The sequence below is a fragment of the Mercenaria mercenaria genome, unplaced genomic scaffold (genome assembly GCF_021730395.1).
Source record: "Mercenaria mercenaria strain notata unplaced genomic scaffold, MADL_Memer_1 contig_3044, whole genome shotgun sequence".
NCBI lineage: Eukaryota > Metazoa > Mollusca > Bivalvia > Venerida > Veneridae > Mercenaria > Mercenaria mercenaria.
In genome coordinates, this window is record NW_026461148.1 from 2032 (window position 1) to 68862 (window position 66831).

At 33.6% G+C, this 66831-nt stretch overlaps 1 protein-coding gene across 1 annotated transcript; it reads right to left on the reverse strand.

Annotated features, from left to right (window-relative positions):
* Positions 1-22963: 22963 nt before the first annotated feature.
* Positions 22964-60659, reverse strand: LOC123558226 (protein draper-like; the record flags this gene model as incomplete). The annotated part of the gene is made up of 10 exons (XM_053533742.1): positions 60611-60659; positions 59592-59729; positions 44370-44507; positions 43066-43203; positions 38201-38422; positions 32846-33049; positions 31807-31944; positions 23924-24055; positions 23547-23682; positions 22964-23058 (listed from the first exon to the last, which is right to left on the reverse strand). Coding segments are annotated over exons 1-10 (1390 nt in total), but the record flags the coding sequence as incomplete, so codon positions are not given.
* Positions 60660-66831: the final 6172 nt, after the last annotated feature.

Consider the following 66831-nt stretch of genomic DNA (forward strand, 5'->3'; position numbering starts at 1 on the left):
AGCCTTATGCATTTTTGTACTTAGGTCATACATGTCATATTTTACGTTATATACATGTATTGTTTGTAGGGGTGGGGGGGGGGGGGGGGGGGGGAGTCACTCGAAATGCATATAAGGGAAGTAACGATTGACAGTGTTTGAGGCACCTTAAGGGGAATTTATTAAAAGAAGTTATATACAGTTATAGATTTAGAGTTTTGATTAGTTCATATGAAATTAAAGAAATCTTTCCTGTGAAGTCTTTATCTTAAATGTGTTCAACAAATTAAAGCGGAATTTGTAGCTCGGTTGAATTTATTTACTTGTGATTCTACTGTAGGGATAACGCATGTTTTACGTGTTATAACATCTGCAGAATCCCGAGGGATTCTGAAGTTGTTATAACACGAAATGAACATGCGGTAACGCTATTCTTGCAAAACAAAGCGTAAAAAAACTAGGTAAATGAATACATTTTCCCCCAACGTCATTAAATTTCCATGAAATGCGCGGTAAAGTCTGCGTTGTTTTGTTCACTGTGACGTCATTTCATTTTGAATTATCCGTTTTGGAGCCGTTATACGTTTACGCTTTGCCACGGAACGCGCATAACTATATAAAAAAAGAGTTATAACAGCATGTGAGCGCGAGAATCTCCGTTAACACACGTTTTCTCTCCTATTAAAACACCCCCGAAAATTGACAATAACAGCGATTTGATGCTAGAATAAGGAATAACCTTATTGAATATTACAAATAGAGAATTTGTTTCGCAGTCCGCGATAGGATTGTTTAATTTGATCAGTAAATTTGCTAATAAAATACTTCATTTGCATAAATTAAATAATGTTCATAATGTCGGAAATATATAAAGCCAATACTATATAATAAAGAAAAACGATTACCTGGGGGTTAAATAAAATCCAATATTTTTTATGTCGAGGAGGAAGTAAATATTCTAATGGTCTAAACTGGTGTAATATTGTCGTATTACTGAATTTTATCACTGAACTGCTATCTCTTAAATAAATACTGATAAAAATTTATCGCTACTGGCCACTTCATGTGGACTTAAGTATGAGGATATACCGGTATTTAAAGTTTTTTTAAAGATTTTTTTTTCGTTGTAGTCAGATATTTTTGCAAACATTGTCGTCAGTAAAAACTTACACAAATACAAATACAACGTCAATACATATCTACATTGCCAAGTATGATATTAATCAGTGCAGATTGGGGGAAGTAAAATATTACGTTCTAGTTTACCCATTGTTCTAGATTTATCTTGTAGAAGCTAGACCTTTTCTTCCAACAATCTTGAAAAACCTAATTGAAGCTAATACCGGGATTTTAACCTTGTCATTGCCTAGAAGACGTATAAGCTACTTGGCATGAAGTTTCCGAATTTGGTCATCACCTGTGCACATCACATTTAGTAAAATTATTAAGCTTATTGCCGTGCATCTTAATACCTAACATAACTTAATTTAAATCGTCAATTCATAAAACAATCCAGGAGACCTTTTAGACTGTTTGAACGATAAATACCGCGGTTGTTATCATTTATTCAAACTATCTATCATTTTACAAAATATTGTAACCAACTTGAAAGCATGCCTAGATTAAATGTTTACAACTATCCTCAAGTACTTCCTGATATACTGTGTGGTTGTTGCAATGCTTAATGTCGTATCATAATTAATATTGCAACCAACTCATATATGTTGTAAGGTTGAACCAATGCTGTACATAAATCGCAGATTCCAGCAACAGCTACGGGGCATGGCGTATATTTGTTGAACACTGTTTTGTCGTAATTCAACGCAAAAAATACCAATGTTTTATCAGCGTAAAATATAATAGAATCGCGTTCAATTACTTTTGTATTTTTATTAAACATTAATCGATGTGGTCGTTTACTTTATGAGGTAACATACAGTCAGAGACAGTTACGAGGGGCGTTCAATATGTAATATTACTCCGTGTGTGGTTCCGTACCCGCTGGCTATTTGTAGATGCAGTTTTCGGCACATTAAAGAGCAATTTGTCTGGAACACAATGCTAAATAAATAATAAAAATCGGCAGGTTCAAAATTAAAAGTAAAAATATAATCATCTTAGTGAGGTGTACTCAGGTATACTGGACCATAATTATAATTTAGCTTTGTCCTGGACATCTAGAGTCTCAGAAAATTAGAATAACTTGCGCAATCACAAAATTCTATCATTTTTCTACGAGGTACAGCAGTTTGTGATGCGTTTGCATTTGTTTTAAACTATCTATTGCATTTTTTAATTTTACAACACAACTAAAATATCTAAACTCGAGGTTGATTCCATCTGGAATGGGAACTGAGAGCGATTAATCAAAGTTGTAAGAACTATTTTCGCAATCGAGAATTAAGGTACTTGTATCAACTTAAAATACAAGAATTTTTTGAACGATGATTATAGCGCCTGACAAAATTGTAGAGGCTAATTGTGCTCACCTCATCATTTTTCGAGTAAAAATATACACACTCAATTTAAAACTGTTATAAACTTTTTTATTTTAGTTTTTGTATGTTTTTGTGAAGATCATGATTTGTTTTATCTGTTTAAACCGAAAATTGAACTATAGTTCTAGCTGTTGAATAGTAGAATTAAGGAATTGCATATAACAATCTCTATACTTTGGACATAAAATTGTCCAGTATACTCGATTACACCTCACTTAAATTATTATATTTTTACTTTGAATCTACCCATTTTTATAATTTATATAACATTGTGTTGCCAATAAATGCTCTATAATGTGCCGGAAAACGCATCTAAAAATAACAAGCGGTTACGGAACTACATATGGAGTAACATTACATATTGAACGCCCTTCGTGTTCTCAATTTTATCAAAAAGGCAAAAAAAGATGTGATCGTGGGAGAAAAAAATATGCAGCAAGAGACCCGAACCCGGAGTCTCTTAGCACCGTCCCAATGCTACGGACCGCTTGCACATATTCCCATCTTTTAATAATGAAGTCCTACCCCAACAAATTTGTAATTCCTTCCCATATTTCAGTTTGTACTCTATTAAGTAAGCACATACAGGTAGTAAAATACTGTTACGGTACCATGTTGATAGCCACATGCCACAGGGTTGCTAGACACAAGTATAGCCACTTTGCCTATGATTGCTCCCAAGTCGCTTTTCTGTCCTTCTTAATAATCAAGTCCTGTGTGATGACGTACTTCTAATGTTAAATTTGTCAACGAATATAAGCGGGTTGTTTATCAGTCAAGCCATACGTAATGCCGGCATGATCCTTGGTGCCAAAGGTAGCAGGATAAGAAAATTGCGCGCTCTGATCCGGGGCATCAGAATACCGATTTGGAGCACATTTCCCTTTTTTGAAATCCAGACCTATACCGTAACAAAGGCGGTCTAAACATAAAGTCAGTGGAATTTTCTTCAATATATCAATTAGAAGGGTTGATGTCTAGCTTCTACAATCCTTTATACACAAAATAATGTATCATTCTTATGTTATAAAATTAGCATACCGGACATCCTCAGGCGTTAATGCTCACAGAAGCGTCTAGTATTTCTTTATTAAACATTTTATAATCCGTTCCTTGGGAGTTATGAAATTGATAGTTGCAGAATGTTAGATATCTTATGAATCGCTAAACAAAACATCAACTATTATAAGATATTTTAATGCTGAAAGCAGTACAAAACACCCGCATATGTCATAAGTTTAGCTTCTCTCGTATCTTTTATCTATTTATCTTAGACTGTTTTGTGCCCAACACCACAGGCAAAATGATTACGACTATATGTGCTCCAGTCGTTGCAGAATACTAGTCTTGCAAGTCTACGTTGTTTTCTACGATATTTCGATCTTACGTGTTTAACATTTTTCATTTCATGTCATTTCAGTGACTTTTATGGAATGATACCAGTTTTACCCGCGCAACGTCACGCGTGATGTAAGATGTTAGACGCATAAACATTTCGTCACAGTCACAGGGGTACATCGCATAAAGGTTTTAGGGTGGTCTGGGGTATAATAACCCCTATTTATAGACAAGGGATCCAGCTGTCAAAATGGCAATTTTGGTATACGGTCATTATCAACTGCTGTAAAAGTCTCATTTATTATTTTAAAATACCAGCTGATACGCCCTCACACTGCTTTAATATAAATATTCATAAAAAACATTCTCAATTCACACTATCATAAACCGTTTTTGCACAGTGAGATGCAAACTCGTACTTTTTCATCAAACACGTGTAGTCTTAACACGATCGCGTTCACCAGTCGATCATGGAAAATCACCTGTGAAACTCATTTACGTCCAAAGAATGTAAGAGTAAACGTTTCAAATACAATCCTTCGTCGTATCTCAATAAAATAGGTGCACTATGAAATATATGGAGGACATTTCAAGTGTCTTGAATAAAACAACAAAATGCTAGAATCTGTCGAACATTTCATTTAACAAACAATCAAGGCCTTCGAGTGTTTCATCGTCTAATTTACCACGGTTCAGAGTTCGGATGCGTAGGAATTGAATACTGAAACATCTGAACGATGAACCGTGGTGCATTACACGATAAATCAAAAGAAGGCCTTGCTTGTTTTCATTCTGACATGATCATTGTCATATTTTAATAAATATTATGCTGGACTTAATGTACCCCGAGAAGTAATGAACTGGACCTCCTGCGGCAATTTAACATCATAATTGACGTCAACATGCTCTCTTACCGGTTCGCAATACACTATTTAATAGCCTAAGGGCAAATTCATCTTCAGGGAACCATAGCAACTAAACTTTTTAGCTGCTAAAATCGTGTTCTTTATGTTTTGTTTTGTGTGTGTGTGTGTGTTTTTTTTTTGTTTTTTTTTTGTCTCTCTTCTGTCAATGAAAGCTTTATCGAGGTTTGAATTACATGGCCCTCATACTGAAGGAAGTAGGAAAATATGGATAGTTAACACTTTTCTGCTTATTTTGGTTTAGAAGCCTGCGTAGCTGATAATTGTATTAGTACATGCAACAGTTTTCTAACATAAGGTTAAATATACATGCCGAAAGGATGTCTTTCTTTTCCGTGTCAAAGCATTTTCTCTTACTGTAAGCAACTATAAATAATAACGAGATTTTTGACGACTTCTGTGTCATTTGCATTGCCTTAATGTAAGACGGGGGTTAATTAATGGGCAGAATACCGAATACTTTAAGTAACTGGAATGTTTAAAATAACTCGCCAGTTTTCCCGATGTCTTAAAAAAATGAGTTGATCTGTCCTATATCATGTAGCTTCAAATAACTTTATTTCTATTCAATTAATACATTTGTTTTTTAATTATTATTTATGTAAACAAAGGGGGGGGGGGGGGGGGGGGGTCGCAGTTAGGTGTCTGCGCAAAATGTTTTTTGATTTTCTCTATATTTTATGACAATATACCTACATGTATTAAGTTTCATTCACAAGTGTTACTGTTAGCAGTTTTGACTTACTTTTATAGAAATTCACATTTAAAGTGGGTGGGGTAATTTGACATGTAACCAGCCAGGAACACAATCTCCGCCGCGTTTTTAAAAATGGTTCAAACTTTTTACCTGGAACTTTCGTGATAAAATTACTATGCAATGGACATTTACACAACATGTTGCGTTTTAAATTGTCTTGAATACTTTTTTCAACACAGAGCCACAAAGTGGCCTAATCAAATTTACTGATTTTCAATGGACGAACTTCACCAAAAATCTAAAACATTTTTTATTAGTTGAAATTCAACCACGAGTAAATTGAATGGTTTATTCACCTTTTTTAATTCAGCTAACGTGGAATTGTTGATAGCTCGATTAGATGAACCACTCTCAAGCTTGCGTCATAGAATTACCGGTGCTTGTTTCATGTGGGAGGATGTGATCTTGACCCAAGTTAGACTCGAATCCACGACTCACCTTAATCATCAGATCACCGCTTCTTGTTACAATTTTCGTCCACAACTCTAAATCTTGGTGATATCTATGATTTTCGACATATACTCTTGGTATAGGCGTTACGCACTTTATGTACATATATATTACTATACTGGAGTTTAAAGACCAACCACGACCTACTTTTATCACTCACAAAAACTTCATGAAAATCATTCTTATAATACAGGTAATATACAGTTATACTACAAGTTTTCAGGTGGACAATTTAGGCCCTACCTGAATAAATGTGCTTTCGCAACTTCATCTGCAAACGTTTTCAGTCAATCTCTTTTCAGAATAGTTTTAAAAATATAGATGAATAACTATCCTACACTGTTGAAACAAAATGTGGTTGAAATTTAACTAAATACACAGATTTCTGTACATTTTACTACAATAATTCAATAAATTTCATGCAAATCATGTATAATTACCATCATGGAAATATAAAAGAATACAGTTATTTTGTGGTGCGTCTTTAAGTACTGTCGATCGATGTGGCTAAGTGGTACGACGTTGGTGGAGTTGTTTCCCTTGTAGAGTTGTGCGGAAGTTTCAGTAAAATTATGAAATGACCTATGTAAATCATTTTGAATAACTGAATGTTATTTTAAGGTAAAGAAGGTGTAATGGGCGGGAATTACAAAAACAAGTGGCATCCTTGATAACATGTTTAGATAATAGCAAAAGCTGATCTTCACCCGATGTACAAAGGAAAGTTAGATATGGAATCTGTATTATTGTAGAAAGCACAGTAATAACGTTGTCTAAATAGCAAGAATGCCCGGAGGAAGCATTTGTTTATCAGCATTATTCTAAAACTCGCACGGGTTGCTGGGATAAAGAGTAAACACGGTCTCGGTATGATTTCGGGTCTGTTATTATGTTGCCTGTTTGCATTTTGTGAAGAGATCTTTTCACATACTTTATTTCTAGCAATATTATTGATAATATAGTCTGTGTTATGAGTAACAACTGAAATGCTATAAAATTCATTTGGGGTTAAAGGTCAATGCGCTAAAACCCTGGGAAGGCTTATCACTAATTCCCTTGAGACTAGAGGAAAATATCATTTATAAGGGGATGGACTTTTCAGGGTCCTGAAAAAAGGATGTGAAATCTGTTCGCCATTCGATAAATATTCTCAATCGACGAGACGAACTTCATGAACGTTTGGTTTCCCCTCATTTTGTAAGGATCTTTGCTCACACTGACAAACAAGCCTTTTTATAATTTCATTTTTTTCTGTTATATTGTTAAAAGAACTTTAAAGCTAATAAACTGTGTGTTTATTCATAGTGTCTAACTGGCAACTCAAATGTGTCGCTCTTAAACAGAGCGGACAGACGCTGTCTCCCTCCATGAATGTTCTCCGTTTCCGTGGAATATAGGAGAAATTCCTCCATTGACCCACTCTCCCTTGCCAATGTTTTTCTTTAAGGACGTCTGTTTCTGATTTGAGGCCTCCTAAAACCTTTTACAGATTTGAGCACAAATCCCACCAAGTGCTCCGAAGGTCCTTTTACTCTTACTACAGCCTGTTTTAATAGGTTGTTCATACAACCTACGGTTGAACTGTAGTTCCATATAGTCTTAAATGACATGCGACTAGGTACCAGTGATGCTACTGATAACATGGCAAAAAACTTTGTTTAACAGGAAATATTTAAGAAAAACCCTGTTGATGTTGTTACCTGAATTTCCGGCTTAAGATGGAGATACTTTCGGTTTTGTATGTTTTTCGCGACAAAACGTTCATTATCTTTTAAGGTAGGGAAAAAGCATCGCCAAAATTTAAAAATACAAAAATCAAATAAAGTATTCCCAAAATAAGAATCGTTATTACTTTACAAGATGTCTTTGGACATAAGTTGATGCTGAAATCATATTTATTAAGCAGATTGGCGAAGAGAGTTATTTAACGGACTTTCATTGGTCGAAATAATTTATTAATATCCTCATATAATGACCTCTTACATAAGGCTAATATGCCAACCTTACATCTTAGCAGGAAACGAGCTTTGGCTATAGAAACCTTCAAATGTTTGTACAAAATTTCTCCTTCCTATCTTCATGATCTTGTTAGCTTTAAAAATGATTCTTATTCTTTCAGGTATGTAAGTACTTTACCAGTACCAACTGTAAAATCCACTACCTATGGTAAGAAGTCGTTCAGGTATGAGGCAGTGCAGGTGTGGAACAGCCTCCCAAATGAAATCAGACAGGTGGATAACTTCAAAGAGTTCAGGAGACTGATCCGCACCTGGGCTGGACCATCCTGTAAATGCTCCCTATGTATGTAGTTTGTTTAGTTTACTTGTTTTTTTGTATCATTTCTAAATGCCTGCTTGTGTTTATTCTTTTGTAATACCCAGCTTGTTTTAGTTGTCTTTTAATTTTGCTTTATTTGATCCGCACCTGGACTGGACCATCCTGTAAAAGCTCCCTATGTATGTAGTTTGTCTTTAATTTGCTTGTTCTTTGTATCATTTCTGAATGCTTGCTTGTGATTCTGTTGTATTACCCAGCTTGCTTTTAGTTGTCTTTCAATTTTGCTTCATTTTGTATTTGTGTTTTAGTTTTTAGCCATACTATGTAGTGTTTAGTTACTTTGCCTTAGATGCTTTAAACTATCAGTTATTTTGTGTTGTTTTATATAACTTTTGTGCTGCCATTATATGCCTTTGTACACTATCTTTGCTGAAACCTAGTCTTAATATGTATCCTTTTGTGATTTTTTCATATAGCTTCTTCTAACATAGTTTTTATGATATGTGATTTACCTGCATGATCTCTTTTTTAAATGTGCTCTTTAACTTAAATATTTTTTGTGATATGTGTTTTATCTGCACGATCTCTCTTTAAATGTGCTCTTTAACTAAATATTTTTTTGTGATATGTGTTTTATCTGCATGATCTCTCTTTAAATGTGCTCTTTAACTTAATTGTTTTATGTGCTTAATATTTCTTTTACAGGTTTTTATGTTTTTCTCGTTTTGTTGTTGCATGACTTTGTTTTTGTCGAGAAATAGCTGTCTAGCTAAAGTTTCTTTGTTTATACTACCCGACTTAAAATAAAGCTTCTTGTATCTTGTATCTTGAATTTGTCACGTGGCATCCATCTGTCTCGGTCATTGTCCGAGACAACCGCGAACACGGTGTCCTCACACTGCATTCTAATACACTAAGATAATACAAATATTTTGTTGTTTCCTTATTTAAGTCTTACATAGCAATGTCACCGAAATGTAGAAATACCTCCAGATATTATTTCTCAAAAGCAACAGAACTTACAGTTTGGAAAGTGAGTGATCCACTCTTTCGACACGTTGAACGGTCTCTAATGCATTTCACTAACGCGGGACTCTTCTGCAAGCTAGAACATCTTGTATGACTCTATGTCTTGCTATACAAAATCATTCTGTATTAAACAATACAGAGCAATTGTTTGCTAAAGGAACCACATATATGAAGTGACCACTTGCATTAAGATACTTTTTAATAGTTCCTGTTTGTGCTGTTAAAGAACAAATTTTGTTGAATTGAGAGACCATTTGTGACAAGAGACCACTTTCTGCTCTTTTCTTAGGATGTGTCTTAATACAAGTTATCCTCTATATGAATATTTTAGTACTGTTTATCAAAAACACCAAAATTAATATCTAACTTTTTTTTTTCTTTCATGTCTGCGTTCAGCATCGTTGTGCGAATATTATTTTTGACAATGATATCATTTAATTTAAAGTTTTCACATACAGATATTGCCTTCCTAAATCTGTATGTACGATTCATCCACTTGAAACGTGATTAATTTTACCGACCAATCTATACAATCTGATTAGATAAATGTTTGTCTGATTTCCTCAATTTATTACATAGATTAAGGCAAAACTGTCAAGGCGGAATTATTCTGTTTGCTTTGATTAAATCTCAACGTTCCCCATTGGCAACCTACACTCCTTACCACTCCAAGGACTGTTCTTTAAATTAAAAGTGTTCACTATAAATAATTAAGAGCAATTCTAATATGCTTGTCCGTGTTAAAACACTGTTACGCTAGAATGACGTCACGTTATCGTGCGGTGACGTCAAAGTTTTTGTTGCGACAAAGAAAGAGCGCTTCTATATTTTATTTACTGTTTTAGATTAAGGGCATATTAGAATCGAAATAATTTATAGTAAAATCGTGTTTTAACACTATTTAAAAACTCGGGCTGCGCCCTCGTGATATCATTACGCCCGAAGTATAACCGTCCATTGTGCATAAATAGTAATAAACCACTCTTTTGCTATAAATTATTCTTAAATCATTTATTGATTTTTAGCATTTTAGCGACTATCAAAGTAATACAATTCGGAGTAAGAATGTACAAGAAATTTCATTGAATATGTTAGCATTGGTAAATACGTCCTGTTGATTTTATTTTATACTGTAATTGAAAAGTAAAATCAAAATATATATATAAATGACTTCACACGCTCGCTTAGATTTTCTTAAACTTTAATTAAAACGTCACAAACTAGTTTCGCCGTTAAATGCTAATCAGTGTGTCTAAATATATAACAATTAAATAGAGGGAAGTAATTCAATAGTTTTGACGTTGACGTCACTGTAACAGGAATGTATTTTTGACGTCAAACAAGGGAGTTAATAACGTTATGACGTTATTTATATATTTGTATCATGGGAATTGCTCCACATGTTTAATTTCGAATTAAAGTCATTGAAAAAAAATATTTTGTTAATCTTGCTGATAATCTTTTCGTTTTCATTTTATAAAATGGGAATATTGAAAATGTTTGCCCTTTTGTACAGAAAATGTCTATATGAATACGTACAGGTAATTGCCGATGAGTCTCTAACTTGTTGCGAATGATCTGTTTTTCTTAATTTGTCTCCTGTTTGACCTATGTAATGTACATGTCATACAATAAAGTACGCTTTTCACATCACAGTACATAAAATATTTTTCCGTTAAAATTGTGTGAGTTATTTTCTCTATTTGGTTACATAGACTGCAGTTTGGTCATTTGCATTTATAAACTCTGTTGTTTCTCTGTATATTGATTTCAGAATATTTTGCTCGAGTTAACATTGTCTTCAGGATTGGTGATTGTCCTTTGCTCCTAATAATGATATTGGTTCTTATTATATCATCCATAGTTAATTCTGTCATTAAAAATTGATGTATTATTTTTAAGAACGTTAAATTTATTTTTATTATTTGGATTAAGTGTAGATATATAGGGTATGATTTCATTGAATCTTTTCCGACCGGTCTAAGGAGAGTTTCGCTTGGCCAACTATTAGCTAATTCGATTCCTTTTTTGATTGTACTCTTTGGTTATTTTCGATTTATTAACGAAACTTTCAGCTTTCAAGTCTTCGAGCTTTAAGTTTGGAATCCGATACGATTGTACAAATACGCCTTGCTAAATTTTAAGGGACGCTTCTTTTAGTGTGTTTTGGGTGGCATGAATGAATGTTTAAGTATAGTGTAATCTCAGTTTCTTTAAAATATATATCTGTACTAATGTAATTGTCGTGTTTAATGGTCAATATGTCACGAAATGGTAACTGTTGGTCACTTGAATTTATAGTGAAACTAATGTCATCATGAAGAACATTTAAAATTTCATGAAATTGTTTGAGTTCCTCTTTTGTATTATTCCAGAATATGAAGCAAACTCAAGTTTTCTTGTATATAATGCGCAAATTTTATGTCACATTTCTTTTCTAATTTAGTATATAAAGTTTCTTCTAAGTATGATAAAGCTAAAGTAGCATATGTTGGCGTAAAATTTATGACCATAGCCTTTATCTGATTGTAAAAAATATCATTAAATATAAAGGTATTGTTTTCATGTATAGTTTTAATTGCTGCAATAATGAACTCTTTAGTGAACCGTTTATGAATAAATCCTGGGTGTTGTGTAACCATTATTTGATTGCTTCTATGCCTAATATGTGCGAGATGTTTATGTATTTAAAAGCAAGTTAACGAATATCTCGATATTTTAAGAAAAGCAAATTCAAACAACATAAAATCACAGAAAAAAAGTTGTTTTACATTAAAATTGAACAGCATATAAAAGGTATATAACTTGTCAATTTACTGATAAATGCACTGAATTCCGAAAAAGGACTGCACAAAGGCGCCACACATTCGGACAGCCCAGTGCCTTTATATACCTATATCTATGCCTTTAAAAGAACTGTTACATATATTCGTTTTGGTGCATTTGCAATACTGTTCCAGTGCTTAAATTTCACATAACAAAATTCAAAGTAGTTTCAACAATTATTTATTTTCATTTCTTCATAATCTTCATAAATGACTTTCTTTTGTAAAGGGCGACAATTTTCGAGAATACATTATGTATCAAGTCGTGCGGGATAATACGGTAAAGCATGTATTGTACAGGTATATTGTTGGTAAATATTTTGTTTCATTTATCAGATATGTCTGTGATTATGACTGCTACACATTAAGTGCTAAATCGATAGAATCAAACACTTTGACACAGGTAACCCATTTGTGTCATATATGCCTCTTGCCCACTTATCGGATTTGGCCATTTGCGCAATTTAAGAATTGATTTGATAGGGAAAGCCGTAAAGAGAGGACATAGAAAAAAGCTGGCTTACAATGAAGATACTCCGAGAACACTCATGAACTAATGTAAGCAAAATGCTAGCTGAACAGTTGCACGAACTTACGTTAGTATTTTTACTGTTTTGCTATTTTTACAAACATATTACCCTTTTGTCATTCCAACGTGTTTTCATATTGCACGTCCGACCTAGGAACAAGGCGTTCTCTCAAACAAGTGGACAGTTTTGAAAAGTATTTATATTTTGTGTAGTTTATTCCAAGGGTGGTGTACATGTCACAAAAACCTCACAGGTTTTAATGTTTATGGTATGTATTATTATTTTCGACTTTGACAAAATTAATGTTCGCATCTGTTTATTTTCATCATTCTGTTTCCTTCATAAATTCTCGCACCATACCAGACGGCCCGGAACTGTAGTTTTTCATATTAAGTTGAAAGTTGGTGCCAAATAAATTTGCAAGAGCAGAAATCTTTCAAATTTTAAAGTGATTAATTCGCTCAAATTACAAGTGTTCGACATCTTAACAACCTTTCTTTAGAAATTGCACATATTTTGTTGCATTTAATATCAGAAATCTGCTTGCCGGTCATTTTGTCCACCAGACAGAAAAACTTGGACGTCTTCTAAGGAATATTCTCCCTGACAATACAGGGCCATGTCAAAACAGCCGCTTATTAGACTTGCAGTAACTTTGCATCCTAACCTTTAGCGGTTCATACAGTATGAAAGCCATAATCTTAAATTCGCCAAGTAATTTTCCTATAATATATGACGATGCATTACATTAGATAGAAGGTAAACTGCGGATTAGCTCTTTTGACCAGTATAGAATGTTTACATAGGGAATTGAAAATCAAATTCAAGAATCAGTACGATTTCAACATTTTGACGTTAAGTGTTGGCAGGAAAAGTAACGATTTTATGTCTGATTGTTCTTTGTTTAAAAATGCATGACGTTACATCATTAGCGGACATAATGTTTGTACATGTTTTTGTTTTCTGAAATGTTTTATATGTTTACAGAAATAATATATCTACAAGAATCTATTAAATGACATGATTCATAACGAAAATAGCCAGAGCAAACTTGAATAAAATGCAGAAGATTATGATGCTTTCTACGATGAGAGATTTTTTCAATACATTGCCCGAAACAATACCACGGTCAATGCAAAATCTACGGAAGTGAATTACTGATATACGGCTTTAGATAATGTAAGGGTGATAATCCAATACGAACACAGTCGATTATCAAGGGAGTGAATATTCGATGTTTCTCGTTATAAGCACGCAATGTATATTTAGTATTATGTTTCAGGTATATATTATGACAGTGATACACACTCTGTTTGGTTACTATAGACCTTTCTGAATTCTGAGTCTATTTTAGGTCATACATATTCATTATAATAATCTCTACTCTACATTATCAAATATTCAACGCACAGTTCAATACTCTTCTGCAATTCACAACAGATTGACATAAGGACGCATTAACTCACACTGTCATAACTGTAATGAATATGCACCAGTCCAACATAGCGGCGCCATATTGTTAATCGGATGCTTTGGAAAGTACCCTTATATCCGTTACCTGCCCAGTCTTTCACCTGAGAAGGGACAATAAAAGCAGGTGGTCGTATAATTGCTGGTATATTTACCGAAAAGAGTCCCTTGTTGATAATAATCCGTAATTCTTCAGTATGTCAATCTGTTAAGCATTCAGGACTCTTATCCCAATGTTAGTAATCTATGTTTGAGAAACAGGGCTTCGAACTCACTACTGTACAACTGGTTCCGTAGTCAGACAGTGTTACCACTAGACCGCTTCTTCAAATCTTTTTTGGTAAACTGTTAAATTCTCATTGAAGCAGTATTTATTTTATAGCGCGTTCCCCATAAATATGGCCATAAAATTTAGGTAAACTAATAAAATGTGGTCATTCTAGTTGGAAGTGGTTCACTCAATATTCGGACGGACATGATAACTTATGGTATCTGCAAAGATGTTTTATTACAATAAAAAAGCCCCTAATTAATATGTACAATATCTACAATATATGAATACAAAATATAGATATCTCAACTTTCATTAAAGTTGTTGAAATCTGAAATTTGCAGAACAGGTCTGTCCTGAGTAGACAGCCAAGTGGAACATTTCAAGTATAGTAAACATTTTCCTATTTTTTTTCTGTTAGGAAACCTTTTTGACTAGTGTCAAGACTTTTTTTAAGGTTTAGGAGTATATCACCAAAACACAGAAATATTTTATAAACGAATAACATCGTTACCAATATTTTACTTAACCTTTACATGTTCTGCCGTACTGTCCCGTACTGAAAATATTCTATAAAAGTTGTCCCCCTTTGAAAATGAAAGCCATTTGTAAAGAAATAAAAATAAACAATTGCTGAAAACTGTTTTCCGATAAATTATGTGAAATTTCAACACTCGCATGCGATTGCAAATGAATCAAAACCAACATGTGTAACAGTTCTTTGAAAATGATGAGTTTTTGAAGGTGTTTGACTGCCCGGAAGTGGGTCCCATTTAGGCAGTCCTGTTTTCGGAATTCAATGTTTATATTAGTATACTGACAATTGTTTTGTTGTTTCTGTAATGATAGCGTGTATATTACTTATATTACTCTACAAAACAAGTGTCAGTATACTGATATAAGCATTGAATTCTGAAAAAAAAGAACTGTTTAAACAGGCCACACTTCCAGACAGTCAAGCGCTTTTAAAAACTCACCATTTTCAAGGAACTGTTACTCATGTTTGTTTTGATGCATTTGTAATAGCGTGCGAGTTCACATAACTAGGTGAAACACAGTTTTCAACGATTGTTTATTTTTATTTCTTTACAAATGGCATTCATTTTCAAAGGGGGACAACTTTTTCAGAATATTTTCAGTACGGGACAGTACGGCAGAACATGTAAAGGTTAAGTAAAATATTGGTAACGATGTTGTTCGTTTATAAAATATTTCTGTGTTTTGGTGATATACTCCTAAACCTTAAAAAAAAAAGTTTCCACTAAAATTTAATACATATGGACGGATTTTGTTTGTTTAGGATGGGATGGGCGAGAGATAATAACAAAGGGTACTAAGAGAGACATTATGCGAACAGTAAAAAAAAGCGGAGGTATTTTTAGAATTGTTCATGGTCATATTCAGAAAACTAGCCACACCCTTAAGTATTCATGTCTCTTAATAAACCAGCATGGCTTGAAAGAATTTGGAAAGTCAACCAAGAAACACTGCTGTCAAATTATTTTGAAATCGAACCAGCGGATTGACGGGAAGCTTTTAAAATCTTTCCATATAGACATATAGGAAAACCAGCCCAGACCCCAACCCCTGGTGGCTTTAAAGGAACAAAATGATCTGAAGTTGGTTACCAAATAAAACATTTCTGTAAAATTATTTCAACATGGGACCAGTGGTTTCTGAGAAGAGAGTTGAATTTACCTTAATATGACCTGGTATTTTTTGCTAAAGTTAGAGCCTTTCTACGCGTTTTTTTTTTTATTTACATTGTGTTGTCTAACTTGTTGAAAATAGGGTAAGTGCGAGTTTGGCATGCCCTAAACGTGTTTAAACCTTAAGTTTCCTTTATATAGGTTACTAACAGTTCCAAGGCGGTGCCCCTATTTTCAACTTGTTTTTTTTCTTTCTCGTATTTTGTGTTGCGTATGAAGTCTTGATTTTTGTTGGCATTTTATTAACTGTCCGTCTCGTATTTTGTGTTTGCTGTTGGCAACTTATTTACAATTTCTTGTCTAACTTGTTGGAATAGGGTATGTGCGAGATTGGCATGCCCTAAACGCGTTTAAACCCCCAGTTTCCTTTATATACGTTACTGACCGTTTCTGACGTGTATTTTGTGTTGTCTTGTTTGTTGTTTCCTCTTTCTCCTCATTCCCATATCGCCCCAACCTTCCCCTTGCAATTGCGTTCCCTAGTTTTGGCATCCCCTACCCCTTTTACGATAAATAAGTTTTCGTGCCTATCTTAATTTTGGCTGCCGGAATCCTAAGACGGTGCCCATTGTTGTTCTTTCTGCTTATATGTGTGTGTTTGTGTGCTTGTGCGTCTGTGTATCCTGGGCGGTGCCCTACAGTGTTGTTATATTTTATTTGTCTGTTTATCTATGTTAGTTAGCAACCCGTCTGTTATATTTTTCCGTTACATCTTCTTTTTGTTGCGGGCCTACTTTGCAAATGCGTGGCCCCGAGACTGTGTTTGTGGTGCTCTATGCTTCCGAGAAATCTACCCTTAACTATTATCTGTTAGAAAATAACAATAACAAATTACATATTTTGCTTTCTAAATGGTTATAGCTTAATTTTCCCTCTTCATTTCGGCATGCTGAATAGCATGCTTTCCATTTGGAAATATGGAAGAGAACTATGTTAAGGTAAGACCCCTTCTCACTGCTAAGTGTGTCTTCAAACGATTTTAGAAGTACTTAATATAAAAAGTATATCTAAAGACATGAAGAAAAACTACGCTGTATGTATGCATGTGAACATACATGATAGTCTACTCCATGGCAAATGAACAACGTAGACTATATTTCGACATAATCTACAGCTTATTCAAACTGGATGTGATTGAATAATTACACAATTTTCTAAGGCTTTGGTCAGGCTACACTATAACTACATTCATGCTCTTAACAATAAAGACAATTGAACGGCATAGCAGCAATAAAGAAATTACTCCTGAAAATCTTAGTACTGGTTTATTTGATACTCAATTGCATAAATATAATTAATATGTAACTAGTGTAACATTTCGGGGGAAATATAAATTCTAAAATATGTACCAGCGCTCCTTAAATAAATGCAAAGCTACGATAGTAAAAAAAATGTCACGATTCCTAATCGTGTTTGTCAGGATTTGATGGTGGTCGGTGCGAGGATTTACCAACGGTTAGGGAGGTGGTGTGCACCGCCTGACTATGGCTAATTTTTACTTTGGAGACTAGCACTTTTATTGTTTCCTTATTTATTTACGTGTGTGTATTTTTTGTAGTTTTTCTGTATAGTTTTCACTGTATATACATTACACACTAAAGCTGGTGACGTACTATTTACACCTAAATCAAACACACATCATAACATTCTGTCAACAAACATAACTAAATTTGCATCGCTTTTCATCAAGCTTACATATAAGCAGGTATACATGATGAACAAAGTATCGCAAGTATTTCAATACTTATACTCGGCCAGCACAAGCTTTAACCAAGAAACATTCAAAAACCAAACAATCAATCTGCAAAATATAATTATATTCGAAACAATACACAACCAAACTGCAGAAAACCAATATATACAACTCTAAAACTCCAAACAACCCATCAATTAAACCACCAAACAAATAAAATATTCGCCGAGCAAATCAACAATTATGTACAATGAAATGTACGCCACCAATCTCCAACAAATAAGTCGAGAAACAAATCTTTCCTTTAAAAAATCGAGACACCAATTGACTCTAACACAAATAACTTCATGTGCCACATGCGACTTTCTCTTGCTAAAGTGCGACCAAAACTGATACACACTCATAACATTGTGTAAAATTCATGTACCTGTCAACACCTCTCCTATTTGGCCCACTCTCTCTCTCTCTCTCTCTCTCTCTCTCTCTACTTCTGTGATTATTTTAACAGCGAGGTTTTAAATTAACAAGCCGTACAACATAGCGTAAAGCTAGCATACAGTATATATTTACAACTTAGGGTTTAACGCCGTTTTGTAACAAGCAACAAGGAATTATTCTGACAGCGTTTATAATGGGGTAATGGCGAAAGTACGATGGCAAAGCGCTGAAGCGAGGAGATTTTACCATCGTAGCCTGACATTTCGCAGTCGTACTTCACACTTCGCGTTTATAGACGGAGCAATTGGTGTATCCCTTTCCTTATGCATTTTACTGTAGCACAAATAGCGTTTCAAGCATTTCAAGTAAGTTAAGATCTTGTAAAAATACTGGTAACTAGTAACTATTAACTTCTTTTTCAAAATCGAAATTGAATAGCAGAAGAAGTACACAATGAATACAAACTATTAAATTGGTTGCTTTCAAACATATTTCTAAAACTGTTTGTCCCGACTTCTAGTAACATGCGATAGAAGTATGGTTATCGATGCAGGCCGTTTAAGAAAATGAATGATGAAGTAAACCTTAATTTATTAAGATAAAATAGATTGAAAATTATGAATAGAGCTATGTCAAATCTATTCGTAACAAGCTGTGGACCATAACTCTGTAATTGTGATAACATATCTGGAAACTGGAAAATCATTAGCATATCTAGGATTGCTACTGATCATTCTTTCTAATTTCCATTCAAATCCCATATGGGAGGTGTAGTCTGGACAAATTGTAATAACTTACTTTTAGGGAGGGATCATAACTCCGAAAACAATTATCCAAGCGAGACACATTGATGATATGCACAACTTCACTTCATATTAATTCCTCTTTTGAATCTTCTTTTTTTCATTTGAGGCCCCTTGCGGCTAACCCCGTTTATTTTCATACATGATACTTAAACCTACAGTTCATATATATACACAAACTTGACATTTTTATGGTTAACATAGTCTTATACTCCAATTTAGTTTTATATATCATGTATTTAAGAATATAAACTGAAATGTAAAGAAAATATAATATTATTGTTGCTATCCCACATAATAGAAAAGTCAAGAAATGAAATAACATGAAAATGACTACGTTAAAAGGATAACAAAAGACCAAAAATGGTGTGAGGGGAAGTTTGGAGAAAATACAAGTATGATTGTATCATCTTTTACACTGTCATAGATGTTTAAAAGCCTGAAAAATTTGAGAGAAAAAAAGTAATAAGATGTCAAAGGAATATTTGCCTTTTTAAAGAAGTCTATTTTTTCCTTCCTAAAAGCTATTTCTTTTTCCAGTAAGATTCCGTTTTCTAAGATCTTGATAAAGTTTTCTATTTTTGGAACTATTTTACAGATTTTCATTTGCAGAAAATAAAACGTGCACAGAATAATTATAAAAATTATAGCGGAATTCGTTAAACCTTGTTCTTGTATACCAAAACAAATTTTCAGAAGATTGAATTTTATATCGATTCTTTTTGTTTTTAAATAGTAAAAAAAGTAATAAGTTTATTCCACATATTGTGTGCAACTGAACATTCCCAGAAAAGGTTTTTCTAATGTTTCATCATGCATGTTGCAAAATTCACATAGTCTTGATGATGTTCGTTGACATATACAAAGGTATGTATTTGTTGAAATTAATTTCATTAGGAATTTGTATTGCAAATTTCTCAGTCTAGTATCAATTGTCGACACAAAAGTTGAAACTATCTTTTTCCATTTTTGTTTACTTTCTTTATCGATAAGACTTTCCCATTTTCTTAGTGGAGTGATTGTTTCTTCTTTCATATTTTGTATTTGTATATTATATAATATTTTATTTGGATATTTCATTTTTTTTATCTTTTCCATTTAAGTTTCATCTCTGTTTTGTGTTAATATTTCTTCTCTTAGCTTTAATGTCTTGACAGCAGATATGGCATGAATAATCTTATGATAATACAAGAAACTATGTGTAGAAAAACTGTACATTTGCCGTGCCTTTTCAAAAAAAAAAAAAAACGTTTAACCTAAAGTCATATAACTGTTCAACATATTTTATCCCTTTATCATACACTTCTCATAAAAAATATTGTTTTATTTCTACTTATTATTTTTGAATTGTTCCATATAATATGACAGTTTATGGAAATGCTGTTTTCATAGTTTATATTTCGGACATTGAACCAAGATATAAGCATCTTTTAGGAACAGATTTTTGGCACACACGTTTTTATATCTTTCGTTGTTAAGTTTCAATCAAAAAATAATTACTGATTGTAAAAGAGTTTCCATAAACCTTGATTGTTTACATCAATGATTCTTCTTTCTAACGCAGCAAGCTTTTAATGAAATTAAAAAGGCATAACTTTCCGTCAAATTCAAGATTTTGGAAGTAATTTTCGTTTATTTTTTCTGGTTATCCAAACGAAAGTTATTAATGCTTTCATTTATATCATTTAAAAAAAATTCTGATGAGGGTATATGAGCTTTGGTAATGCGAAAGGTTTTAAAACAGTAACGTTGCCTTAAAGCGTCAATTTTCTATGCTGTCACTGTTTGAGACAAGTTTTAAATTGGTCGATTTTTGGCACTAAATTCAATTCTAAATGTTTTAGTTGATTTGCAGTAAATGTAAATCCCAAAGTTTTTGCACTTTCTTAGGTCCAGAAATGTTTATCTACACAAAATTGTAAATTACTTTGTTTTAAAGTTCCTAATCTTAATACTATCGATTTCTTTAAATTTAATTGCAATCATGATATTTTCCCAAATTCTGTAATAACAGTAACAAGATTTTCAAAAGATTCTTTTTCACCATTGTTAACACAAGTTGCATCGGCGACGGAAAGTGTTTGTTTTATTTCTATACCGTTTACAGTGATTCCTTTAATACTATCATCATTAGAGACTTTATTTGATAATATTTCCATACAAAGAATAAATGATGAAGTGAAAAGGGGACATCCTTGTCGCACGCCTTTTTTAATACATATTTCATCAGATAAACATCCGCTATTAATTATGACTGTTGTAATATATTTGTAAAAGGTTTCAATCCATCTGACTAAGCTCCAAAATTAAAACAAATGGGCATTTTATTTAAAAAATTGTGATTTAATGTATCAAAAGCCTTTTCATAATCAGATAATAATAATAATAACCCTTTCATATTATTGTTTTCAATGTGATCGACTTCAAAAATCAGCCTGACATTTTCCCCAATGTATCGTCTTTTCATGAAACCAGTTTGAATTTGGTTTATTAGTCATGCAATTATTTAGTTTAACCTACTGGCTATAGCCTTTGTTGCAATTTTTAAGTCTACATTAAATAAACTTATGGATCTCCAGTTTGACAAATTTGTAGGATCTTTATCTGGTTTTGGTAGAAGAGTAATAATGATTTGTTTTGGAAGATCTGAAAATTTGACTGTATGATAACAGTTATTACTTACATTGATATAAATTACTTTCAAATGCTCCCAAAATGTTTATAAAATTCGGCTGTTAATTAATCAGAGCCAGAGCTCTTATCATTTGTCATTTCAGACAATGCAATTTTACATTCATATTCGGTTAATAATCCCTCGCATTGATCAGAGTCTTCTTTGCTTAATTTAGTCATGAAAGAATCGAGAAAGTCTATGTTTGAATTGTCTTGTTTCCTCATATCATATAGCCTTTTATAAAGAATGTTGAATCTTCAATGATATCGGCAAAATTACACAGGTTAAATGGCGAAGGACAAAACAATACGTCTCCCATGGAATTGGGAGACAAAATAATAGGTTTAATACTGCTAATAGGCATTACATTCCACGAGATTAATGAATCAGTTACATTCACTTTAGCATAAACGTGCATAATATGACTTCTTCTCTCCTTCTCTCCTGTTTACGTTTTTTGTCTCGGAACACAAATTTGCGATGCGTTTATTTTTTTTTGGGGTCGAATTTTATAAATATCGTTAAATTACTTAATCATGAATTTATATAGTAGTGTCATTCATTATAGAACCAGACAAAAGTGTAATAGTAAAAATAGTAAAACTGGAAAAAATCAACATACATGCAGTCAACACACTGACTTGGACATAGACTTACTTTATCTTATACATGTATTTAGATATAATTCAAAGCAATCATTTGTTAAAGGAATCCTCTGCAACTGAAATTATAGCTTTTCAATAATATACTGGGAATCTAACAACAAATTACTCATACTTCCTTCATGGCGTTTTATATTGTGTCCTGTCCAATGGTCCAATCTCTGTGACTGATGATGAAACAATTAAGCCGGATTAAGTTCTCAATTAAAATGTCCTGTTAAATATATATGTTAGGCACCAGAAACAAGTAATACAATATAACTCACAACACATATAGTCGGTTCCTTTAACAACAAAAGTCATTGACACTTTATACGCCAGTTATTTGTTCATTTACGTATGGATTGTTTTTGTCCACTTGAGGTGTATCTACAATGATAAATGTATTTTTAGAAAGATTTTCGTTTTCTTTACTACAGAAAGTACATATACTTTGTTCGATTTTATTAAGAAGACAGCTGTGTATGATTTTACTGAGACATAAAGAACAGAACGTTTCGAATCATTCGCCGAAATACTTCCTGTATTATATATCGTTTTATCCCTATGCTGTTCAGTAGTCTGTGTTACATAAAATCCATTAGATATGTAAATGTCGAAAACATTGCATTATTTCGAACATTAGTATCAGTCTCACCTTGTATAGTTTCAAGAGTGTCATAATCCGAGTTCCCTGACTGTTGAATATAAACCGAAGGAGTGGTGTAGTCATTTTTATGTTCCTTTTGGTATCTAAAAATTCAAAGCACACAATGTCATTGTCTTTCAAATAACAAGATGTTCATCTCACATTATATGTCTGTTGCTTATTTTAGATTAGATGAGGTGTTTTCTGTTTATTTGAATGCAACGTTATACAACTTTACACAGATTATGTTACGCTATTAAACAATCTTTAACTATAAAAAAGTTCAAGAGCACTCTTGGTCGGCTAAATTATAAGCAAGGGCACTCCGATTTGTTTATTCAAAACGCCTTTTGCGCTTGTAATTAATACAACTATATTTTTGTATATATTATATAAACATTTAATACTAACATTTCATATAGTACGATTTGTGATCAGCTAAATCGAAGGTTTATATAAAATTGTGATCAAGTTTATTTGACTAAACTAAAATGTAACCCTTCATTCAATTTACTTTATCGTCATAAATGTAAATACTTTAAATGTCCGGTTATGCCAAACTTTGAATGTAATAAACGTTTATTTAACTTACCTTATTTTTCTTCGATATCTTACAAATAGGTACAAAACAGCTACAGCAATTGAAACAAATGCGATAGATCCACCAACCGATACTCCAACAGTTGCCATTCCGCTTGAACTTTTCTCGCTTTGTTTAGCGCTCCCCGCTTAAAATTTCAAGCAATTACAAGTTAAAAGTTGTAAAATATTTCATCATTTGAAAGTTCTGTTGCTTTGCAATGAATCTTTCTCAATACAACTCTATTAATCAGTTTTATTTTTACTTTACTCAGCATGTTGGACAGGAAAAAATGTTTTAGAGCTTTAAATACTAATCATTTGTAGTTGACTATAAGACAATAATACCTAAATACTAATCATTTGTAGTTGACTATAAGACAATAATACCTATGTTGCAATGAGGGCCGTGGAAGCCTTGCCTGCAGTTTCCAGGGCATACACCGTAATTATTTGTGCAGGTACCTCCAGCACAAAAACAGCGTTCTTTGCAATCGTCACCAAATCTATCTTGTGGACATCCTGTTCAATAGATTGAAAATAAAAGAACCATTATCATGCATATAATCGGTGGAAACGATAGATGCTCCACGAAGGTGTTTGTCAATCGAGTATGGTATGTAGCTTGTTTTATAAATGCACCAATAGGGAATTGATTCTGCAAGAAATAATTAATTGTGCTCTGCACCTTCTTTTACTGTTGTACATATGACTGCAAGCTTAAATATATGTACCCCAGACACTCCTAAATCATGCTTATTAAAATTCAGAGAAATAGAGAGGAGCTAATATGAGTTTGTAATATCATGAGGAAGGATAATGATTGTTGCAGTTCCCTAATGTACAATTATCATTGTATACATTTTAAAAACAAATCCCTGCAATAGTTGCAACGTTATTGCAACAAATTGAAAATTTAGTATCAAATAGAGAGATATAAGAAATGGTAGACAAATCAAAACATAAATTCAAAACAAAGGTTAGCTTTTTCTGCATTGCACTTTCACTCATTGATATCTATCAATATTTTAAGTCTCAAGGCAAAACAAGTCTGGTGGAACACTATACTATATGTAGCACATCCAAAGGACAACAACTCTGATCATTAGCATTGATCCAAAACAGGTAGATAATACGCGCATTCTCTGTTGGTAGTTAAAGTGGCTCGCTCACGAATCCTTACGAATTTCGGCACCATCTAAGATCGTGATGATCTCTTTATAGGCCGATCACTACCAATTTAATGTAAGCCTCCACAAAAAATATGTGGATGTTATATAAAATAAAGAACAGCCAGATTTAATGGTGTTCAGCCCATAAAAAAGGCCAGTTTAGATTAAGTGGTGTTCAGCCTATACAAAAGGCCCGTTTTCCCCCTTTTTAAAATGAATATTTGGTACAGTTTTGACGTCGAAGCGGCAACAGTAGGTGTGAACCTTTTTAGCGTTAAACGCTCATGAATGACATTTTTATCCCATTTTGCCGGTAAAAGGTTTATTTTATTCTACATTCTGTTCTATCATAGAATCTATTTTAAATGAACTTTTATAATTGGTGCAACCGATCGCAAAACCTATTCGATGATATATCAAAACAACGCATGCTTTTAAACGTAGATTTTTTTTTATTTTCACATATTGTGATTTCGAGCAGCATTCAAAAACAAAAAGTTAAAGGGAAAAATGGGGGTCACTGAATAGTATTTTCTAGTCTAGATTTATCGTTAGATTTTAATTATCTGTTAAGAGACGTCATTGGATCGATTCTTTTTAAAACTGCTGTCAGTGCATAAATGATTTGGCAAACTTATTAGGGATGTCAAACAAAAACTTTAGGTATCAATAACTGATAAAAATGGAGAACAATTCCTTTTATGATATTCATTGTTTATTTTATATTTGTTCCGAAGGTTCTAATTGATATGACTTGACTGAAAACAGACACGCACTGAATACATTACCTTTGTTTTTTATATTTTATGTAATTTATTATAATCATTTTTTCAGTAACGGCGCAAACATTTCATAACAATACACGAATAGGATAAGACGTCAATACGTAAAAGCAACAGCTTATTCAAAATTATAATAAGTAAGAACAAATTTTCACGAAAAGAAAAGAAAAGGTAAGGAACGTCTAAAACAAAAATCAGTTAAAACCTCGAGCGCTGTGAAAGTAAAAGCCTGTGGAGACTGTCCAGTGAATCTGGAGTGTGATTCTGAAGCTGTTACCTGGCAATTGAACTTGCGTTTCTCGCAAGTGGGATGATCTGCGAGATTTTTTATTCTCAGATTCATTTAGCTGATATTCAGTAAAAAATTGTTTCGGTCTTGCATCAATTTTAAACACCCAAAAAGTGAAAGTATATGCCCCCTCGTCAAGAGAAACAAGATTGAGGCGTCCAAAGTTGCATGATGTTTAAGCAAAAATATATCCCAAACAGTGATTTGTCATTGAATGAAATCATTGTTTGGAATTTATATGTGAAGGAATTATATCACGAGAGCGAAGCCTGAGTGATATAATAATACGCATCTAAACGACAAACACTAATTTTATTCACGCACAAATCACTGTTTGAGACATATTATTTCAATTCTTACACGTTATCAAGGATTGTTATGTAGGTCCCTGACGATGTCCATCAAATATTTGTCTGATTTATGTTGATTTCTTTTCCATTTTTTCTTTTCTTATGCCGTCTAACACTATGACGTAATAATTGTGATGTCAGAAAATTGAATTGTTGAATAATAACACAAAGTTTTTAACCTTCTTTGTTTAAAAGAAAAACAAATAGGGCCGTTTTAGAACTCGTTGTAAACACAAACGTTGCTACAGGTCGGGTATGTTTTAAATGTCGATATGGTTCACCGTGTTACGGTATAGAACTTGATTATTTGAACAAGAAGTAGCATGTAGGCGGCCGGGTAAGTCCGTTGGTAGAGCATCAGAATGGTATTCCGAGGCCTCGGGTTCGAGTCCCGATATTGCTGCATATTTTTCTCATACTTTGACATTTGGCACCTAACATGGGACCGTGACTGAATATATTCCGAGATCATGTCTGTCCAATTAGAATTCGAGGACGTATTTCGTAAAGCGGGGCAGTATGTCGCGGTATAAAACTTGATTATTTGAACGGGGAGAGAGTGTATAGGCGGCCGGGTAGCTCAGTCGGTAGAGCATCTATATATTCTTATAATAATTACAAGTACTGTGTAAGTGGATATTTCCGCGGGCCGAAAAATAGTTTATTTGGAATTACATTTAGCGCAAATTCCTGATAAAAATAGCTCTCATGTCGTAAGAATCACTTATTTGTCAGAAATAATCACTGCACATTATTATCAGCTGTTGTGACAGGTGAATAACTGACACGACTTTGGCGAGTAAACAAAAAATGAATGTTAAAATAGTAGATTATAATCACGTAGTGTAGTACTCATGTTCAGTGCAAAAAGTATATATTTCCATGGTTTTTAACGACAAAAATATTACTATATTACTATTAAACAGTTGGAGAACTGTTGGTTATACACTCGGTATTATCATTTGTTGTTATTCATTTCAAATGTCATTATATAGTCGTTTCTTAAAATTTAAAGATGCAAATATTGTTCAAAAATGTGAATTTGTTATGCCGGATTTGCTGATATTTAAGCTGGAGGAAGAATTAACGAAATTTATCAATTCGTGAAACGCTCTAATATTTCCACGTCGCTAACTTAACAACTTGACGTACAGCATGTCAATTTTGTAAATAGTTCGTTTAACCTAATGAATGCTGGTATTGGTGGAACCCAAATAACAAATATAATGGCTGAGTGAAACATACCATCTCCCCATCACAATACAGTATAGAAACGTGAAAGGGAGGTCGGAGAAACCTTTAAAAAAGTGGCTGCACAGTCATGCTCTATGGCCATTGACGAAAAACAGTATTGTACAGTAGGAATGAACTGTACAAGTATTATATGTATAATACTATACACTTCTTTCTTTATCATACCTTAATTTTACCATTAAGGCCATATACTAAACAGTTAGCATTTTACAATTGGTATCAAGACAACACGTGACCGCTACAAAAATACTGTTTAGTTTATACTAATTTATTTTGGCTCGATTGTGAAGAAAGCTTTAAAATTATCGAGTCACTTTCGAGTCTTTTTCCTGGAAAAAAACCAGTATGGTATCAGATCGTGGACGGGTTGAGCGGCCGATAACTTAACACCTACGCCACGTTTGCTCCTTTTAAGCGTCAAAACACTTTGGCCGTGATTTGGAATACAGTATTCTCCTCATGTTCACAATATGTACTGTTCCACAAACAGCCATGCGTAAATTTATAGAAACTATTGACTGTAGAAAAAAGTACTGAATTTACAAGTCTTAACTCGAAGACTACTTCTGAAATAAACTCTGAATAGCAGTCGCGCCAAAGAATGGTAGGTCGCGTTAAAAATCCGCTTCTGACGGTATTTTAATCAACCGCTTTCGGTCCTTACATTAATGCTATTTTTCAATTGAACAAATTTGCTGAAAAAATAGGGCTCAAAGTTTAAGTAGAAAGAATGAGGCGAATTTCTTATACAGTATCATCGTTTATTTATGGCTTTTATAGAACTATCAGGATAGATAATCATATTTATTACAGAAAAGTGAATGACAGTACAGCAGTTTTATTAGACTGAGGTTGGCAGAAGGGATGGAGTGGCCAGAGCTATAATAGTTTATTTGGTAAAATAGAAGAGATTTATTTATTGTGATCTGATAAATGTTAATGTGCATTTTTGTATTTTTTGTCCATGATGGGTATATAATAGAAAAATAATTTATCTAGAAATGTGATCTAGAACCCCTGATTCCTTCTTCTTTTATCCCACAACAACTCGAACAATTCAGAATTCTATATCATATTAGAAGTAAAGGCTGGTGATCTGGCATCATTTCATATATCCGGGTCAGGGCTGGATTGGATTTGACGGGATTTATTTGATGACTTGGCAGCTAGGCAAATCTAGTAAATTAATGTACAATATGGCAAGGATGTTGAAAAAAGTAAATTACCTTCTTCCAAGATGGTTTCAAAAATAATGAAAACGTATTCTGTTTTTTTTTTGCATGTTTATTTATACTGTCAAAACAATGTTCAATAAACATTTATGTCAAATATATGTCTTCTATCTTGTCATTCATATACCACTACATTTTGTTTCACTAGTATTTACCACTTTCTATTACATGATGATCACACAACATAGTTAGTTTGTTTTCGTAGACTTTATCATTTTCAAGTCCATCCATTTTGGGTTCCGACATGATGTAACACGACTTTGGTTGAAACTCAAGTTTAATGTTAGGACGATATTTACTCATATAGTTTCGGAGCATGTACATCAATGTAGAGAAACTCTTATCAAAGTCTGTCCTCGTTTGAGTTATGTCATAGTACTTTAGGAGGAGACACTTATTTGCTTCCAGAAAATCGCGTAAAGCACATAATAAGGGTTACTTATGTTCATACACAAATAATAAGGGTTCTTAAATTCATACACATGTCCATGATGCATTTCTCTTCTGGCTTTGACGAACACTTTAGGCATGGAAATATGCAGTTGACCATGAATCTTCAAATCTTCCTTTCTTTGCATGAAATTTTAATTTCGTGTAGTAAGGTTTCTCCTGTTACTGCTGAAGCATTGTCAAGCGAGACGTTCATTCTAAGTTTCAATATCAAATGATCAATGGAGAGTCGAACTTTATCCTTTGGCTTAGTCTGACAGTCTGTTTTCATCGTCTACAACAGCATTAAATTGTTCGTAGGTAAAGTCACATGGGTGGCCACAGCGTTTGAATGTGACATCGTTCACTTTACTTTGTGCCTTGAATTTTCTTGATTTTCGCTACATTCTAGGTGTAATGTTAAAGTAGCTGCTTGCCAGCTCGCGTCGTTGCTCATCGTGTTGATCTTACCTTGATTGTTTACGTTTTGCTTCTAAACCCTCACCACCATTTTTGTTAATGATAAGTGACTCTTCTTTAGTTCTTCTCCTTCATCTTCACTGCTACTCGAAGTATCTCGAGTAAGGTACTACTTTACGTGGGGCTGCCAACATTGCCTAGACAGAAGTGATACAAGGTCCTTAATAATTATCTCTTTTATACTGACAGAAATCAAGATAGCATGACGACCTTGAAAAATGTATAAATACGGTAGGTGCTACCTGACAGAACAAAAACCTGACTTAGATGTAGAGCCAATGAACTTATATCAATAAATCTGAAGTAAGATTTCTGAACGTTTGTGATAATCATAAGCTTTTTGTCAAAACGTGTGTGTAAACATTTATAAAAACAAATGTTCTATTTTCTTCTTTTTTTACAAGAAAATTACATTGTACGGTATACACGTTGGTTGTTAGAAACACAGAGAAAAGTATCTGCAGTCTGTCTCTAATAATTCTCTTTAGTTACTAAATTAGCTGACGACATTTTTTACAAACATATTTTGTTTTACTCTTAAAAGCATGCATGTATGTGCAAAAAGTGATTTTCAGAAGTCGGAATTTTTCATGACATGGTAACTAGGCAAATAATAAAACATAATTTTTCAATAAACAGTAAACAGTTATTTAACAAATACATGTCTTCTATCTTGTCATTCCTATACCCCTCCGTTCTAACGTTTTCAATGTCACAGTTATAAAGTTCACATAACCACTTTAAACTGATCTTTCATTATACGGACAGGCATCAACGGCATTAGTATCATCTCTTCCAGTTTGCTCGATGCTTTATTTATCAACCTCATCCAGTAAATTACATGAGCCATTGTTTCTCCAGGGGCCTCCGTGGCCGAGTGGTTAAAGTCGCAGACTTCAAATCACTTGCCCCTCATCGATGTGGGTTCGAGCCTCACTCGGGGCGTTGAATTCTTAATGTGAGGAAGCCATCAAGCTGGCTTACGGAAGGTCGGTGGTTCTACCCAGGTGCCCGCTCGTGATGAAATAATGCACGGAGGGGCACCTAGGGTCTTCCTCCACCATCAAAGCTGGAAAGTCGCCATATGACCTATAATTGTGTCGGTGCGACGTTAAACCCAACAAAATAAATAAATAATTTGTTTCTCCAGGACTACTGTACTTCTCATCTTTACTGTCTGGCATGTTGTTGTAATCTAAAGTTGTACCATACAATACACTGGACAAACTGACTTGATCTTTGGTAAATGTTCTAGCATCTGATTCACTTGGTGAAGGAAATTGTTCTTACTTTAAATGTAGTTGTTTAAACCCTTAAGGACTGCTCCTTGTCGTAGCGTCAGCGGTAATAATCCCTACTCGTCAACAAATAAGTAATACTTGACAATGCGTATTACACCGGGATGACTTGGTGATGTATGAAGTTTATTATTCACCCTCGCATGACAAAACAACCATTTTATCACATATTGATATAGATCTAATGTACTGATAACTGTTATTTCTATTCCTTTGAATAGTATGTATCCACAGACAACTAGGGTCAGGAAGCCCTCCAGGAAGAATTGATGGTTAAAAAAGCTCATTTTGAACACATTTTGAAATACTAACAGTTTATTTTATGATCGTCACCTATGCTCAGCTTAGAAATATTGGCTAACAGTTAGCAGGGCCGGAGGAGAATGGGTGGGGTATCCTGATCCCAAGTGTCTGTTAATGTGTCAACTGATAAATCTGTACACGGTTGAAATCAAATTAGTACATTGATAATAAGCAAAATACAGAATTTATGACTTACGTGCATTTAATATTTTTCATTTTATGTTTTCTTGGTTTTTAATGTTGATATATTCACCGGTAAGAAATATCATACATTGTCAAGTGTATTGTAATCCTTTCCAAGAATCGACCCATGTAAACATTGTGATGTCATGATAAACGTTTCACAATGACGTCATTCAGTGCTATTGTCTGTGTGATAAATGTTGAGACAACCATATTCGAAGAAATTTGTTAAAATCACAGAATGTATTTAGAAAAAGCATTTAAAACATCGAATCTGGACTCTGTTATAAAATTCAGTTTGGAAGGAAACTGATGTAAAAACCAGTCCAGCTTAATTTTGACAATGACCTGATATCAAAATAAAATATCAGGCAAATGATAGCAGGCAATTTGCATAGTAGTTGCATGATAAATTAAAAGTAGTATGAACAAAAATTGAGAACCTGTTGAATTGTACTTGTATACAATTATCTAAAGTAATACTATATCGATCGAAAATACCTTGGTCGCAAGCCGGTCCTTTCCAGCCTGTCTTACAAATTGTTGTTTTGCAGAATCCACTCTCTTTATTACACGGTTTGTTGTCTGCGCAGTGACACTCCTTTATACATTCGTCACCGTATGTTCCCAACATACACTCTACAAACAGTGGTTTTCGACTATTAAAACAATTTACGATGTAGTGTTGTAAACTTAAACTGAAACTGATTAGTTTGATTAAACGCATATTTTATACCATGACATACTCAACGGCGTTATACATTAAATTTAACTAGCCAATAATGAAGTGTGAAAACTCTAAACACCTGTTGTTCTCGCATTACTTTTCCACGTATCGGTCAAATGTTACAATACATTTTTATGTGTGAAGTAAAGGTAGTGTATTCTCAATGCTGATAAAGGAGCGTATTCTCGCATTTAAAACAATAATAAACAAGAAATTGTTGACGGACGGACGGACGCACGGATTGACGACGGACGAAGGGTGATCACAAAAGCTCACCATGTCACTATGTGACAGCTGAGCTAAAAATTAAAACAATGCCATAAAGTCTCTAAAATGCCGTGTCTTAAGATTTGTTACAGTTGAAATGCGTTTTCCAATCTTTCCCCAGTAAGCATAAATTCTTTAGCTTTAAATTACTATTTGTAAAAAGGAATACTGTTTTAAGTGGGTTTGAATATCTTATGTAAATACACTCAGTTCCAAAAAAAAGTGTGCACTCAGTTTTCTGTTATTTTTTCTCGGTTATTTTCATGAAAACTTATAATGTTTGGTACCAAAATTTAAATCAGTTCGTAAACAAATTGGTGTGCATTTTAGATTTTGAGTTATATCTAAGAGTTAGTGTATGAAAAAATGAAACAAAAACGTCGGGGAATTTTTTGAAATATTTAAACTTAAAAAGTGCACACTTTCTTTTGGAACTGAGTATAAACGTCACCAAGGTACATCGATCAAGAAAGACACTGGGTATACAGTTTTTGATAACTGATATCTATGTCAAGCAAACAAAATACAGTTAGAAATACAATTTACCTCCTTCAAAGATCATAATCTCACATATTGTTAACACTCCTGGTCTCTTTATAGTTACATATCTTGCCAAAGTGTTTGGTATATCAATTTCATAAGCGTTGTCAGTAATGTTTGTATTGCTATTGGTGTTTATGGCGGATGCATCTTGTAGAGTGTTGTTTGTAAGATATAACTGAAAGTCTTTCAAGTCTTGGTAAAAACTTTCTACAAAAAAAGGATGTCATGCATTTTAAGACGTTTACATTTATACGCCTTTGAATGTTTTTACAGTATACTTTTATGCTACCAATGATATACAAAGTTTACATAAAATATGATTTTACTTCTAAAGATATGCAACTACTTATTGCAACATATTTACTGACACTGTCTTTGAAACCGTATACATCTAAAGATTAACGACACACTTGTAATAAAATACTTAATTACGAAGCAACGGAAGTATGACCAAAACAAATAAAATCTTCGATCGGCCAGTGACACAAAACCACCAAGTACCTTACTTCCACACATCACCTACGAGAACAAGCCAACTATTGCCCAAACTTTGTTTATGTTTTGCTTTAAACTAGACTGCTACAGACTGTTCAAGTACATGCTGGTAAAAATAAAAGCGCCATTATACTATCATACTATGTGGTATATTTTATTGTTCAGTTTATAGATTCGGGAAAACAGCATGATTTGTTTGACCGTATTTAGATTCGAACCAATACATCTTACGTCTACATAAAATGGCGTAGCAGTTGCGCAGAGAGTTATCAACAATGCGAATGCGTTCAAATACTCCGGCCGAAATATTTGATGTGCAATTATACCATTTAATGATATCAGAATTATTTCAAAAGTATATTATTGTTTTCATTATTACTGTAATATACAAGTAAATTTCATTTCAATGCAAAATAAAAGTTTTAATCAGTACTTACAAATTAAACGTGTTTTAACCAAGTGGTGGAGTCAATTATTCCTTATTTCATTTGCACGTGTATACAATAATTGCTTGAACATCTATAAAATGCTTTATACTGATATTTGAAGAAAAGGATATTACAATACGATTAAGACTTCCATTTATATCTCTTATAAGAACATATCCATTCTCATGCTGTATTTAAGATGAATCCTTGAATAATAAAGTCCTAAAAAGATAAAGCGACTAAGTCGGATATCTAATTCAAATCCGGTAAAATAATACAAATATTTGTTTTCAAATACCTATTTCATAACGGCTATTTAGGCGATACTATTTCATGTTGTTAGAATAAGTCATTTTCCATATATAAAGTGTACTGAATCATACCGATTTGTTAATAGTACATAACTAATAGACAATTTCATTACTAACAGTGCAAAAACATCACTTAACTCAAAAATAAACTTTTATTTACTTATGCATGACCGTCATATTATTTTCCTTTTTGCTGAGAGAAAATGCATGGAACATGATATCATTCGTTTCTTACAGGTTGTGTACCTGTTTTCTATTCAATATTCGAAATATACAGACTCGTGCACGCACATCCGAAAAAACATACTGAACTCCCTGGTCAATTCCTCCAATATTTTCTTTTGTTTTCAAATGCATGATGACGAAGAAAGGTATGGATTAATGATAATAATCATAATGATGATGACGATGATGATGATTATTGACTTTGATATTGGACAGAGATGATGATGATGTTGAATTGTGTATTAATGAAAGTAAATAACACTTACGAATTAGGGTGACTGATGATTATGATAATGAACGATGTTTGCAAGTAATTATAATAAGATCTGAAAGTGCTGGATAATAAAGATGAGTTTTAATAAATGATGATGACAAATACTGATGACGATAAATGATGAGAAACTTATAATGATGATGACGTATTTTAATGATGATAATGATAAATGACGAAGAATGACAAATGATATTGATGAATGATAATGATGACTAGTTATTACGAATGAAGATAATTGTAACAAAATCATGTCTTGATTAAAAATGATAAAAAGTAAGGTAAAATTTCCCGGAAGCACAGAGCACCCCAAACACAGCCACAGAGCCATAAACTTCAAAGTAGACCCACAACAAAAAGAAGTTGTAACGGAAAAACATACATTATAAATTCAATCAAATACTGTTACCTCGATATTCAAGGGACTGCAATAGTTACATCGACGTATCCGAAGTTCGACGTAATAATATCGTCTATCTAGGACTACATTTTGTATCTGTGTAGGACGTCTATATTGTCATTGCATCCAATGCCTCTTTTAGAGGGTTTGAAAGGGGAAAGAAGTAATATAAAATGTAAATACGATCTTAATCTAATTGACAAGCATCTTAATTCAATAGTATATATTCGAACAACTTTTTATTATTTTTACTGGGTCCTTCCCCGTGAACAGCATGATCAAGACGAAGTGAAGTGTAAATACTTAGAACGATTGGTTTTTCAAGAGGGTCATCTCAACATAATTTGATTATATTATGCGTGGTAGGAAAAACATCCTTTAACGGCAATAAAGTTGGGTGATTATATCATCACTATGCGGTAGGTGATATAAATTTGGATTTGCCTGTTTTCCGTGTTTCTGTCCATCAGAGAACAGTTGTGTTACACATATTGCCAAAAGTATTGAACGATCGTAACGGTCATGAAAGTGTATAGGAATTTTATTTAACAGCAGGAGTTGCACATCCGACTTTTTAGATCATCTGAGTGCCCAAGTTGCACTGTGTTCGTCGTCCGTCGTCATCCGCCGTACACAATTTCACTGTTAACAAATTCTCGACAAAGTTTGAAATCGGGACATCTTGGCTTTAACACTAGGCAACTAGGTTTAGATCAAAGACAAACTTTGTAAATATTCTTGATTCCAATTTTGACGCTCCCCGAAGTGGGGGAGCATATAGTCGCCACCTTGCCCGTCCGTCCGTCCGTCACACCTCTTGTCCAGAGGATAACTCAAAAAGTATTGAAAGTACCAAGTTGTTACTTAATGGTAGAGTTCATTGATAGGAAATGAAGTGACAAGGAATCATAACTCTAGGTGGTCCCATTTTTGAATTATCTCCCATTTTTTGCAAACCTTGTCTGGGACATAACTCGTATACTATGTAAGATATTTACACTTGATACTTTACAAACTGATAGAAGTCAGCGAGGAGTGTTGTGACAAGGAACTATAACACTAGATGGTCACAGTTTTGAATTATCTCCCTTTTTTGACCATCTTGTCCGGGGCATAACTTGAAAGGTATTTTCATATTTTACGTATTTATAAAGGTCAATGAGAGGGAGTTCATGACAAAAAATTATAACTCTATGTAGTCCCACTTTTTAATTATCTTTCTTTATAACACTTCTTGTCCGGAGGATAAACTAAAAAAGTAATGAAGATACCAAGTCGTAACTTTATACAATGATAGGCCTCATTGAGAGGACGTGTAGTGACAAAGAACCATAACTCTAGTTGGTCTCATTTTTTTAATAATCTCCCTTTTTTAAAAGATTCTCTGGGGCGTAACTCGAATACTATGCAAGATAGATTTCATACTTTACAAACTGATAGAAGCCAGTGAGAAGGAGTGTAGTGAAAATGAACCATAAATCTAGGCGGTCCCATTTTTTAATTATCTCCCTTTTTTGAAAACTTCATACTTACATATTCAAAGAGACCGGTGAGAGGGGTACCACAACTCTTGCTGACCACATTTCTCCTTACGTACCCTCCGTGACTGAAAAGCCCTTTAAGCTACAGTAATTTCGGAGAGATCCATCAGTATTAACGATCGACTTGTTTCCTATATTGTTTCTTTCTTTTGGATCTTTGATAGACCGGGGCAGAATATTTGTCTCTTTATAAATCTATAGCAAGTATAAAACTGGATTACCTAGGGTCAAAAATTAATGTCACAAGGCGAAGTTAAAGATATTTTTAACACACTACAGGTCATGATATAATATTCAATCTTAATGATACCTGATTAGAATGTTTGACGTTATAAAATTTAGCTTGAAACTGGATTATCTGGGGTTAAAAAATTGGGTCACGTGGTTATTTATCATAGAGAGAAATAAAAACACTGTTAACATTCTACAGGAATTAGTTTCTACTTAATGATAATCTTTGGAAACCGGGTCAAATGTAGGTTAACTTTGAAATTGGGTCTAAAAGAAGGTTACTAACCCAAACAAAGAAGAGCTAAAGACAGTGACTGAATAGTTATAATGTTAAATAAAATATCGGTAAAGTCTGAAACTTGGTCATTTGCGGTCAATAGGTAGGTAAGTAACCTTAAGCATAGAAAAAATCTTAACACTCTAGATGCCATTGGAAAACAAGAGCACCGCAATGCAAAGCAATATACACACGAAACAGTCATGCGACTTTTGACCCCTAAGTGTAATCTTGACCTTGAAGCGAGCCATCTGAAACATACGCTCCGCACATCGTCTCGATGTGGTGAACATTTATGCCAAGTTTCTTTAAAATCCTACAAGCAGTTTAAGAGTTAAACAGCGGACTCGAAACAAAGTCATATGACCTTTGACCCCTAAGTGTGACTTTGACCTTGAAGCCAGCCATCCAAAACATGCGTTCTGCACGTCGTCTCGATATGGTGAACATTTGTGCAAAGTTTCTTTAAAATCCTTCAAACAGTTCAAGAGTTACAGAGCGGACACGAAACAAAGTCATATGACCTTGACCCCTAAGTGTGACCTTGACCTTAAAGCGAGCCATCCAAAACCGGCGTTCTGCACGTCGTCTTGATGTGGTGAATATAGTATAATATTGAAGAACATTTCAGGAAAGTGATATGACGCTAGATCAAATACCTTTTTGCGATATGTGAAACAATACATTTCTCTGACGAACAGACGGACGGGCAGACAAATCCAAATATTATCCTGTGCGGTGGCATAATAAGCCAGACCTTACTATCATTATAGGAATGTTTTCCTACCGCACATAAATTAATTAAATCATGTCGAGACGGTCCCCTTTAAAATCGATCGTCTTAGGTGTCCACAGTCCACGTAGACTTAATTCGCAAATGTCTAATAGTGGGAATTGGTTGGATGATAAATGATAAAGAATAAAACTGAACGAATGAGATGAATTGTAGTGGGAGACAATGGTGAATAATGATGAAGATGAACGACGACGATTATGATGATGGACTGATAATGATACTGATGGCGAGAGATAATTGATGATATGTTCTCATTCAATTCAAGTACATCATGTAAAGGAAAAATAAAACCTATGAAAAAAAGTATTTATTGCATAGCCAATCTTGCACTGAACCAGTGAGATAATGTTTATTCAAAAGATATGATATGTTTTGTTACAGACCTTGGTCCCTGCTGTAAATGATAACCGATTTGATCGAAATTTTTTTGCTTAAATCAAGCGTCCACCAGGAAAGCTGAGAATTCTTCGTTCCACTGCAGCAGTGACATGTATTAGGATCTGGACCAACACGACCATCGATTGCACGCTCTGAGGTCCAGTTATGAGCCACGGAAGACATCTGTGTATTAACTTGACCTTTCAGTTTCAGCAATATATTTCTGGCTGGAAGCAAATATACAGTTGTTTGTACATATCAGTTTGATAATCTTTTACAGTTTACTATTTACAACGCAGCGTTCAATTTAAGTCAGAACAGTTTTGTTGTAGATACTTGTTTTTTTATGCGCATTTGTTCACAAAGTTAGAAAATATCCAGTTAGCTAAAATGGCCGGTGACAGATCTATCAAATGAAGTTTTTCCTATGTATGTTTAGACGTACGAAGGGTAAACATCGCGATGAAATAGTGCAAAAAGAGTCTGGTCAAAGACTTCAACGTCCCTATGCAACATTGTCTAGAACACACACTGTAAAATGCTGAGCAGGTCCCCTAAATGCAACCTCTTAACATCCACTAAAGAAAATGGCATTGCACTTCTACTTAAAATGTCTCTCAAACAAATTCTACTGTAATCAATTTGGATCAAATAGACGGAACTACGGTATAGCGTACCGTCTTAGTAAAATGTCTTAAATCGCTCAATAATAGAGGGTCTGATGAACAAGTTGAAGGAAAGCAATACGTTTCCAAACTTGATTCAAGTTTCCTTTGGAACTGCTTGCCTTGAAAAAAAAAAGATTGAGTTGATCTAAAGAAACAAAGAAAGACCCAGTGCCTGATCTGCAAAAAAGTCTTCGGTAAATAATGTTCTTACTCTACATCAAACAGGACAGTAACAAAATCAGTAGAGGTTCTTTCGGAAGTAAGCATAGAATGCAACAGAATACTTGGTTTGACTGAATTTGTTTATAAGAGGTAATGAAATGTTGAACACCCCTCACGTTTCGAACATCAGCCTAAGCTGAGCTCTCTTCTAACGATACACTGACTCCATTGACTCCATGATCGTAAAGGAAAGGCAAATATTACATCACAAAGTCCAAATACAATACGAGCTTTCCAAAATGTTCGAACAGTAATATCACTTGTTTTAAAGGGTGGTCTTTAAGTAATGCATCTATTGAAGAACGAAAAGCAAAGAAACATCCCAACACAAGAAAATCACCACAGCATAAAGTTACGAGGATGTGTCTAGTGAACAAGTAACAACACAATATAGCAGAGATATCTCGTAAAGGAAAGTACTAATAAAACATATACCAGCTTTTACTGACGAGAGTACAAATTCTTAGATAAGCAGAATCAGATTTTAGTATCTGCAAAGAAGAAACTGTATTATGTAAAACTAGAGTTGTCACAGGAGTGACGAATTATACCCTCACAATATGGCCTTGTCACAGAACTAAGCCAATGCCAAAGCATAACTTACTTGACCTTTGACCTACTAACCTCAAAATCACTAAAGGTCATCTTCTGGTCGAGATCAACCTCCTTATAAAGTTTCATGATACTCGGCCCAAGCGTTCTCAAGTTATTGTACGGAAAAGATTTAAATGTTCCGGGTCATCCTTATCAGAATAATTTGTATGTTTGATACATTGATAACGTAACACATTAAGCACAGATAGTGCTTGACTCCCTTTCTATGCTATCATTGCTATATTTATTGCTGAATTGCTGTTAATAATAGAATTTGGGTCATTTGTGGCTGATTTGGGTTCATTATGTGGATGACTGGGTCCCAGTTTCGCACATTATGTCATATACAAAAGTTAAAGGGAACCAGATATTTGATAGAGCAAGTACTCGTTGTAAAACGCTATGTTTAAAGTTGGACCAATCAGAAACAAGTTCTAAAAATAGCACGTCTGCGGATGTATAAATAGATAGATGGATGACAGAGAGCTCATTCGGTATCCAGCGGTAGAAGAAGACACATCGAAGATTCAACTAATAATTTGTCCCAGTACCTGATCCCTGAAATTGTCTAGCTCATAATAGAAATCATTTACGAATCACTGGTACACGAATCAATCAGGCAAGGTAGCCAGAGGAAAAGTCTATATACGAGATATTTGGTCTCACCAGCTCTACGTTTTAACAAAGGACATTCTACATCGTTTGTCAGCTAGTCTAAGACATAGTCACCTTAGCAATTGGATCCAAACCATTGTTCATGATACTGAAGACGTAGGCACTTCCCTGGGTCATATAAATCGTATCCTGACAATCCTGACCTTTGACCTTTGGAACTCGAAATCAATACGGGTCATCTGCTGGTCAACACCAACCTTCGTATTAAGTTTTTGATCTTAGTCTCACGCATTCTGAAGTTATTGTCCGAAAAACGTTTAAATTTTCCGGGTTACTGAGTCCTTGACCTGTGATCTACATACCTCAAAATCATTATGTTCATCTGCTGATCATAACCAACATTCCTATCAATTTTCATGATCCTAGGCGTAAGCGTTCTCAAGTTATCATCCCGAAACCGTTTAACTGTTTTGTGTTATTGTGACCTTGGCCTTTAACCTACTAACCTCAAAGTCGAACTTGACCTGTACTAAATGATTTTACACCAGTGTACCAAAATTTATCAACCTAGGCCCAAACGTTCTCAAAAAATCATCCGGAAACCTCTTAATTGTTCAGGGTCACTGTGACCTTGACCTTTGACCTACTGACCTTATGATCGAACCTGACCTGTAAATTATCATGTTACACCTGTATACAAAAATTATGATCCTACACCCAAGCGTTCTTAAGTTATCATCCGGAAACCGTTTCAGTGCTCCGATTCACAGCGACCTTGACCTTTGACCTACAGACCTCAAAGACAAACCTGACCTGTATTTTATGATGTTACACCTGTGTATCAAAATTTATCATCTAAGGCCCAAGCGTTCTCAAGTTATCATCCGGAAATCGTTTAACTGTTCAGGGTCACTGTGACCTACTGACCCAAAAGTCGAACTTAACCTGTATTATGATGTTACACCTGTGTACCAAAAATTATTTAAATAGGTCAAGCCTTTCATGAGTTATCATCCGGAAACCATGAAAACCAACGGACCGACAGACTGACCGACCGACCGGCCGACCAAGCTCACTCCTATATACCCCCGCCCAATTCGTTGTGGGGTTATACACAAAGATTCAACATTGACATTGGCACATATCCTTACCCTAACTGCGATTACAGCAAACATGATAGACCAGAAAACTATCTTAAATGTACAACCTCCGAACGCTTTTGAATCTTTTTCAAAGACTAGTTTGATGAAGATTTAAACTGACCAAATCCTCTCTAAGTGCAATGATGACCACTGATAGATACCATGCTAATTGTAATAGAAGAACCTGGCCTATTTCTTAAAGAAGACACAATTGTTATCAAAATAAATCAAATAGGTGTGCAGAGTTACTACGTCACACTCCCAGAGGTAATAAGACATTTGTATGACCATGAAAATATTTGACAGATGCGTTGAAAACTGCGACCAGAAAAAAAGTTGTTTTTAACATTAACAGCATTTTTTAATGTTCACCTTGTTTATATCATTTTAGACAAGCAAAAATTTATAACATAGTTTTCTTGCATAAAACTACATTTTTCACTTGATCCGCTTATGTATTAACGGGAGAAAATCGTGAACAAACACGGCAATTCAAGTGCTGTTAATACATGGTTTTTACTTTTGAAATGCTTTGCTAGAGACGTATATTTATAAAGGCGAAACTCTTGTTTCTTCCATTATAACATCTCTTTGTAGTAAAAAAGATGCAATATATTCCATGGTATGTTTTGCTGTAGCAGCTACCAACAACGAACGCACTGCCCTGTCCACTACAGAGTTAACAATGTGCTTACTGGTTTTACCCTATGTTTACTCTCTTTTGAACTCGTCGTTTCGGTTTTGTCGATAACCGTGAATAAATTGAAATGCGTGTTACTTGGGTCATTGTTCTTTTTTAGGAATTGGAAAGACTCACATAATTCATATAAACCTTGAAAGCTTGTCGTACTCATCCGTACACTAAATAAATGTTCGTACTCAAAACAACTCGAATGTTAAATTATTATTCTTGAATTGTGTTCCTATCAACTGAATGTTTAAATGATATGCAAAATAATGGATAATGCCATGTTTGTAATAACGAGAAATGAGCAAGATTCGTTAAAAAGGGGGAATATAAATGCTTTTTGTAGTGTTTTTAATTGTGGGCCCCGCTTATAAATATCTAAAACATGTTTACCATTTCAAAGTAAAACTGAATGAGAATTAAAAATTGTACACCACATATGAAAACAATACATGTGGTCTTTGTGATACATTGTTTTATGCAAGAATAGCGACACGTTTGTTTTATGAAGTCCCTATTATACGCAATATACCAATTCATAATAACGACATAAATGGCAATGGCAACACACTACACAGATATAACATTAGTAGACCCGGTAAACATTTAGATGTATGAAATTTGTTACCGGCAGACATAGACCAGTCACATTGTACTTATGTAAATGCTTGTAATCTGCGCTGATTTGCAGCACTATATTATAGTGTATTTCAACGTACCATTCGTGTTTATTTTTACATTTTCTCCTTCTATCAGCAAGATTAATGTAAATGCATCAGTTATTTTGAAGCTAATTATTAATATTTGTGTAATGTCATTTTTAAGTCCGGTATTTATAAAGCACTTCAAACACATGCTTTATAAGACGTTAATGACGATATGGAAACACACGACTTTTGATCATAGTTTGACAAAGGCTGGTAAACTTCTTATCTTGTTACCTTTATTACAAGCAGGACCTTGCCAGCCGGCTTCACAATATCCAATATGACAGGCTCCACTTACAGGATGACATGTCGAATTGTCGAAACAATGACATTCTTCAGAACAATTTGGACCAAATGTTCTATACTCGCACTCTAAAAAACAATTATTATATACTTTGCGCATCTCATAATAAGATAACATATCTTTAGATTTTAACATGAAATGTAGAAAATCCTAATTAAATGTTTAACCTTGCTCTATGTAATACTGATCAATATATGTAGATTAGAATGCATCCTATTAAACGTAAAACTGACCCATGTATGTAGATCTGCATCCACAATTAAGCTATGTAGTAAAAGTGATTATTAAAAACTCATTAAGCCTCCGTGGCCGAGAGGTTAAGACTTCAAATGATTTGCCCCTCACCGCTTTGAGATCAAACCTTACTCAGGGCATTGAATTCTTCATGTGAGGAAGCCATCCAGCTTGTAGTTCTACCCAAATGCCAACCAGTGATGAAATAATGTACGAAAGGACACGCACCAGGTGTCTTGCTCTACCATCAAAGCTGAAAGTCACTATATGATTTAAAAATGCGCTAACTCTAGTCTGTCAAGAAACGCGTAAAAACCAATGAACTAAATATATTGTCCCTAAACGTCATTAAAGTTTCATGAAATGCGCGGGAATGTCTACGTTGATTTTCACGTTGATGTCATTTCTTTCTAAATTATCCATTTTAGGGCCGTGATACGTTTACGCCTTGCCACGGAACGCGAATATTTTACAAGGTGTTTGAACAAAACGTGAGCGCGAGAATCTCAAGCTGTTAACACACGTTTTCTCTTATGTTAAAATAACCCTAAAGTGACAAGAACATCGGTTTTATGCTAGACTGTCAGAGAACAAATACGTTGAACATGTTTTACCGATTCTATGAATCTGAGTATACCGATTTATATAACGACTTACTAAGCTACAGAAAATGCATTTAATGATAAATGCATGTGCAAATCAGCGAATCGGCATAAGTACAGGAAAAATATAAGTGCAGGTATGATATATTGTAAACGCTTACACAAATATTCTATTGATACATTTCAGTTTTGCAAAATTTAAACTGAACCATTTGGTCAATTGCTACACAAAAAGTGAATGACAGGATACATTGCAAATGTATTATGTAAATGAACACTGTGTGATTGTATTAGTGTTCCAATATTTGCACATTTTGCATAATTAAAAAATAGTGTCACCAGTATTTGTAAAATGAAATAAGTTTGACATATGTACTCTCAACAACAATCAATCTTACCTTCACTACATGAAGAACCTTGCCAGCCGGCTTCACAATACCCATTATTACAGGTTCCATTTATAGGTTTACATGTCGAATTATCAGAACAATGACATTCACTGGAACAATTTTGTCCAAATGTTCTATACGTGCATTCTGAAAAAATACAATTACTTTATTTCTACACTTCAGAAAATGACAGTATTACGTTAATAGTTTGGATGCCATCAATAACATTAAAGGCAATTATTTCCGTAATAGACAGACATTTTCATTTTTTGCTATGGCTAAATACCAATAACTAGAAGTTCAATCTTTTCCAAACGTAAAATGGATGAAACATCACAGGTATTTAGGTTAAGACGGACATGTTATATAAACGTAACTATTTATATAACTGTGGTTAGACCGACTTATAAGTGTGCCTAATAGAATACAAAAAAAAAAGATATTGCATAATAGATGATGACTAGAGGCGTAAAAAAGTACCCGTGAACGTCCTCCTTTTTTATTTTTTATCCAAGGTAGCTGAAATTTGAACTTATGATAGATAAGAACCTATTGACTTCAAAATGGTACACTTACTCACTGTTTCAAAGGCACGGCCAAAACTCATAATGACGCAGTCATATTAAATAATATTATACAAAACAACTCGTGATTACCAAAGTTTCCTGTCTTACAGTGCATTTTCTACACTTGTCTAGAACAAATAAAAACGTTCAATATGTTAATATCAATTAACATTGCCATTCGAAATATAGATGTTTGCGTGCACAAGAAAAATGCAACAAGATATAATCTAGAACACGTTTGCTTGTAGCCACCTAACTATATTCAAAGTTAAAAAACAACCTTTTTTTTTCAGATTCTCTCAAGACAAGCAAACACCTATTTAATATTGGGTGTTTTGCAATGTACTTCCTGGAATAGGCCTGTACCCTTAAGGTAAACTGATTAGATTGACCCTTCGTCTCTGCACTCTACCTATCCAAGTTTGAAGTGAATCCATGACTATGCTTTTGCAAGCAAAATAGAGATGAATGGACAGAACGACGCCGCTGTGTACCTTGATTCAAATGGACTGGAAATGTGAAATATATGGTGGCATATTTCAGGCACGAGACAGCTAGGTAGCTATCACGATAACTCGTAAACTTTCCAGGAAATGTGTGCATTTTTTTTCTGAAAATATTGCAGCGATAAATATTTGTTTCTACATATTCTTATTAATTTCCTGAAAATGTTTTGTCGCGCGAAATGTAGCCCCTATTGTAAACACAAGGTTTTTCTTTGATCTGACCTAGTGACCTAGTTTTTGACCATAGATGACCTACATTCGAATTTGACCTAGATTTCATCATGACAATCATTATGACTAAATTCTATGAATATCCAGTGTAAAAAGCAGCCCCTATTGCGTACACAGGGATTTTCTTTAATTTGACCGGATGACTTTTGATCCTAGATGACCCATATTCAAACTCGACCTAAATTTCATCCAGACAAACATTCCGATTAAATTTTATGAAAATCCGGTGTAAAATGCAGCCCTTATTGCATACACAAGGTTTTTCTTTGATCTGACCTAGTGACCTAGCGTTTAAACCCAGATAACCCATTTTCAAACTTGACCTTGATGTCATCTAGGCAATCATTCTGACCAAACTTCATGAAGATCAATTGAAAAATACAGCCTCTATCGCATATACAATGTTGTTTTTTTTATTGATTTTGACTTTTATAAAGATTAAAGATTCTTTATACAGCTTTGTAACAATCACATTCAATGCACACATTTTAGAAAATTTGAATAGAAACATGTAATGGATTATATCTGTTCAAATTATTTTCACGAACGCGACTTTTCAATTTCACAATCTAATGTGGTTCCAGAAGGTAATCTTGTGGTTTTTCTGTAAGCAATACGAGTAATGAATAGAACAAACTGTGTTAGTATGTAGGACCTTGCCTACTTTTTTCACAATATCAATGTCACAGATTCCATCAGTATTTCTGCATGTTATATCGTGAAAGCAAAGACAATTGCCGGTACAATTTTGACCATACTTCATAAAACAATACCCTGGAAAAGCACACGACCTTTTTGTTATTATACTTGGACACATTGCACTGGCTTCGTTTACGAAATTACCATGATGTGCATCAGATCAATACTAGATATTGAAACCTACCAATGCTAATGCAGATTAAATTGAGTGAAAAAACTACAGCAAGATATTGTCATTTAAAACATTCAAGCAAAGCAATCACGGAAAAGTCATCAGATGCGTTTCAATCCAGTATTTTGTAGCAATATAATTAAGTCAAAGCCTAAAATCCAGCTCAAGTCTACTAAAATAAAAGCTATTATTCCACTTCGAATTTCGTAGTAAGGGAAACTGTTTACTACTATCGTAAGAAATCGAAACCATTCATTACATAACGCGTTTACTAAACTGATGTTCGAAATGATGCAATAAAACTGAAGAGTGAACTATTCACACGAAATCATTTACTTGTTGTGTTGGAAGTTATATACTCTCGATTCATTAACATTCTCTTGACGAGCGGACATTTAAAATTTTTCGAGCTCGCTGTTATATACTGGTACATATTTTGTACGAGCATATTAAATTTTGAAAAGGTTTCTAGATTAAAAAAGTTAATCATAATTGTAAGTGCCACAAAAGTTACCTTCACCAAGCAGTATTTGCGAATTTAAAGACAAGAGGGTCTTGATGACCCTATTGGCCCTATATCACTCACTTGAGTTTAGTTGCTTGCTTCAACAAATTTCTTTGCTAAAGCTTGAGAAACGAAAAAGACTTGGTGTGTAGGTCATGGTAAAAGATTTTCAAGATAACTGATAAAAAATTATACAAGTGATATAAATCTCTTTGCTGTAGCTTAAAAACAACAACAAGAAAGTAGGTCAGTACGTCACGAATAAGACTATTCAAGATGAGTATTGAAATCTAAATCAAATAGTGTACTTGTGGTCCAAGTCTCATTGCCATTGCTTCGAAACAAGTGTTTTTGTAAAACAAGGGACCACACGAGCGTGTACTATAATGACCCATGGGTCATGATTTGAACAAACTACTACGTATTTTCTCTATAAAAGTGTATATAAAAACGCAGCCTCCCCAAACACAAACCCAGCTAAAGGACGCACACACGATCAACACACACGCACACCACACCCACACATACAAAGCAAACACACAAGGACAAAACAATCAAATAAAGGAACACACTGGGGCACTGCCTTGGAACGGCCAGTGGTAATACCATCACTGTGGAGCTTAAACCAGTTTATGGTGCACTCTAAAGCATGTGACCGCCAGGGCGGAGCCATATTTAATCCTAGGGCGATAATTTGAACAATCATGGTAGAGAACAACACGATGATGCGACATACCAAATATCAAAGCCCTAGGTCCTGTGTTTTTGGTCGAAATGTCTATAGAAACAGTATGACCCCTATATCCACTAGACGATGCTTCATATCAATAAAAGTCCTATAACCTGTGGTTTCAAACAGGAAAATTTTTAATTAGTTTCCTCTCTATATGGAATTCAATTCTTTGAACATTTTTTAAAGAACACCATCCAAGAAACATCCCTGTGAAGTTTCATTAAAATTGACGTGGTGGTATAAGAGAAGATATTGTTTAAAGGATAGTATTGACAGACATCAGACGGATGCCGGGCGGTGAGCAATCACAAAAGTTTACCCAGAGCACTTTGTGCTCAGATGAACTAATAAAAACATGAGAAGAAACGTGCCAAAGCGCTTAATTTTTTCTTAAAATTAATAAAATCAAAATAACATTTATATGAAAGCAATCTGCTGAAACAGAACACCTTTAACAAAAAGATAACTGATATAAATCATTTAGCTATAAATATTTTACAAGAGTCAAATGCGTCACATATAGAGACTCTGTCATTGGTCTTCGGTGAAGATTGTGAAATCCCAACCCGCGGGCGCACCGCTCAAGTCTTAAACGAGACTGTGCCAAGTTTAAGACTTGAGCGGTGCGCCCGAGGGTTTGGATTTGCGATCTTCACCGAACACCAAAGATGGATTCTATTTCTCACTTACCACAACAGAAACAATAAAAACAAGCATGAAAATATGGAATTATTTTACGTCGCGCATTAAATCACAACGTAATGAAGCCTAATCACACACCACTGATTCGAGTGTACAGCAAGATCAACAGTAATACAACAATTTCAAGAAAATAATGGATGATTAAACAGTGTTCAACGTTTAATATATATAACAATAGAGGAAACATTTTACGGTCGCCAACCGGCAGAAAAAGCATACTAATAACATACTTTTGTAGAAAGTCTTGATAAATTTCCAAGATCCCGTAATCAACAAAATGCTAAATCTAATATATCAAATCTTGAGAAAAATGCTCTTAAGAATCTAATAAATGATGATACCATTATAATAAAGGAGGCTGACAAAGAAGGTGCTTCTGTAATAATGGACAAAGAACATTATAACCAAATACTAGATGACCCTGCATTTTATGAGAAACTTAAATGTGACCCTTCAAAATCTGACAGAAAGAAATACAACAAACTGATCGTTGAGTTTCAATACTGCCTTACAGATAAGGAAATAGATTATCTCCAAACCTTTGAAGTAAACACAAGTAATCTTTATCATCTACCAAAGGTCCATAAAAGCAAACAAATAAGTGAGTTATGTAAAAAAAAACCGCAACAGAACATGCTGAAGTCACAAATTTTACAGACTTGAAATTAAAACCAATTGTTGCTGGTCCAGCGTGCCAAACACACAGACTCGGTAATGTTTTAGATATTTTACTAAGGCCACTTACAAAATCATGATGTTCCTAGCTAATTACGCGATAGTACAAATTTTCTTCCAGAAAGGATTACAGCAAGAACAATTCTAGTGTCTTTTAATGTTGAACCTCTGTATTCTAATATACCGCATGTGTTGGGACTTGAGGCATTACAATACTGGTTAAATCTATATCCAGAAGAAATACCTAAACGATTTGATAAGGAATTAATCACGGAAGCAGCAAAATTAATACTTATGAATAATTCATTCTACTTTAACGGAAAATACTATAGGCAAATAAAAGGTACGACCATGGGGACAAAATTTGCAGCAGTCTATGCTACACTAGTTATTGGCTATCTTGAAAACAAATTATATAATGACATTTTTTCTGAATTTGGTGAGGAATTCAAAGACTATATCAAAAATCACTGGAAACAATTTTTGGATGACATTTTCATTTTATGGACACGTTCTACTAAAGACCTAGAAATTCTAGAAAGAGTGTTGAACAGTCACAATGAAAATCTGAAATTTACGATGGAGAAAAGCAGCACTGAATTACCCTTCTTGGATGTTCTTGTAATAAAATCAGGCACTTACTTAGAAACAGATGTTTACTATAAACCAAAAGACAGCAAACAATACCTCTTATTTAATTCTTGTCATCCGAAACACACAAAAGAAAATATTCCGTTTTGTCTTGCAAGGATATGTACTATAGTTTCAAATACATACCAACGTGATTATCGACTTTCAGAACTAAGAAGATATCTTTTAGCTCGCAGATACCCTTTGCCACTTGTTGAAAATGGCATTAGAATGGCGCTAAGAATCTGGAAAAATGAATTAAGACAATTAAAAAAAAAAGATAATTCTCCAACAATTCCATTCGTATCGACACACAATCCGAAAAAATGCAGAGTTTTTGTAGCATCATCAAAAATAATATACCGATATTAAAAGCGGATGAGAAAATTAGAGAAATTATAGACAAACACAATTTGATAAAGAGTAAAAGACAACCAGCTAATCTTAAGAAATTATTAACACGCGCTAAATTTGATGACGAAAAACAAGAATACAGAATTACGAAATGTGGCAGAGGAAACTGTGGATTATGTCCTCATCTTCTAGAAGGAAACACATAATATACATTGAGAAACGGTAAATATTTCAAAATAAATTTTCAGCAACCAGCGAAATTAAAAATGTGATACATGTTTTATGCTGCTCTGGTTGTAAAGAAGATTATATAGGAGAAACCATCAATCTAAGAAACAAAGTAACATAATCAACATATAAGACAAGTAGACGCGGCAATACTTCCAGTAAGTAGACATATAGCAAACTATGCAAAAAAAAACTGTACACCGAATTTCAAAATATTCCCATTTTATAAGCCGAAAGAAAATAATAATGCCCTTCGGAAGATGAAAGAAACATATTTCATCAATCAATTTAAACCGTCTCTGAATGCGAAATAATAAATACTACTTAAATAAATATTTGCAGAATCTTTAAAATTACGGAAATTATGCATTATTTCATACTTAATATTTTTTGAATGATGCAAACGACAGTTTAACAATTTTTATCATTTACATAAGCGACGTCATTATTGATAACGTCGCTGCCTGACGACGACGTCATGAATATGCTCCTGAAAATCCTTTTTAATGGTGAAACCGGTTGTGATTTTTAACTTGTAATTTTACTGAATAAACTATGTAATATCAAAAAATGCAGTTCCTTCAATCTTTTTTCCCGCTATATATATATAGACCTGATGATTATGATATGAAACCGGTAGGTAGACAGAAATACAGATAAAGGAAACCCATTGGATGTTTTTCTTTTTTATTTATTATATACTTGTCCAGGAGTAACTTTTAATATTTTCTATTATATATATATATATATATATATATATATATATATATATATATATATATATATATATATATATATATATTAATTCTGCATCAGCATTTCAAACGGTAAACGATATTATAAGATATGTTTACAGTTTACAGTTTATTGAATAAGCTGGGCCTCATAGAGGCATCAGTCACATAAAACAATAATACAATGAACATTACTGACAAAAAACAAAATAAAATGATACAAATGTTATACAGAAAGCATAGTCAAGAATGTAATAAGACTACATACCATACGTGTTGAAATGCAAATTATTTGCTTGTTATTCCTACAGCATATTCACACTTTATCTGCCTCAACAAACCATATTTTATGCGTACAGTTATGTTATGTAATCAAAACAACGTACTTACACTTCGTGAATGCGTTTTCTTGATATAATCCACAAATGAGTGTCACATTTTTGTAATTTATTTTGTTATAAATAAATTATAGCTTGTTTGCAGCATTTCTTTACTACATTATAATCCCTATGTGTCAGTTAACGGTAATATTTCATGACTGCAGATGGCGTGTCTATGTGTTGTTTACAAACACAACGATTTATGCATTCAATAATTTTTACACGCTTTATCGCGCGTTGTTATAACTTGTAACATACATTCCAATGTAGTTGTCACACGATGTACGGACGACTTTATACATTCCAATGTAGTTGTCACACGATGTACGGACGACTTTATTCTTTAGATTAGCAAACTTGAGATAAAAAGGTAAAATGTGTACTACCTACTTTCACTTTCACCTATACCGGCCAATTTGTGGTACAGAATCCAGGAACACTGGTTAGGTTAACTGCTCGCCGTTACATGACTGAAATACTGTTGGAAAACGGCGTTAAACCCAAAACAAACAAACAAACTTATCTTTTGCTCTCGCTTAAAATTTCAACGTACCCAAACACGTTCGCACTCTGTTTGATTGGGACAGTAAGTTACCAGAAAATCTTTGCGCAGTTCAGGAAACGGAAACGATTAACTGAATAATAATATTAACTTAAAATAAAAAGGTAGGCCGGTAGTCTAGTGGTAACACGCTTGACTGTCAATCCAGAGGTCCGGGGTTCGAATCCCGGTCCAGGCATCCGCGCAGTCTGGTCAGAATCCAAGATGTTCACTTTTCAAAGCTATTGAAACTAGAGAAATCATTAGTGAACAGCATGGATACTGACCAGACTGCGCGGATGTGCAGGCTGGTCTAGATCTATGTTGGTCGCAAAGCCACTATGTTGGTTTTCTCATGGCACGGCTCATATAATAATTAAAATGAAAATCCCTATTTGTATTTATTTTCTCAGTTGAACTGATAGGTTTACATTAGTTTCTTCATGCTTCTAGCATTTTATTACGTAGTGTATGCCAGAACGATTGACAAAAGTCATAGTTGTCATAAAAATGTTCTTTTATAAGCACTAATCATTCCCAGGAATGGGAAAATCTTATGTCAGAAATACTAGGTCTGGGACTGCGTTTTCGGTCATATAGCATAAAGAGAAAAGACTTCCGTAGGAAATCCCACAAGCGATATCCACGAAACAACAAATCCAGACCAATGACGTTTCTTCGAATGATGAAAAATTAGCTGATTACACATCACATCAACAGCATTAACACTACATGACTTTAGCGACTATGGTGGAATGGTCATGAATACTAAAACTAATCTGAACCAAAAAGTAGAGTAAATGAATCAGATAATTGACCAAGTTTTGAAAATATACCGATATACACATTATATATATACATAATACAAGTACTACGAAAGAATTCCTAACAGTAATTAGAGAACAGGAGAATTACAAGGCTAACTCCATTTTCATTCAACGTTTCGACTATTTTAATAAGTCTTCATCAGGAAGTAAACAAATATGATATGAAATAAACAACGTCATGTAATTAGAAAATAGACTTATACCACACATACCTGTCAAGACACACGCATTGTGTCACACACATTTCGGCCCTAGATCACGCTCACACGCCTACTATTCAAGGTCACACGCATTTTAAAGAAATAAAGCAATCAATTAATTTTCGTAGAAAATTATTGAATCAACCATGCGAGGCGACGTTGACACGGTGTTTTCATACTGTATAATACAGCTTTTACATTCACCGGTGCAACGTGTTATTTCTACCGCATGAATTAACGTCACAAAAAGTATACATGAAGGGAGACTATTCAAAACCAGATCTATTTTGTGTTAAAAATCTAAATTTTCCATGTGTGGGCGTTTCCGGCTTTTAGGGATCATCGCCCTCCAGACCCCCACGAGGGACAACCTTCCCTTCGAACCCCGATCACACTCGTGGCCTTTGTGGAGCCTTGACAGCTATGACCACATTGTAGATTGAAGTGAGTTATCGTAATTTCCCATGTATCTCTTTCCAAACACGCGACTGGAAAAAGTTATGACGTCATAAATATGGCGGCTAAAGAGAAAATAAACTAAGGCTGCTGAATAATTACAGGTGACAACGTCTTTGAATACTATGTTATGATTGTAAAATTGATATATTTAGTGAAGATATTGTTCATTTCAGCAGATACAACACTTTTATGAAAAAAGATGGAATTCATTACGCGGAAAATGAATAAAAGTATTCATAAATATCAGAAAATTACTATATAACAATATTAAGTGAGCAAATTCCTGTTTAATGGCGCAGTATGTTCTATTAAAAATAGAAATAGTCTGATAACCTATCACTTCCATAGTCAAATAGCATAATTATATGTATTTATATACCCTTTTTATCTGTATGAGTGTGTCAGATCAGCTTAAAACTGCCCCGACACTGTGGGAAGAACTCAAAAGCAATAGAAAAAAATCTGTTACATGGTACTTTAAGAACGCTGTTTCTAATGCATTAACAGCTTAAGAACGTAAGCTATTTTTTTTTGCTAATTTTGAATTAAAATCGATAAATGCAATCAATTAATACATACTTCCCCGTAAACCTGAGTTAAAGACATCTACGAAAAGAATCATCAGAAGATTTTTCTATGAATGCTTTAGTCCAGTATACTAAGTGGTCTATGATGTCATCGTCGTTTAACGCCTACAGTATATTTACATTTACGTTTCACATAAGAAAATTTATAATACTTGAAATATTTCTACTTTAAAATTAATTTACACTTTCAAGTTTATTTACTCAAGTGTTTTTTTTTTCTATTTAGATGGGATATGGGGATATTTCCCATACATTCTTTAGTAATATATCAGCCCAGGTAAGTATCTGTTGCTAGATACGTGGTTTGTCACAATAGCTGTAGATCATGTTGTCTGTCGTTTATATGCGACGTTTAATAAATGTCCTTTCCTTTACCTTTATATAATCGTCATATATTTGCAAGAATGACCTTCAAGAATTCAATGAACGTTATCAATATGTCCTTTTGCAGGCATACTGCTATTATCAACTGCGAGAATAATCTACTAAATGTCACTTTCGTAATTCAGACTTGTGTATTCTAAGTTTAATGGCAATTTAAAAACACTGCTGTTACTAAGTTTTTTTTTCAAAACAGTAGTCATATATCAAATTCAATGGAAATTTTCCCAAATGTATTTGGTAAAATCATGAAATGTTTTATCATACGCGGTTCTGACCCTCTAATTTGGAGATACTGTGCATATTTTGTGTTCAGTCCTTTGTCAGCTGCATACTATACTTTCCTTCTTGATCATGTCTAACGAAAGAGGTGGGCGACGCCATTATTGGTGGTTCCTAAAGGCCACTGGTACTGAATTGATTTGATATTTTTCTACTTTCCTGATTCGTTGGATCCTTAATATTGTGTTGATGTTGTTCTACTTTCTGCAATAGCATGGGGAACATGTGCAAATGGTTTGTTAAAAGTTTTAGATTCCTTGAAAGTATAGAACTCAGGTAATCAAAATAATAGAAGACTTGGTTTGACTTAGTTTGTTCATGAGAGGTTTAGTTAGGTGAAAACCCCTCACACCCTTTCGCACCAGCTTAATCGGAATTCTATTATGATAACATTTAATGAATTCCATAATACTGAAGAACCAGAGGATTTTCTCATAGATATTTACCCGATCATTTTCGTGTTTCACGTACTGTGTAGCGGGTTATTTTCGCGGAGGTTTAATTTTAGTAATAGCGTGCTCTTAGTTTAGGTTGCGTGATTTTATTTTATTTATACTGTTTTTTAACATTGGAATATGGTGGGGATATAGAGTGTGAGCATTGTTGCCAGTTTCTGTCTATAGGCTTTACTTTGTTTATGTATTTATCATGTCCTAACCTATACATGCATTGCTGCAGTGTTTAAAGATGCGTTGCGTTAACATGAATCAGAGTATATCACAAATCGGATCTGTTGAGAAATATTTTCAGTTGTAGAGAAAGAATGATGAAAGATGATCATGCCCTTCCTGCAATTAGCTTACGGAAGGCCCATATTAAACTAAGAACGTTTTAAATGCAGGGGTAATAAATGACACTGTTTGTAGATACCTTTGTTATCGCGGGGCTGAAAACGAATTAAGTAAAACACTTTCAGTGTTGATGTCAAATTTGAATGAATATAATTAACCAGTAATTCTGAGTAATTAAGAAGACTATCATGAATTTAACACTTGCATTAATTAAAAAATATATCTGTCAAACTTCTACTTGCATAATCGTCTTGATCATGCTTAAATTTAATCAAAATGATATAGCAAAAAAAATACATGTAATAAATATGCACATAATCTTGTAAGAGCATATGTAACTACTTGTGCAGACATTGATTTGTACTGCATTTTTGTCAATTATTTTTCCGTCTAGGTACGTATTAAAAGCAGATATTGGTAACACATATTCTCTTATTGTATGTTATATTTCTCGTAACTTTTGGAAATAGTCTTATTTCAAATTCAACACCATAAGAATAGTCGAAAATAATTAATATCAAGGAGTAGAAGTGACGTGTAAAAATGAGTTTAAAATTAAGTGGGTGGGGTACAAATTAAACAGTTAAAATAAATGAAATACATTTTTTCCTAAGAAAGTGTAAATATAGATATTTTAAATGTCCCATTTGCTTGTTTAGTGACACGATATCCGATATTATAAGCAATTTTACTCATTGTTTAGACATTATTCAGCAGTATTATTTCCGTAATCGGTCTCCATATTGATGACGTCATTTCCGGATCCAGTTGCGGTCGCCAGAAGAGATACATACATATTGTTTTCGTCGTAGACCAAGAAATAATTTGGTATATGTGGCTATATTTCTCATCTACTTTCGAGCGGGATTACAAATGGCCGTGGACTAATACCTTTCTATTGATGTATCTTGCACATGGTTCCAATCAGTATAACAAAGTTATGCGGCTTGCATTACAAACATTCATACAACCTCTCGTACCTTGATCGTGCAAAGTTCCGATAACTTGTGGACGAACCGGTCAGAGAGGTAACCAATGTTATGGATTTGTGCTAGGGCAAAAGCTATTTAAGACCCGATCAAGAAAGTGCAACTTTTCTTGAAATCTGATCCTTGATTACGCCGATTTTCTATAGCCTATGAACGGAAAAGACATGTTAGGTAACTATATTCATAAACTTGGCCTAGGTAAGGGATAACATTTAGCCCGGTCAAGAAAGTGCAGCATTTTATGATGGTTTCGTACCTACCTAGCTTTGACAGTATGACCGTTTAATGCATTAACGCTATACATTTTAAGGTAAAAAGTAATTAAACTAAAGTATTGTTTCCAACCTTGTGGTCAAGACAAGGTACTCGGACATACAAAGACCGACGGACAGATGGTATAGGTTGGTCCTTACAACATAACGTGATATTCCTTACAACAGCAGATCTTAAGAACAATTAAAACCCAGTACATTAAAGTAAACGTTAAGATAGGGTGATTTAAAGGAAGCAAAATAAATAGCAATACCTGTATTTTAAATTTTAATATTTTTAACATTTTTTAGACTGAATATAATTATAAATTTACGGTAGTATGTTTTCGACATGCATTTATTTTTTAAAGATTACAATATCTCGTGTGCACTACTTCTTATCTATTACGCACGACATCTTTTCTTGACCGATCAACATCTTATCTCGTGCGCACGACATCTTATCTCAAGCGATCGACATCTTATCTCGAGCGATCAACATCTTATCTCGTGCGCACGAAATCTTATCCTGAGCGATCAACATCTTATCTCGTGCGCACGAAATCTTGAGCGATCAACATCTTAGCACTTGCGCACGACATCTTATCCCGAGCGATCAATATCTTATCTCGTGCGCACATCATCATATCCCGAGAGATCAACATCTTATCTCGAGCGATCAACATTTTATCGGGAGCTATCAACATCTTATCTCGTGCGCACGACCTCTTATCTCGAGCGATCAACATCTTATCTGGAGCTATCAACATTTTACCTCGTGCGCTCGGCATATTTCTCGGACGATCAACATCTATCTCGTGCGCACGACATCTTATCTTGAATGATCAACATCTTATCTCGTGCACACGACATCTTATCTTGAGCGATTAACATCTTATCTTGTGCGCACGACATCTTATCTCGAACGATCAACATCTTATCTCGTGCGGACGACATCTTGTCTCGAGCAATCAACATCTTATCTCGAGCGATTAACATCTTATCTTGTGCGCACAACATCTTATCTTGAGCGATCAGCATCTTATCTCGTGCGCACGACATCTCATCTTGAGTGATAAACATATTACCACATGCACACGACATCTTTTCTTGAGCGATCAACATCTTAGCTCGTGCACACGACATCTTATCTTGAGCGATCAACAATGTTATTAAAACGCATCGACTTCCTGATCAATAACCAAAGCTATGGAATAGAACTGAATAAGCCTTTTTTTAATTTTATTAAAGTAGGGAGAATATCATTATTTTGTATGCGTTTTACCAATATCTGAGACTTCATCATTTTGCAGTGTCATAACAAATAAAACAAGAGGGCCAAGAAGGCCCTGGGTCGCTCACCTGAGATAAACACCATAACAGTGTAAACATATTTGAACTAGTGATTTCATGGAAACAAATACTATGGCCAATTTTAATTAAGACTGGACCAAAAATGTGGTCTCTTGAGTTTGAACAAGTATTTACTTAGATATGCCCTAGTGGCCTATTTTTAACCCCAGATGACCCATATTCAAACTTGACCTAGATTTTATCAAGGCAATCATTCTGACCAAAATACAGCTTCTGTCGCATACACAAGGTTTTTATTCGATTTGACCTAGTGACCTAGTATTTTATCCCAGCTGGCCCATTTTCGAACTTGGCCTAGATTTTATCAAGGCAATTATTCCGACTAAATTTCATGAACATCAGTTGAAAGATATCGCATACACAATGTTTTACTTGATTTGACATAGTGGCCTACTTTTCGACCCCAGATAACCCATTTTCAAACTTAGCCTAGATTTCATCAAGGTTATCATCCTGACAAACTTTCATGAAGATCAGTTGAAAAATACAGCATCTATCGCATACACAAGGCTTGTCTTTGGTTTGATCTTGTGACCTAGTTTTTAAACCCAGATGACCCATTTTCAAACCTTGTAAAGATTTTATCAAGGCATTTATTCCAACCAATATTCATGAAAATCAATTGAAAAATTCAGCCTCTATCGCATACACAAGGTTTTTCTTTCATTTGACCTAGTTTTTGACCTCAAATAACTTATTTTCAAACTTGGCTAGATTTCATCAAGTTTATCATTCTGACAAAATTTCATGAAAATCAACTGAAAAAATACAGCATCTATCTCATACAAAAAGTTTTTCTTTGATTTGACATAGTGACCTAGTTTTTGACCCCAGATAATCCATTTTGAACTTGGCCTAGATTTTATTAAGGTTATCATTCTGACAAAATTTCATGAAGATCAGTTGAAAAAAACTGCGTCTATCGCATACACAATATATTTATTTGATTTGACCTAGTGACCTAGTTTTTCACCTCAGATGACTCATATTCAAACTTTACCTAGATTTTATCTAGCTAATTATTATTATTCTGACCAAAATTCATGAAGGTCAATTGAAAAATGCAGCCTCTATCACATACAGATTTTCTTTTCTTTGATTTGACCTAGTGACCTAGATTTTGAACTCAGATAACCCATTCTCAAAGGTTTACTAGATTTCATCAAGGTGATCATTCTGACAAACTTTCATGAAGATCAGTTGAAAAATAAAGCCTCTATCGCATACACAAGCTAAATGTTGACAAACAGACGACAGGCGACAGATACAGGACATCGAGCGATCATAAAAACTCACCTGAGCAATGTTCAGGTGAGCTAAAAATCCGTTTAGATCAATATCACGGGAAGAACCTAATCATTAAGACATAATGATGAGATTGCTATCATGGGATTATTTGTACCAAGAACTTGTACAATTCGTCTGAATCCCTACCTTGACTACAGCTAGAACCTTGCCAGCCAGAATCACAATATCCTATTGTACAAGTTCCATCAGTGTTGCTGCATGACGTGTTGTTAACACAATGGCATTTTGAGGCACAGTTTTGTCCAAAGAATCTGTATGGACATTCTTAAAATACAAAATAAAAATAAATTATAAGATCGTAATAATAACTAAACTGTAATAACTTATTTTTGTGAAACATTTATATAGCACAATTGTTTAATTGCATCACGTTCAAAAGATTCATGCATTAGATAACAACTGTTTGTCATGAAAGTGAAAAATATGGCGCAAGGGAATGAATGGATAATTTTCATTATATTGTGTTTTTGCTTGTTTGTTTTGGGTTTAACGCCGTTTTTCAACAGTATTTCAGTCATGTAATGGCGGGCAGTTAACCTAACCAGTGGTTCTGGATTCTGTACAAGTACAGACCTGTTCTCCGCAAGTAACTGCCAACTTCCCCACACGAATCAGAGGTGGAGGACTAATGATTTCAAACACAAAGTCGTTTATCAAATAGTCAAGGAGAACATACGCCCCGCCCGAGGATCGAACTCACGACCCGTAGACCAACGCTCTTACCTACTCAGCTAAGCGGGCGGGCTATTGTATTGCGATGATCGGAATTTGACAATTATATTGTGTAGTTGTCAAATTCCGATCATCGCCATTTGTAAGGAAGACATACAGCTATTTTACGGTGAGTAGTTATATATATGATGGTTTTAAGCCAATTTGACCTCAATTGACCCCACTTTGACCTTAACATTTGACCAATGCCAGCTAATTAAAAAAAAACACTTTTGGTTTTTTATTGAACGTAAGTGGACTAAAGCTTTTAGATAAAAATAAAGTAATGGAAAATATATATTTAACTTTAAAAATATATATTTAACTTTAAAAATATCTTAAAACCGATATTAACTTTACACACTAACATTAATTCTCTCTAGTGAGAAATCAATAACCGCCCGCGTCATTTTTGCCAGCGTGGCAATTCTCACCGGCGAGAATTATTCTCACTGGTGAGAAATCAATAACCGCCTGCGTCATTGTTGCCAACGTGGAATTTAACAGTCATTTTTGCCAACGTGGAACTTAACTGTCATTTTTACCAGCGTGGCAATTCTCACTGGCGAGAATTATTCTCACTGGTGAGAATTCATATTCCTGATTTTAGTTACTATATATGTTAAGCCATGTGGAGTTTTGTCCCTTTGATCAAATAAAAAAATAAAGTTTTAAATACATATGATATAGATGAGTTTACAGAATAAGATATATTGTTTGAAAGAAAGAAGATTTACTGATAATATAAATTCTCATTATGTAAAAGCAAAATGTAAATCTTGTGAAAGAATGAAATCAAAGTTTGTTAAAAGTACAGGGGGTAATTTAGATATTCATAAAACAATGTTACCTTTATTACCTAAGAAAGGCTTGACACTTCCAGGATATAATTATTGTGGAATAGGAAATCCCCTAGATAATGGACAACCCATAAATGAATTGGATGCAGTATGTATGACCCATGACTACTGTTATGATTCAGGAATAAGTAAAAACGAATGCGATAAACAAATGTTGTCTAATTTAAAGAATACTAAATCAAAATCTGTCGGAGAAAAGATAGCCAAACATTTAGTTGTAAAACCGGGAATTAATATGAAATATAAACTTGGTCTCGGACAAAAACGAAAGTCAAAAAACGGGAAAAGGGGGTGGAGTATTTACTTGGACGTAAGTCCTCGGGAGCTAAAAGCTCACTCAAAAAGACCCCCGAAATAACTGCAGAACCGGTAACTCTGAGCTACCGCTGGAGTGACGAATTAGCAGACGAATTACACAAACCGATTAAACGAAAATTTAGGAAACGAAGAGTGATTGTCAGTGACATTGATGATACTTGGTCAGCTGATTTAGTTGATATGCAAGCTTTTTTCAAAATATAATAAAGATGATAAGTTCGCGTTAACCGTTATTGACCTATTCAGTAAATATGCTTGGGTTATTCCATTAAAGAATAAAACTGGAGAATTTGTTACTGAAGCATTTAATAAAATAGTTTTAGAAGGTAGAACACCTACAAATTTATGGGTAGATGAAGGAAAAGAATTTTATAATAAAAAGTTTGAATCATTTCTGAATAAAAATAAGATTAACATGTATCATACATTTAATGAAGAAAAAGCTGTAGTAATCGAAAGATTTAATAGAAGTTTAAAAAGAATAATATTTTACAGCAAATAATACTTACACTTATTTAGATAATTTGCAAGATATGGTTGACAAATATAACAAAACAAAACATTCAAGTATAAAAATGACACCGACAACTTAAATAAAGGTACTGTTTTCTTTAATTTGTACGGTGATTTAAAGATACCAAAGAGTAAACCAAAATTTAAAATTGGTGATCGGGTTCGCTTAAGCAAACTTAAACGACATTTTGAAAAAGGATATACACCAAACTGGACAGAGGAAATATATATAATTTATAAAATTAATAATACTAATCCCAGAACATATACTATTAAAGATTTAAATGATGAAATAATTCAGGGTTCATTTTATGAACAAGAACTTTTACCTACTAAACAAGAGGGTTTTAGAATAGAAAAAGTTATTAGACAAGACTATAAGAAAAAACAAGCTTTAGTAAGATGGAAAGGTTATAGTGAAAAATTTTATAGTTGGGTACCATTTAGTGAATTGGAAGAAATTTAATTTTTAAATCTTATATAAAGGAGTAATAAAAATTCAATTTCTACTGAAATAGAAACAATAGATCAATTAATTTTTCACTTGACTAAACTTGCTGCTGCTTACAGAAAAAATTATAAATTTTGTGGAAGAGTAAATACAGGATTACAAATTACAGCAGGTATTTTTTGCTGCTCAGCTGCATTAGCACTTGTTCCAGTTATTCAAATATTTGTAGCAGTTGCTGGCGCTGTTCCATCAGTAATTACTATATTTATTAATAGACTAAAAGTCGGAGACAAAAAAACTATCTTAAAATTACATCATCACAAAAAAAACCAACTAATAACAAAAGCACGAATCGGGAAAGTAAGTAAAGAAGATTCAAATAAAGTTATTCAGGATATTTTTACAATACTGTTAGAAATGCAGAAAGAAAAAAATATTCAATGCCTTTTGAAACGTATATGAAGGAATTTAAATTTAATGGATATAGAAATAAAAAAGAAGAAGAGTTGTATTGAAGATTTTTTTTCTATAAGTATTTTATATAAATGAGAAAAATTATATCAGTTGAAGGTAATATTGCATCAGGAAAAAGCACGTTTTTAGATATTATTAAAGAATATAATCCTAATTTTAATATAATTCCAGAACCAATTCATGAATGGCAAAACGTTATGGATCCTGGTGGAAATTCATATAACCTATTTGAACATGCTTCCCGAAAACCTTTCAAATATTCATTTCCTTTTCAATTAGCAACTTTAAACAGTTATATAAAAATGTTATCTTCTGCTAAACAGTTTGATGGTGTTTCTTTTCTTGAACGATGTTATTTAACTAACAGCAACGTTTTTACAAAACAATATCATTACAACGGGGTTATAAATGATCCCGAATGGGCAGTATACAATCTTTTCTTAACTGATCATATTATCAAAATACATGGAAAAAACCCAATTGATGCTTTTATTTATGTTAAAACCGATCCTAAGATATGTTTTCAAAGACTTCAGAAAAGAAACAGAACTGAAGAAAACAGAGTTGGTTTAGATTATTTAGAAAAACTACACAAATTACACGAAGAATGGTTAAACAGAATGTCTCAAGAAGGTATTAAAATTTTAACAATTGATAACAATTTAGAAGAAATAACTTAAAAATCTTATTAAAAAGATATAGATAATATTAACCAATTTTTAAACGTTCTTTAGGTGCGTTGTTAAAGATATTTTTTTCTTTTAGTATATTATATAATAGTTAGTAGAAAAGTAGACAGAATGATTATGCCTAGATTAGCAAGCACTTTAGGAGAAATAACAAATCCAGACAAAGATTCATATAAAAAAGTTCTTAAAAGAAGAAATGTTATTTACTCTAAACTTGATAAAATAGTTAGTGAAGAATATAAAAAACATGTGATTGATAAATTAAAAAATGTTATAGATCCATATCTTTTCCAGAAAAATCTATATAAACGAGAATGTGGTTGTTTAAATAAAGTAGAAAACGACGGAAACTGTGATTGTCCAGTTTCAAACAACAACCGAAACAAACCCCAAAAAGTAATCACAACCGATTATGATACCAATGAAGAAAAAAACATATAAAAGCATTTATGCAACATCTAAAGATCTTGGTATTAATTCTGGTTTAATAAAAATGTGTTGTGAAGGAAAAAAACGGAGTAAAAAGTGGAATATCAAAACTTAATGGAAAAAGATATAAATTTAAATATTTTTGAGTGTTGTTTTTTCCTTAAAGGCCTAGAATTTGGCAGTGGGCCAAGGGATTTCTGTCTTCACCAGCACAGTTGGGGGCTAATGACCATCACAGTATGGTTCCAATAAACAAGGGTCATTGTTTATTGGAGAGTCAGTCTACCTTTCAAGTGTATCAGTTAGTGAGAAGTGGAAACAATGTAATTTATTTTAAATTAATGAATAATTAATAACATTTAAAGTTATACTAGTTTTTTTAGGCATTTCTATGTAAAGAAAAATGTTGTTGATCAAACACAATAATAAAATAACCAGAAACTTATTTTCACAATAATAAATAATGAGAAACTTTCATAAAGAAATATGCAAGTTTTTATTTTTTTCAAATTCTGTCTGGAGAATTGTGATATTTCAGAAAAAAGTGACTTTCACTCATCTAAAGCTGGCAGAATACTTTAGAAAACATTTGTCTAAAATTGAAAACAGTATGTGCATTTCAAAGTTACAAAGCAAAGCATAAAAAAGTCACTTTTTGCAACAAACTGAAAATGAAAATTAGTATAGATGGAACACAATAATTTTATATTATTTTTTTGTCAGCACAAAGAACTCCTGAAGTTTTCACTATACTTGTGTTTTATTATCATTGTTATTTTCAATATTATTACTGTATCTTTTATCATCCTATATGTAATAATAATAATAATAATATTAATAATATAATAATAATTATTATTATTATCATTATTATTATTATTATAACATTAAAGTAATAGTTATTATCATCGATATAATATCAAAATAATAATTATTATTATTATCATTCCACATTCACAGAAGAAAAAATAATTTCTTTCAACTCCACTGCACACATCTTCATGGTCTAGTTGGGGTCCCTGCTGTGCTAATTGCCCTAATCAGTAACTGTTACATAATCGCTGATAAGCAGCAGATAAGATGGGAGTTGTATATTGGATTTGGGGGGGGACACTTATATAGTAGCGAATCTAGGCCTTTAACGAGTTTTTTTTCTATAACTATTATATATAGATAAAAATTGAGAATTCTACAAAACAATATTTTAAGAAATTTGAAATTAAGATTGAATATAGACAAGACCCAAAGAATCAATTATATTTAACTATAAACGACTCTTATAAAATACTTAAATCTGAACTTAAAGCTTTAAAAGGTATAAAAATAAATATCGTACTAAAAAATAACTTTTGTAAAAATGAGTGCAACAGATACAATATATAAATCAGCTTATTTTGAATCAAAGGCTTTAATTATTATTAATACAAACGAAATAAAAAAACACTTTACGTTAAGCTTTTGATGAAATAATAAATAGGATTGGTAATTGGATTTCGGAAGGAAGTGGTTGGAGAATAGAGTCAGTCGATGTTCATTATATAAAGAGATATAAATATAATCTATTAGCTGCTTCTAGTTATTTAGAATTACCAAAACCATTACAACATCCAATTAAAGGATTAATAAATATTAAGAATGAACATGATAATAAGTAGACCTTGAGCTGACAATTGACCCTGCCCCCCCCCCCCCCCCCCCCCCCCCCCCAGGGGGAATTTTCAACACTATGATTTTCTTAAACCTTATGGTAGTTGGCATTCACAGACAAAAGTTTGCAAGTTTCCGTTGGGGCTTTAACGAGTTACGGAGATTTAAAATACGTTACCATGCAAATTTTCATTTAATTCACCATTTATGTTAATTTAATATTATAAACATGCCTGTTGTACAATTAATCGTAATAAACAAGACGCTTAGATATGTTTATGTATTTAAAATAGAAATTATCATATGTTCATATCATTTTAGGTGAACAGATGTTATGTATTATCCGTAACTTACGTTACTTCTTTTGAAATTACTAGAACATAGAAATATATCAACAATGATGATTTTTTAAGTTGTAAAATAATGATAATGGCCAATACACAGTTCAGTAATTAAATTTATATATAATAAAACTGTCCCTAGAGTTAACTTATTCAATATGTCACATATGATACGTTACCTTTCCGAAATATGTGTTAAAGAAAAAAAAAAATTTTGGTATTACCTATATGGTCAGGATTTAAAAAAAAATATACATTGGACTATAAATAAACAACACCAGACATGAACAACATTATCAAATAAATGTATATAGATTTTATAATTCATTAGAAATATTATTTAAATGTATATTAAGAATATATAGCTCTTTGAATGTACCAGTATGACTGCATATCATAATTATCATTAGTATAATTAAATAACATAGACTCCACAATGCGAAGCAATATTAGTCCTAAGGTATGACCTCTGACGACTAAGTATGACATTGAGCTTGAAGTGAAAAATGGTATTCACTATACACTCTTATTAGGGGTGGAAGAGGTTTCTAATGCTAAAAGGCAGATGGCCTTAGATTTCGGTTGTTGATGATAAATACAACTGCATTCAATAGAGTTTGGTCTAGAGGAAATACTCCTTGTAAACGATTGATCCTCCTAGCCATGTGATGTCGATCCTCCTCGCTGATTTGCTGTTTCTCCTGTGACCTCTGACAGTGACCTTGGTTACCATTAACAGCATTCTCACTACACTCCCCCAGCCCTGTTCTATAAAGTGGGTCATAAGGGCTTGGGAGGCCACAAATGGATTCCTTGCAGAATCAGACATAACAGGGATACCCTGCAGGATAATTAACATGGAGGTTTTGCCAATAACAATCATACATCTAATGGGAAGCAGACCACAAGTACTTCATTCTTAAAACAGACGAG